Here is a 72,089-nt window from a genome sequence, read left to right on the forward strand (position 1 = left end):
ACTGTCAATTGTTTGATAGTTAAGCTTTAGACTGTAAATCCATTGGGATATGGTATGGACGAATTCTAAGAGCTTTTGGATAGCTAAAATCGTCCATATGCTTATCTATGGAATGGATTTGGATAGCCTTAAGAGAAGATTATCCAATTAGGGTTTAGATTGTAACCCTTAAGGAGTCTACAAGTATAAATAGACCCTATGGCTGATGAAATTCGACACTTGACCTAAAGTAAGGAACCTCTAGTCGAAATTCCTCCCCTCTCCTCTCTCCCAAATCATCCTCCTTGCTTTGGTGTTTGTAAGCCATTAGAGGAGTGACATTTGTGACTCTAGAAGCTCCAAGACCTCAAGATCAACAAGGAACTCAAAGGTATGATTCTAGATCTGTTTCAATGTTGTTATTTAACCTAATTAGTAATTAGAAGTCTTGGATTCAAAGCATGTTTATTAGAAAGCCTAGATCTGAGCATTAGGGTTTTGCATGCGCACATAGGAAAGTTCTTATGGCTAAAACCCATCATTTTCATGCGTCACCTGAGTTTTCTTTCTTAAGAAGAAATCAGATGCAACTCCCATGTTGAATACATTCATGAAGCAAGTGGAAGTGCAGCTGAGGACGACGGTAAGGAATATCAGAAGTGACAATGGTCTGGAATTCATGAATAACGATTTTGACGGCTTTCTAGCTAAGAAGGGGATAACTCCCAATTTTTTGGCTCCTTATTCACCACAACAGAATGGGATTGTTGAAAGATGAAATTGTTCTTTATGTGAGGCAGCCAGAACTATGCTTAGGTTCGCTTCACTTTCGTTATACGCTGATGCTGTTGCAACCGCATGCTACACTCAAAATCGGTCCTTGCTAAACAAGAGATTCTCATGTACTCTATATGAGATCTTAAACAACCGAAAGCCAAATGTCAAAATTTACCACATATTCGGTTCAAGGTGCTTTATTTTCAACTCTAAAGAGAACCGAAATAAGTTTGATGTCAAAGCCGATGAGGGAATCTTTCTAGGTTATTCACTAACATCAAAATCATACAGAGTGTTAAATAAACGCTCAAAACAAATTGACGAAACCTATTATGTCACCTTCGACGATAATTACATGAAGAAAGTTCAAAGAAGTGAAAGTGACTTAGGAGAAATTTTTCCAAAATCTGGACAAGTCTTAGTTCCAATAGCCAACCGGTTTGAAGAATACATGCGGCTGTTTGATGAACTAGAGAAAGCAGCACACTCAGAAGCGAAAGCAGCAGAAAACACAATTGATAATCTCAAGAAGATTATAGATGAAGCTGCCAAAGAGATGGAAAGTGAACCTCCTAAAGCTAAGGCTGATCCACCATCTACTGACTCAATGTTTCAGGGGGAAAGTTCAACCGCATCAAAAACAAGCAAAGTATCTTTCGAGGGGGAGGATCCAATTTTGTCCCCATGTCATAAAGGTTCAGGCGAAGGGAAAAGGTCTGCCACAAAACCATCCAATAGTAGTCCTATCGAGGGGGAGAATCCGACTCCCACAGAGGATGCAAACTCTGATACTGCCACAGTTTACACTTCGCCAGTCAAGGGGGAGAAAGGAAATACAACTGAAGAAGGTGATGATGATCAATCAGAAGTTAAAGTTGAAGTGAACGCTGAGTTAGATCCAACATATGATCCAAACTATCCCCCTTTAGTAAAATGGACCAGGGACCATCCCAAAGCACAGATTATTGGCGAAACTTTAGAAAAAGTTCTTACTCGTTCTTAATTGAAAGCGAAACAAGCTGCATTACTCTCTAAAGTTGAATTTTGTATGTTTAATTCGTTTGTTACCAAGATTGAACCGAAAATTGTAAATGTTACACTTGATCATTCAGATTGGGTTCAAGCAATGCAAGATGAACTTCTTGAATTCGAACGCAACCAAGTTTGGAGGCTGATCCCTACACCAAAGGATGCATCTGTGGTTGGCTTGAAGTGGGTCTTCAGAAATAAATTAGAGAAGGAAGGGAATGTCATTCGCGATAAGGCTCGGTTGGTGGTCAAAGGTTATTGCCAAGAGGAAGGAATAGACTATGAGGAAACCTTCGCTCCTATAGCTAGGTTGGAATCAGTTAGAATCTTCTTGGCATATACTGCTCATAAAAACTTCGAAGTTTTCCAAATTAATGTCAAATGTGCCTTTTTGAATGGAGAATTGGAAGAAACTATTTATGTTGAGCAACCACCCAGAATTGGAAGAAACTCATACGTGCCTGCTCGGAGGACACATGCTCTGAGCAGAACATCGCCCACTCATGAAACATCCTCGTAATCACCGTAACAGACTCAGTACCCTGCTTGAGGGTCAGAAACTCCTGTGCCAAACGCTCCCTCTCCACCTGGGGAACGTACTCATCTCGGAAGATAGCAGTGAACCTCTCCCAGGTCACTGCTGCAAGCTCAGCAGGCGTATAGTGCGCCGTCACAAACTTCCACCAGTCCTTCGCTCCCAAGGGAAGCTGGTTCAGCACGAACCGGACTCTCTAATGCTCAGGAGACGAGCAAGTAAAGAAACATCTCTCTATGTATGAAATCCATCTCATCACCGCAATCGGGTCCTGGGTCCCGTCAAACTCCGGTGGTTTTGTGTTGCTGAACTCTCGGAACAGCAACGCATCACCACCCTACGACCTCGTCGCAGCTATAGCTGCAGTGGCCGCAACAACAACAGTCTCAGAAAGAGCAGCGTACTTCTCATCAAATGTCTCTATCAGCGTGGTCTTGATAGACCCGAACATCTCTGGTATCTCTGCCCTGATGGCTGCAGCCACCTCGTCCTGGATGATCCTACGGATCTCCTCATCCCTCGTATCACTGGTCCCTGGTGTGTGGCGAGCCCAACCATGATCTCTCTCTCTGAAATACAACATAAGAATAATATCAAGGACTCAATCGAGTATACTCACATTCGAATACTCCATCCTACTTGTTCCTTGGTACTCCAAGGATTCTTACTTGGACTGTGCACTGACCCGGTGTCTTCAGTAGTACGGGCCTAATACTACCGTCCACACCGCATCAGCATCCACCCCAAGTTCTCCTCCCGGAGTCCCAAGTCCCAAGCATTCTACTCTCTCTAATCATATGATACTCGCAAACAGATCTCTCACAATCTCCTCGCTGCTACCTAACCACTCTGAAATATTCATAGCAGCAAGACTCCTAGACTCAGGCATTACATATCAGGCCACTCTAGTCCTAATAAGAATACCTAGTCTACTCTAGCATGCATATCATAGCTCATCATATAACATATTACATCATATCTCATAACACTTATAATAATGGTATTTTGGGAAATCACCATTCGGGCGTTGGCTGTTCGTGCACACGACTCTGCTCTGTTTGTCTCATAAGTTCTTCTTTTGAAAACTTGTTTTATTATCAAAATTTTCTCAAATCCTCAGTTTGAGTTCAGATACGCCCGAAGGTGCACCCGAATCCCTCAAACCTAGGCTCTGATACCAACTTGTAACACCGTAAAAGTTAAAACAATTTTTCACATTTGAAAAATACATTTTAATAAAACCATTCATTCATAAAATTTCATAACATCATGTTTTTATTTCACAAATGTCTCACAAGATCAAATACATCCAATCCCGTGTGTGTGTACGAATCAAGCCGGCGCCTTCCCGCGATCATCACTGGTACCTGAAACACATAACACTGAACACTGTAAGCATAAGCTTAGTGAGTTCCCCAAAATACCACACTAATCACATAATAGCCACTCGAGGATGTAACTTTGTTAACCCTCTGGTCAATGTGTCTCAGTGGGGCCCTCCAGCCCCAACTCTCTGTGGGCCCTCTGGCCCTAACTCTAGGGACCCGAAAGTCCCAACTCTGTAACTCTGAATCATGCATATCACATATCACAATAAATCGCAACACATAACAACATGCAATGACACTGGCATATAACTCTATAATACTCTGTCTCTTAACTCTATTACCACACTAGGTAAAGTATAGTGAGAAGACTCACCTCGGTATCTCGGTAAATCTCTGACTCGGTAAACGCTGGCCTAGCCTCCGCATAATCATATGAAATAAACAATCTATTTAATATAACTCTCAAAGGCTAGACTTTGTTCTCTTATGACACTCTCAGAAGGGTAAAAGACCATTTACCCCTCTCATAGCTCAATGGCCCCACAATAGACCATACGCTAAAAGTCAACTCTCCAGGTTACGCTGCGCGTACCCGGTTGCACCTCAGAATCGTGGAGCGACACCCAGTACGCGGCGCATACTAGGGATTACGCCCGGCGTACTCCCCTGCTTCAGCCCTTTTTCTCTTGAGGTCTTAAACAGTTAAGACCTACATCCATATTTTAGACCTGACCCCATCTAAGCCTCTTAATCCATAAAGTTGATGACTTTAAGCCTTTGCATGGCTGAACAAGTCACTAACTCCCAAAATGATCCAACCTTCAACTCTAGAAGGCTTAAAACACATGCATGACTTCAAACAAACATCCAAGATGGAAACTTTATGGCTCTAAATCACCAATAACACTGAAAGGGGACAGATCTCGGACCATGGAGCACTTTACACTCATAAAGTCTCCACCTTTGGGGTTTTTAGCCCTAAAAAGGGCTCATACAACAACCAAAAGAAGAGGAAAGTTTTGAACTTTATACCTCTAAGTGTAGCCCTTTCCTCTGTAGATCTCAGATCCAAAATGGCACCTCAAGCTTTGGCTTCCAAGAACTCCCTTCTTTCTTCTTCACCAAGGCACTAAAGCACCAAGAAGCTCAAATCAACACTTTCACACGCTAAGGACGATGGGCTCTCTTTTAGGGTTTTACTCATTGATATGGAGGCTAAGGAATGAGCCATAACACCCTTTAAATAGTGCACAAGGTGGATTAGTGTTTTTGCACCCGGGCCGGGTACGCCCGGCGTAAGTCTAGGTACGCCCAACGTACCTTGGCGACTCCGCGTCCATATTAAGCGCGTGAGTACACGCATCGTACCCCTCTGGTACGCCCAACGTACTCACTTGCTACAAACCCTCCACTCAAGGACTAAACATGCCCATTAAACAAAGAACAAGGATGAAAGAAATGTACCTGAATCTCGGGGCGTTACATTATTTTAGATGAATTTTCATTTGTCACCTGAGTTTTCTTTCTTAAGCAGAAATCAGTTGCAACTCCCATGTTGAATACATTCATCAAGCAAGTGGAAGTGCAGCTGAGGATGACGGTAAGGAATATCAGAAGTGACAATGGTCTGGAATTCATGAATAACGATTTTGACGGCTTTCTAGCTAACAATGGGATAACTCACAATTTTTCGGCTCCTTATTCACCACAACAGAATGGGATTGTTGAAAGATGAAACTGTTCTTTATGTGAGGCAGCCAGAACCATGCTTAGGTTCGCTTCACTTTCGTTATACGCTGATGCTGTTGCAACCGCATGCTACACTCAGAATCGGTCCTTGCTAAACAAGAGATTCTCAAGTACTCTATATGAGATCTTAAACAACCGAAAGCCAAATGTCAAAATTTACCACATATTCGGTTCAAGGTGCTTTATTTCCAACTCTAAAGAGAACCGAAATAAGTTTGACGTCAAAGCCGATGAGGGAATCTTTCTAGGTTATTCACTAACATCAAAATCATACAGAGTGGTAAATAAGTGCTCAAAACAAATTGAAGAAACCTATTATGTCACTTTCGACGATAATTACATGAAGAAAGTTCAAAGAAGTGAAAGTGACTTACGAGAAATTTTTCCAAAATCTGGACAAGTCTTAGTTCCAATAGCCAACCGGTTTGAAGAATACATGCGGCTGTTTGATGAACTAGAGAAAGCAACACACTCAGAAGCGAAAGCAGCAGACAACACAATTGATAATCTCAAGAAGATTATAGATGAAGCTGCCAAAGAGATGGAAAGTGAACCTCCTAAAGCTAAGGCTGATCCACCATCTACTGACTCAATCTTTCAGGGGGAAGTTCAACCGCATCAAAAACAAGCAAAGTATCTTTTGAGGGGGAGGATCCAATTTTGTCCCCACGTCATAAAGGTTCAGGCGAAGGGGAAAGGTCTGCTCCAAAACCACCCAATTGTAGTCCTATCGAGGGGGAGAATCCCACTCCCACAGAGGATGCAAACTCTGATACTGCCACAGCTTACACTTCGCCAGTCAAGGGGGAGAAAGGAAATACAACTGAAGAAGGTGATGATGATCAATCAGAAGTTAAAGTTGAAGTGAATGTTGAGTTAGATCCAACATATGATCCAAACTATCCCCCGTTAGTAAAATGGACCAAGGACCATCCCAAAGCACAGATTATTGGGGAAACTTTAGAAAAAGTTCTTACTCGTTCTTAATTGAAAGCGAAACAAACTGCATTACTCTCTAAAGTTGAATTTTGTGTGTTTAATTCGTTTGTTACCAAGATTGAACCGAAAATTGTAAATGTTGCACTTGATCATTCAGATTGGGTTCAAGCAATGCAAGATGAACTTCTTGAATTCGAACGCAACCAAGTTTGGAGGTTGATCCCTACACCAAAGGATGCGTCTGTGGTTGGCTTGAAGTGGGTCTTCAGAAATAAATTGGTGAAGGAAGGGAATGTCATTCGCAATAAGGCTCGGTTGGTGGTCAAAGGTTATTGCCAAGAGGAAGGAATAGACTATGAGGAAACCTTCGCTCCTGTAGCTAGGTTGGAATCAGTTAGAATCTTCTTGGCATATACTGCTCATAAAAACTTCGAAGTTTTCCAAATTAATGTCAAATGTGCCTTTTTGAATGGAGAATTGGAAGAAACTATTTATGTTGAGCAACCACCCAGGTTTGTGAACGAAAAATTCGCTGATCATTGCTATGTGTTGGATAAAGCAGTCTATGGATTAAAGCAAGCACCGAGATCCTGGTATGAAACTTTAAATCGCTTCTTAAAAATGTCAAAATTTAAACAAGGTTCGGTTGATCCAACCTTCTTTCGAAAGAAAGAAGGCAAACATCTTATGATAGTTCATATTTATGTTGATGATATCATCTTCGGCTCTACGAATCCTAGCTTAACAGCTGAATTCAGGAAGTTGATGGAGACTAAATTTGAAATGAGCGCAATGGGTCCAATTAATTTTTTCCTTGGTTTAAATATTAGATAGGGAACAGAGGGTATATTTATCAACCAGGTGGCCTATACAAAGAACTTACTGACAAAATTCGGTATGACGGATGACTCAAAAGTGAAGGTTCCTATGGCATTTGGCACTAAGTTAACAGCATCTCTGGAAAAACCTGCTGTCGACATAACACTATATCGTCAAATGATAGGGTCCCTTATGTATCTAACAGCCGGTAGACCGGATATTATGTTTTCTGTTTGTTATTGTGCTAGGTTTCAAGCTAATCCAAGAGAACCTCACATGGTGGTAGTGAAGAATATATTCTGTAACCTGAAGCGAACCTTATCTCTCAGTCTCTGGTACCTGCAAGATCTGGATTCTTCATTCAATCTTTTTTTGATGCTGATCTTGGAGGATGTTGTTTAGATCGAAAGAGCACTACAGGTGGATGCTAATTTCTTGATGGAAAACTTGTTAGCTAGCAGTCCAAGAAGCAGACCTGTGGTCACTTTCAACAGCCGAAGCTGAGTATATAGCTGCAGCGTCTTGCACTTCTCAATTAATATGGATTCAAAGTCAACTGAGAGATTACGGGCTGAGTATGAAGAAGATTCCTCTCTATTGTGATTCAGAAAGTGCAATAAGGATTTGTCACAATACAGTGCAACACTAAAAAACTAAGCACATTGCACTCAGATATCATTTCATCAAGGATCAAGTAGAAGATGGGAACATGGAAGTACACTTTGTTCGATCCTCTGATCAACTTGCAGACATATTCATGAAGGCCTTACCTAAAACAAGTTTCAATAAAATTTTCCAAGGTTTGGGAATGATAGAAGCAGAGTCGGTACCGAATTCTCAAATCTTGCACTAAAAATTTAAACAAGCGATATGGAGTGACTGCTCGGTCTATTTCGGCTCATTACTTTTCGGGAACCGAAATGAACCGATCGCTCGGTCTATTTCGGCTCTGGAATTTTAAGGAACCGAAATGAACCGACCGCTCGGTCTATTTCGCTTCACCCCTTTAAGATAAGGTTTCGGTTGTATATTCTGTATTTTCTATAATCTCTATTCTTTTAACTACTTTCTGTTTTTATTATTTTTCAGAAAACTTCAAAAATTCCAAAAATATTTTCTCTTTCTGTTTTTATTATTTTTCAGAAAACTTCAAAAATTCCAAAAATATTTTCTCTTTCTATTTTTATTATTTTTCAGAAAACTTCAAGAATTCCAAAAACGTTTTCTTTTGTTTGTGTGGTGTGTTTGTTTGCTCTTTATTTTAATTAGGTCACCAGGGTACCAGTATAACAGAATTTGGAGCTAAGGCAGGTACAATCTTTTATGTAAGACAAGTTAAGAGTCCCTAGAAGTATGCTGTTGTATGTTGACCAACACCTCTACGACGTAGAGCAAGGCCTTAATGATTCGATCTATACCTATCGTATCTTCCCAATTAGGCTATTAACATCAACCCAATCTAGAGCTACCTTACTCTTCTCATACGACTTAAGAGTTTATCTACTTAGTCATGTCTTTATAGCATAAGGTACTTTCGGTTCTTTAGCCATCCTCCTTACATTCTCCATCAACTTTCGGTTGACCACTGTAACCCTTGAGACTCTCGGTCCTTACCACTGAGGTTTATGGTTATATAAATTATGTGTTTGTGATCTTAGATACGTACACCACGTGCTGAGTGGAACCCAAAAACCAACACCTATAATGAATTAACGGTGAATAATTGCATTTAAGTTCTTGTTGGTTACCCATTGAAATCTTATTTTTATTTTTGCATGATCTTTTATGAATTTGTCTAACACCAAGGCTTTTCTTCCCCATAAAGATCCACTTTATTTTTTTTAGATTTTGTATAACTTCTTTAGTCATTATAAAATATACCCTACCTACTTGTTCAACAGACCACATCGGTCTCACATGTACTTTTTCCAATGTTAGTTCTTACATTAAGAATCCCCGTTCGGTTGATGTTAAGCCACCTTAAGCCTATGACTTAAAAAGAAGCCTTTCATTCTTTCTCAACAAACACTTGATCGTATTTTTTGGGAAACCACACAAGCACTTCAAGTCTATATTGACTTTGAAGGAAGCGATTCTTTCCCGAGATCACCTGCTTTTTGTCTTATAATGAGACATCACTCACATCCCATACACATTCGCTTTATTTCTTTATCGTTTGTCACTCTATTGCACGAAAATTTTATTTTCCAAAACTCTAGTTCCTGTTGGTTCAAGTTTTGTTTAAACAGGGGCAATCATATTTCTTTAAGTAACACTGAATTTCAAACGACGATTGCGGATAAGAATTTGGGCGCGTGAATTTAAATTGTCTCTATACCTACGCAGGATGACGTTTACTTGGGAGTACCCAACCTATCACATCGCGCTTTTTCAGGCGATGTTTTAGTGATCACGTCATCGAACTTAACCCGTTTTTGTCTTTTAAAGAGATTTTCCTTTATTTGTCTTTTACCAGCAACAAATTCTCTCAAGATTACAAAGCAAGTTTCAACTGTTCATCTTCCTTCTTCATTTAACAATGGCGACTTCTTCATCTGTTCACGATCAGACTGCTTCGTCTACATTTCTTTCAATCAAGCCAAATCAAAATATGATCATCGAACTTAACCCGTTTTTGTATGATTCATATATGCTTCATGTTGTTGAATGTTTGAAGTATTCTCCACTGGTTGTAGCCCTAACTCAAGTTGAAGTCGTTCCGATGTCACTATTATCGCAGGTCTACTCTATGGCATCATATGACAAGAACAAAGAACGTATTTTCTTTCAAATACATAATAAGAAGGCTTCTATTTCAAAGGGGAGGTTTTGTTTGTTGCTGAATCTTGCTGTTGATTCCTCAGTGATCTCACCAGACTTTATCACGACTACACAGTTGTTCTCAATGCTTTACGAAATGGGATATACGGATGTGCTCACCACAGTCACAAAAGTTAAAAAGTCTTGTTTCCCATCTCAATGGAATGGTTTGCTAACTCTTCTCATCAAGTGTTTGGCAGAAAGGAGTGGTGGATCGGATGGCACTAGCAAGGGTTTTCTAACCCTTTTATATGTTCTCTACAATGGCATCAACCTTGATTATGGGACAATTATCTGGTCTCAAGTGGTGCAGAGTCTCAATACTTCTACGAGGCATTCAGAGATTTCATGTGGGCGCATCTAGACGCTTATTACAAGAAGGGCGATTAACACCTTGGACATTCCTGTGATGAAGGATGCCCTAGTCGCGTCCATTTCTATGTTTCACACGAAGAAGATCATCATCTCTGATCCAATCAAGTTCCATCAAAATGGCTCCATTCCCGAATCCATGTATCGCTATGTCATAACTGAAAGTCATGTTATGGCGGAATACAGAAAACTTACTCCTAAGGGACCGAGAATCCTTACTCTAGAACAGAAGGATGCCCTGGAATCTGTAGACAAGCCTGGCAACCGAGGGAAACGCACTACCACAAAGAAGGAGTCAACTGAGGAGGATAAGTCTAAAGATTCTAAGTCACGGAAATGAAAGTCTGATAAAGGAGATTCTTCCTAGCCCAAGAAGCTTAAGAAAGTGGCAAGAAGATCCAAGAGTCCCACTCCTCGTAGCTCAAAAAATGAATAGGAAGATGAAGAATAGGAGAGCCATCATGAATCACCGAGAGGTAAAACACCTCCCGGACCCCCAACTCCAACCGAACTCATTCATGACAAAATTCCTACCCCACCTCCATTACCAAAACAAATTATTCTAGTTTCGGTTGCTACCATTCCTCCTATTACTACTTCATCACAAACAACAACTTCTTTACCATCACCTCCACCAATTACTTCTATTCCTCTTTCTACAACTCCATTACCACCTCCTATAATTTCTCAAACCACCACCACTACGATTCCTGAACCGACAGTGGGGGTCAACATATCTTATATGGGGGCCATTACTGTAACTAAAACTCCAATCATCAATAAACCTCTTTCACCCACCCACTCAACCGATTCTAGTGCTACTCTCGGTGGTGAGAATGACAAGTATGACTCTACATACTTTAGTCCATATCGGCTACCATCTGATGAGGATGATGATGCTCCTATCACTAGCCAACATTTGCAGAGCATTAATGAGAAACTCGATTGATTGCTTGAAGACAGCAAAGCCTATAGTGGTGTGGTCCTCAAAGCTTTTCTAGAAACTGCTCTGGAACAATATACAGAGTCTATTGAAAAATCCACTAAAGCTGTTGATGCTTCTACATCCTCCTGCAAAAAGGCCTCAACTGATGTTACTGAGATTGTTCAAACAACTCAGATTTTTCTTGAGTCTCTGAAAGGGCATGCCAACACAAATGCAGCCAAGGTACAAGCCTATGTGGATTCAATTTATAAGTCCCTTCAAGAAGAAAGCACCAAGTTTGAAGCTGTTCGTTCTTCCATCCAAAAAGAGAACACTTCACTTCTGAGTTCTGTGTCTTCAAGGCTGGAATCTCTTCATGCTGATCTCGCTAAAGAAAGTTCTTTAAAGGAAGAACTTGCCCGTCAATTAACTCAACTTCAAGTTCAGAAGGTTCAAATCGCTCAAGAAGAAAAAGAAATTTCTTTATTAAAGACCGAAAGGGCTATTTTCCGCAGCTGTATAGGGGATGTTAAGGATATGATCACCAACATTCTTGGTGCTCATGATCCTATTCTAACTTTGACCATTCAGAATCATTTCACCATAAAACTGACTCCTGCCATTGCCATGTTACATGAAATGAAGGGTGTTTTGGAGGGATTCCGACGTCCAAAACAAGGGGGAGAAAGTGATCAACCGAAAGTGACTGTGAAAACAGAAACTACACAACTAGAAGTCAAAGTCACAACCACACTGAAGGATAATGTAGCTTCAGGTTCTGGTACACAAGAAAAGCAAAAGGAGACCATTGATCATAGTGATAGTGATGTTGGTGAAACTATTGCTGAGGCTCTCAAGAGAAAGAAGAGGGACCGAGAGTTGGATGAAACTCTTAAAGTTGCAAAGGAAGCAGAGGAGAGGGAAAGAAGAAACAAGGAAGAGGAAGAAGCCTTGAACTGTAAGAAGGCCTTGTTTCCCTTATGGACCAGAGAGGTACTTATCAATCAAGCTAAAGAGTTTCCAAGTATTTATTGGTTGGAACCTGTTGCTTCGTTTGACTGTGATAACTCGAAGGACTCGCAGTTCGATATGCCGATAACAAGAAAAGCATTCACGCTTCATTGCTTTGACTCGACTGCTGAGGTTCCTTTTCCTCATCCGAAGGTTGACCGAGAGCTGATCGACTTCTATCTGAAGTATGGCCAACCTCAGTACCTAACATGGAGTGCTCAGAAGATTGTGACTGTTAAGGTGCTCAAACCCTCACCTGTTGGGAGATTTGTCAATGTTAATTTTAAAATCACTCGAGGTTCGGCAAACTCGGTGTCAACTATCTCTCTAGTAGACCTTCCTAGTTTGAATCCCCATGAATGGATTATGTTATACAACATTCTGCTCACTAATCCATTGGAATATGAGCCGATTTTGGAACACTTAAAGAGAATGTTGGCCTCCTACATCTATGAAGTTGCAACTATGGATCGGGAGATTGTGAAGGTTATGAATAAGAAGCCTACTGTGAAGCTTACACTGAAACCTGGAGATGTAAACAACATGAAGATGGGTCAAATCGATTCAACACATTTGACTGTGATGTTTACCAAAGGCGAAACTCACAAGTTTTTTATTCACTCTTGTGGATAAGTACTTGTTTTCTACCAACTGCTTGGAGCACATAATCAACATAATTCATCGGTGCAAACAGAACTCTGAAGCTGACAAGAAGAACTTTACGAATATGCTTCGGTGGTACATTACGTTTCGCTATCATCTTTTGGCCATCATACTGAGGGTGTTCAAGATAGTGAAGACGTCTTATGTTGCTAAACAGAATTGAGGTTGCGTCTCCAAAGACGCAAAAGGGGAGATTGTTGAGTCTATTTGTGTTGCGTCATGGGCCTCATGTTTTGTATCCGGATTGGGCCTGTCTATCTGTGCTTATCTAGTAGGGTTATAATATAAATATGCATGCATGTATGCATTATAAATAGTTAATCTTGACGTTCATTGTTTTGTAACCCTAAACACCTCTACAGTCGAAGTTCTTAATCGGGCTCTTCCGAGGTGTTGAAGTATTAATCATTCGACACATTTAAAGCCATACTCGCGTTCGTATTTACTTTCATAATTGTTTGCTTGCATAGAATATGACGATCCTTAAAGAACTTTTGTTCTAACAGGCTACGGGACTGGAGGGTCATGCTGAGACACATCGACCGGAGGGTTGTACTGTAGTCTCGTGTGGCGTATGTGTTGTATGTGGTATTTTAGGGAACTCACTAAACATTTATGCTTACAGTGTTATATGCTATGTGTTTCAGGTACTAGCGAGGATCGCAGGAAGGCACCGACATGATCCGTACACACTGGCATATGATTTATTTTATGTTGTTGGGATATGTTTTTATCATGATGGCATTTGTTGAACATGAGATTTGGGAATATTGAATGAGTTTTATATTGTTGAAAAATGAAAAATTGTTTTAAATTTTTACGTTGTTAAAAGTTGGTATCAGAGCCTTGGTTTGAGGGATTCGGAAGCACCTTCGGGCGTATCTGAACTCAAACTGAGGATTTGAGAAGTTTTTCATAAAAAGGAAGAATTTTTCTTAAAGGATAAAAGAATTTGAGAAAAGCAGAAAGAAGCAGTGTGTACGAATAGCCAGCGCCCGAACGGTGATTTCCCAAAATACCCTTACATTATGTGTTATGATATGTGATATGATATGTTATGCATGCTAGAGTGGGCTAGGTATTCATATTAGGACTAGAGTGGCCTGATTTGTGATGCCTTAGCCAAGGAGATTACTGCTGCTATGAGATGCTTCGAAAGTGAGTAGGTAGCAGTGAGGAGCTTATGAGAAGTCTACCGAAGGGTAGCCAATGCTCAGCGAGATATAGAGTACTTGTGATATGGGATCCTAGGAGGAGGACTTAGAATGATTATTGATGCAGTGTAGAAGGTAGTTTAGGGCCCGTACTACTGAAAAAACCGGATCAGTGAACAATCCAAGTAAGAATCCTTAGGGTACTATGGAACAAGTAGGGTTGAGTTATCGGGTGCGAGTATACTCGAGAGAGTCTCTGATATTTTTATGTTGTATTTCAAAGACATCATGGTTGGGACATGCCACAGAGACGAGCGGCGTGAGTGACGAGGAGCTTCGTCAAATGATCCACGATGGGATGGTTGCGGCTATCCGCGCATAGATACCGGAGATGTTTGGGTCTATCAAGACCACCCTGATTGAGATGCTTGAAAAGAGATAAGCAACAGTTAATGAGGCTGCGGCTGCTATAGCTACTGCGGCTGTGGCTGCTGCAAGACCTCAGGGGGTCTCTCGTTGCTGTACCACGAGTTCAGCAACATGAAGCCACCAGAGTTTGATGGGACGTAGGATCTGATTGCTGCGATGAGATGGATTTCTGATATCGAGAGATGCTTGTACACCTGCTCGTGTTTGGAGTATCTGAGGGTTCGATTTGCACTGAACCAGCTTCGCTTGGGGGCAAAGGACTGGTGGAAGTTTGTGACGGGGGACTTCACTACTGCAGAGCTTACTGCGGTGACCTAGGTGAGGTTCACCGTGATTTTTCGAGATGAGTATGCTCCCCCTATGGAGAGGGAACGTCTAGCCCAGGAGTTCTTGTCCCTCAAGCATTGAATTGAGTCTGTGACGGTGATTACAAGGATATTTCATGAGAGGGCGTTGTTTTGCCCTGAGCACGTGTCTACTGAGCGGGCATGTATGAGCCGGTACTTAAGCATACCGAGGAGGGATATTCGTGAGTTCGTGGCGAACTCCTCATACCGGAAATTTGCTGAGCTCCAGGAAAATGCCCAGAAGAGGGAGATTGAGCTGGAGACTCAGGTCAGGGAGGAGGCCGAGTCTCAGAGGAGGGACAGGCGACCAACGTAGGCGAAACCGGTAGGCAAGCAGGCAAAGCCCGCTGATACGAGATCTGGGGGTCTGAATGGCCGCACTTGTGGGAAGTGCGACAGGATCCATGAGGGGGTGTGTAGAGCTGGGGTATGTTAAAAGTGCGGGAAGGAGGGGCATTATCCGAGGGATTGCCCCAAGGGATTTACGGTTTGCTTTCATTGCAATCAGACCGACCATCGGAAGGCCGAGTGCCCACAGCTGCTACAGGGATCAGTGCAAGGATCTGCACCTATTGCTAGAGCTACCGAGACCTAGCCAGTGAAGGCCGAGACACCAAAGGCTTGAGGGAAAGCCTTACAGTTGACAGCGGAGGAAGTCCATGCAGCGCCCAATGTTGTGGCTAGTGCGTATTCTTTCATTTTTTTGTGATGAGTTGAGATATTGTGCTTATTTTATGATATGCATAGGTACTTTTCTTGTGAATTTTGTACCTTCTTTGGTGTTATTTGACTCGGGTGTGAGTCGATCATTTGTGTCGTTAGCGTTTAGTCAGCATATCAGTATGCGACAAGAGGCGTTGATTCGACCTCTTCGAGTTTCCATAGCTGACGAGTGAGTGGTGTATGCGACTGATGTGATTCGAGGATGTGTACTCGAGATATTGGGTGTTGCGTTCCCGATAGATCTGGTCCCAATTGCGATGGGTGACGTTTGTGTTATAGTGGGCATGGATTGGTTGAGTCGATTTGGGGCGGTTATAGACAACGAGCGGCAGATAGTGACGATACGAGACCCTAGTGGGGGAGTGCTGACTATGTATGGTGAGGGTACCCAATGTGGGTCAGCATTTTGTTTGGCTGCCAGAGCGAGACAAAGTTTACAGCGGGACTGCAGTGGGTTTTTTAGCCTATGTGATGGATACACGAGTGGCTGCGGAGAGGACGAGTTCGATTGATGATGTTCCGATAGTGCGCGAGTTCCCGAATGTTTTTCCTGAGGAGTAGCCGGGTGTGCCTCCCGAGAGGCAGGTGGAGTTTCACATTGATTTGGTTCCGGGAGCAGCGCCTATCGCCAAGGCGACTTATCGCCTTGCATCATCAGAGATGCAGGAGTTATCCTCACAGCTTCAGGAGCTGTTGGGGAAGGGTTTTATTAGACCGAGTAGCTCGCTATAGGGAGCGCCGATCCTTTTTGTCAGGAAAAAGGATGGTTCACACCGGATGTGCATTGATTATCGGGAGTTGAACAAATTGACGGTCAAGAACCGTTATCTACTACTGCGGATTGATGATCTGTTCGATCAGTAGCAGGGTGCATCTTGGTTCTCCAAGATTGACTTGAGGCCAGGATATCATCAGATGAGGATGTAGGATGAGGATATCCCGAAGACGGTGTTCAGGACTCGTTACGGGCATTATGAGTTCGTGGTGATGCCTTTTAGGCTCACCAACGCACCCGCAACATTCATGGATCTCATGAACCAGGTGTGTAGGCCGATGTTGGATCGTTCAGTGATCATGTTCATCGACGATATTCTGGTGTATTCGAGATCTAGCGAGCAGCATGAGGAGCATCTGAGAGAGATTCTCAGAGTATTGAGATCGGAGAGGCTCTACACCAAATTCTCCAAGTGTGATTTCTGGTTACAGGAGGTCCAGTTCTTGGGGCACCTCGTCAACCAGAATGGGATATTGGTCGATCCAGCCAAGATTAAGGCGGTTAAAAGTTGGGAGGTGCAGAGATGCCCCACCAAGATCAGGAGTTTCCTGGGGTTGGCCGACTATTACCGGAGGTTTATCAAGGATTTCTCTAAGATTGCCGTTCCTCTCACCAGGTTGAACCGGAAGGGCGTTGCTTTTATTTGGGGTCCTGAGCAGCAGACCTAGTTCGAGACTCTTCGCTAGAGATTATGCGAAGCCCCGGTGTTAGCCCTTCCAGAGGGAATGGAGGATTTTGCGGTGTACTGTGAAACATCTATATCGGGATTGGGTACAGTGCTTATGCAAAGAGGGCATGTGATAGCATATGCATCGAGGTAGCTGAGGCCCCATGAGACGAGGTATCCCACCCACGATTTAGAGTTGGGGGCAGTGGTGTTTTCCCTCTAGATATGGCGTCATTATTTGTATGGGGTTCGGTGTACCATATACACGGACCACGAGAGTTTGAAGTACTTGATGGATCAACCCAACTAGAATATGCGCCAGAGGAGGTGGTTGAATGTGGTAAAGGATGTGAGATCATGTACCATCCGGGCAAGGCTAACATTGTAGCCGATGCCCTAAGCTGGAGGGCAGAGAGTGCCCCGATACGAGACACTTGTATGAGGATGACGGTGATGATTCCGGTGTTGGATACCATTCGAGAGGCCCAGGCAGAGGCCGTGAGGCCATGGAACCGCAAGAGAGAGCGAGTGATTGGGAATATACCTGAGTTCGTTACCGATAGTCGAGGGCTTATGACCTTTCAGGGTCAGATTTGGGTGCCGTTTACGGGTGGGGCACGTACCATACTAATGGAGGAGGTGCACAGATCGAGGTTCTCGATCCATCCCGGGGCTACTAAGATGTATTTGGACTTAAAGAGAGAGTATTGGTGGCCCTGTATGAAGAGGGATGTTGCATGGTTTGATGAGAGGTGCTTGACCTGTCGCAGAGTTAAGGCTGAGCACCAGCACCCGCATGGCAAGTTGCAGCCACTTGAGGTTCCCCAGTGGAAGTTGGAACAAATTTCTATGGATTTCATCACCAAATTGCCGAGGACTGCGAGGAGTGTCGATGCAATTTGGGTGATCATTGATCGGCTAATGAAGAGCGCTCATTTCCTTGCTATCAGTGAGAGCTCTTCAGCCAAGAGGCTAGTAGAGATATATGTGAGGGAGGTGGTATCACGACATGGAGTACCGATGTCGATTGTGTCAGATCGAGATGTACACTTCACTTCTAGATTCTGGAACAAATTCCATGAGGAGTTGGGTATAAGGTTGCATTTCAGCACCGCATACCACCCACAGACGGACGTACAGAGTGAGCGGACGATTCAGACGCTCGAGGATATGCTTCGAGCATGTGTGTTGGACTTTGGAGGTAGTTGAGACACGCACCTACCATTGTTTGACTTTTCCTATAACAACATCCACCATTCGAGTATTAGTATGCCTCCCTTCGAGTTGTTGTACGGGCGGAGGTGTCGGACTCCCATCTGTTGGGGAAATGTAAGGCAGCGAGTAATGGGAAGCACTAAGATAGTGCTTCAGAGGACTGAGCAGATACATCAGGTCAGGCAGAGATTTCTGACAGCTCAGAGTCACCAGAAGAGTTATGTGGATAGACGGCGATTCGAGCTCGAGTTCCAGGTTGGAGATCTCGTACTCCTGAAGGTATCTTCTTGGAAAGGAGTGATCCGGTTCAGGAAGAGGGGAAAGCTGGGGCCCCGATACATTGGTCCATTCAGGGTGATCGCGAGGGTGGGTAAGGTAGCTTACCGTCTGGAGCTACTCGAGGAGCTGATTCAGATCCATGATACCTTCTATGTATCTCAATTGAGGAAGTGTATAGCCGATGAGACAGAAATAGTGTCGTTAGAGGATATTCAGGTGGATGCGAGCCTGAATTATGTTGAGAGGCCGATAGCGATCTTGGATCGGAAGATCAAGGTTCTGAGGAACAAGGAAGTGCCCCTGGTTCAGGTCCATTGGCAAGATTGAAGGGGATCTGATTTGACTTAGGAGCCAGAGTCAGAGATGCGGGAGCAGCAACATGAGTTATTTGCGGAGTGAGACTTCGAGGGAGAAGTCTAATTCTGGTGGGGGAGAATTGTAACATCCGGATTCACAGGTATGTTGTTTTAATTATTTATTTTTTAGAATCTTTGATCTACTCAACGAGTTGATGTTATAACTCGTCGAGTAGAAGCGGGGTGGACACATGAGTTTAATGAATTACTCGACGAGTACAAGAGTAGACTCGCCGAGTAGGCGCTGTAAGTGGAAACCCTAGATCCCTGTGTTTGGGACCTATTTAAAGGCAATTATAGCCTCATTTGTGGCCACGCCTCCCAGAGAAGAAACCCTAATCACCCCTTGAGCTTTTGTGAGAGTCTTGAGCCTTACTTGAGAATTTTGAGTGCATTTTGGTGAAGGAAAGGAATATTCCAAACTAGGATTAAGAAGAGGCTGATAGATCTACTGCTTATGCATGCAAAAGCTCCTGTTGGAGGTATCAAGTTCGAACATCTCCCTTTTATTTGAGTAGATCTGTCATTTTGAAATTAAGGCTTCTTTTCCTTTCATTTTGGGACTTTGAGGATTTGGGGTTCATGAGGAGGCTTGAACTCCAGATCTGGACCTTAGGAGGTCTCTATCACCCAAAGGTTCCTACTTTATTCAGCCTTGTTAGTATTTATGAGTGAAAACCCCATTTAGATCATGTTCTTGGCATTTCATGCCCAAAATTCCATGCATGGACGTAAAGTTTATGACTTTCCGTGGTAAATGAGCCCTTAGAGTATGGATCTGGAGTTTGAGGAAGTATTCCACCATAAAATCGTCTAAATGCAAGAAGAGTCATAACAAACTTGCCGAGTGATGAGCCGAATCGGCGAGTAGCTTAAGGTTTGTCCCAATGAGTTGAATCATGCGATAGCTCGATGAGTCAGGGGTTAACTCGATGAGTTGGGTCTTCGTGAGTTCACTGAGAATTGATGGTACTTGACGAGTCGCACGGGTGCACTCGGCGAGTCTTGTCAGAGTTGGACCGTTGACTGGAGTTGACTTTCGTTGATTTCTAGGGTTGGTCAGCATTTGGATAACTGGACCATTAGAGGGGTAAAATGGTCTTTTTCCCTTCTGAGAGATTATAGGAAGGGATTAGTCTAGCCTATGACAATTGTTGTTAATTATAGATAAATTAATTTATGTGATTAGAGGCGGAGGCTAGATCGGGGATAACGAGCAAGAGAGTTACTAGACATCATACGAGGTGAGTCTTCTCACTATACGTTACTTAGAGTGGTATCTATGTGTAGACAGGAGGGTCTTGTGTGCTATGTGTATGTATGAGATATTGTGCATTGTGATATATGTATGCTATGTGTTGTATACATCAGACCGGAGGGTCTAATGATATAGATCGGACCGAAGGGTCCAACGATATAGACCGGACCGAAGGGTCCAACGAGCTATGACCGGACCAGAGGGTCCAACGAGCTACGGGACTGGAGGATCCCGTTGAGACACATCAACCAGAGGGTCGTATTGTAGCCTCGAGTGGTGTATGTGTTGTATGTGGTATTTTGGGGAACTCACTAAGCATTTATGCTTACAGTGTTATGTGTTATGTGTTTCAGGTACTAGTTAGGATCGCGGGAAGGCCCCAGCATGATCCGTACACACTAGCAGTGGATTTATTTTATGATCTTGGGATATATTTTTTTTTATCATGATGACATTTGTTGAAAATGATGATTCCAGACAGGCTCAACGAGTTGCGCCTCAACTCGACGAGTCACGTCGAACTTTCGCGATTCTGAACGCTGACTTGCCGTACACGGGTTTTACGTGACGGACTCCCCGAGTCGGTTACTGTAACAACTCAAATTTTCAAATAAAATTTTCATTTAAAACAAAGCATCATTATTCGACAAAAGGGTTTATTCCAAGTTTATTTCAAAAGTATAAATAATAAATCTTCAGGATCTTCAACAGCGGCAGTGTGTACGTGTCACGCCGGCGCCTTCCCACGGTCATCACTGGTACCTGAAAAAAAACATAACCACAACTAGTAAGCATAAATGCTTAGTGAGTTCCCCAGTATACGACTTACCCACATACGCCTTCCGGCCCGGACCTTTCAGTCCACATAACATTGCCTTCCGGCCCGTAATATAATCGCCTTCCGGCCCATAACGTATCGCCTTCCGGCCCGTACTAGATTGCCTTCCGGCCCATAGTATTTTGCCTTCCGGCCCATAATAGTATAAAACATAACACATGTAACATAACGCACATAACACATAAGTCATACATCATACCGTTCTTTCTGTCACATAAGGTCTCGCCTTCCGGCCCGTATAAGTATACATCACATATAAGCATACATCACACATAACGCATCTACCTCTCTAGACATAGCATAGATATAACACATACGACCTTCCGGTCTCACAGTCAAACCCTTCCGGGTGAAGTATAGTGAGAAGACTCACCTCGTAGTATGCAAGCTATAAACCCTTCGAGCTACTCGCACTCGATCCGCTAATCCGCAGGTTCCCTATAATACCACATACCTTCATTAATGATCTTATCAAACAAGACAACTGACCCTACTAAGTTACATACAGGTCAACGGTCAATCTTGACCAGACTCGTCGAGTGCAAAGGGCAACTCGGCGAGTATAGACACCCTGACTCCACTCGCCGAGTCTGAAGAACGACTCGGCGAGTCCTAGTGAATCTTCAAGCTACTCGCCGAGTCTGAAGAACAACTCGACGAGTTCCAATAGGTCTTCAAGCTACTCGCCGAGTCTGAAGAACAACTCGGCGAGTCCTAGTGAATCTTCAAGCTACTCGCCGAGTCTGATCATTGGACTCGGCGAGTCCTCGCCATGCAGCCAATCCGCTGGCTCCTGTATTTCGCATGATTTCGAAATATATAGATATGGGGCTTCCTGGACTTTCACATATACTAATACCGGGGTTTTTAAACACTTATAACATCACTACAATCTAACAATCCCTTAAATGGGTTTCCTAAACCCTAAATTCGCATACAACATAAAAGCTACAGATTTTGATCCGAGGATTACCTGGAAACGTGTTCCCTGAGCCCCCAAACCTCCAGTACTCGATTCCTTTGATCACCACCTTGCCCCTCCTTGTCTAACAATCTCTTCAAGCTTCCTCTAGCCCTCACTATTGCTCCAGATGCCCACAAACTCCCAATGTATCTTCAATCGGCCAAAAGACGCGACATGACGGCCATAACATCATTATATACGATTCAGAAATGAAACGGCTAGGGTTCAGCTGAACCAGCGTCTACTCGCCGAGTCCCTATTTGGACTCGTCGAGTCCAGTCGCGTATTTGCGACTGCGACCAAGACCATGGCCCTACTCGGCGAGTCATGCACCAACTCGCCGAGTCCCCTCCTAAATGTGCCCCAAAAATAATTTAGAGAAATACCTGAAATTCCGGGCTGTTACAACTCTCCCCCACTAGAACTAGACTTCGCCCTCGAAGTCTCATTCTGCGAATAATTCCGGATGTTGCTCCCGCATTTCTCTTTCCGGCTCCCAAGTCATCTCTGATCCCTTCCGATGTTTCCACTGAACCAACACCAGAGGTATCTCCTTATTCCGTAGAACCTTGATCTTCCGATCCCTGATAGCTACTGGTCTTTCGGCGTAATTCAGGCTCGCATCCACCTGAATGTCTTCTAACGGAACCACTGCTGCCTCATCGGCTATACACTTCCTCAACTGTGATACGTGGAAGGTATTGTGAATCTGACTCAGCTCCGCTGGCAACTCCAACCGATAAGCTACCCGACCTACCCTTGCCATTACCCGGAATGGGCCTATGAACCGGGGCCCCAATTTACCCCTCTTCCTGAACCGAATCACCCCTTTCCAAGGAGAAACCTTTAGGAGAACGAAGTCGCCGACCTGGAATTCGAGCTCGGACCGGCGTCTGTCCGCATGACTCTTTTGTCGGCTCTGGGCGGTCAATAACCTCTGCCTCACTCGCTGAATCTGTTCGGTCGTCTGAAGTACAATCTCTGTACTGCCCATCACTCTCTGTCCCACTTCTCCCCAGCAAATGGGAGTCCGACACCTCCTACCATACAACAACTCAAAAGGTGGCATACCAATGCTCGAATGATGGCTGTTGTTGTAGGAAAACTCAGCCAACGGCAGATGCGCATCCCAGCTACCCCCGAAGTCTAACACACACGCTCTAAGCATGTCTTCCAATGTCTGAATCGTCCGCTCGCTCTGACCGTCGGTCTGGGGATGGTACGCGGTACTAAAATTCAACTTAGTACCCAACTCCTCATGGAATTTCTTCCAGAACCTGGAAGTGAAACATACATCGCGATCCGAAACAATCGAGGTCGGCACTCCATGCCGAGATACTATCTCTCTCACGTACAACTCTGCCAACTTCTCTGCTGATGAACTTTCACTAATGGCAAGGAAGTGTGCACTCTTTGTTAGCCTATCCACAATCACCCAAATCGCATCGACTCCCCTGGCAGTTTTCGGCAATTTGGTGATGAAATCCATCGTGATCTGATCCCACTTCCACTCAGGGATCTCCAAAGGTTGCAACTTACCGTGCGGTCTCTGGTGCTCGGCCTTAACTTTACGGCAGGTCAAACACCTCTCAACGAACCAGGTCAACGTCTCTCTTCATGCAAGGCCACCAGTACTCCTTTTTCAAATCCAGATACATTTTCGTGGCACCGGGATGGATCGAGAATTTCGATCTATGTGCCTCCTCCATCAAAGTAACACGCGTACCGCCCACGAATGGCACCCAGATCCGACCCCGAAATGTCAGAAGTCCCCGCCCATCCGTAACGAACTCTGAAATCAACCCGACGACCCGCTCCTATTTCTGCATCCCAGACTTCACAACCTCGGCCTGTGCCCCACGAATAGTATCTAACACCGGAGTCACCACCGTCAATCTCAAACATACGTCCCGCAATGGAGTACTCTCCGCCCTACGACTCAATGCATCAGCTACCACGTTAGCCTTGCCTGGGTGGTATAGGATCTCACAGTCATAATCCTTAACCACGTCTAACCATCTCCTCTGACGCATGTTTAGGTTGGGTTGATCCATCAAATACTTCAAACTCTTATGGTCCGTGTATATGGTACAACGAACCCCGTACAGGTAGTGACGCCAAATTTTGAGGGCGAACACTACTGCCCCCAACTCTAAGTCATGCGTGGGATATCTCGCTTCGTGAGGCTTCAGCTGCCTCGATGCATAGGCTATCACATGGCCCCTCTGCATCAACACTGCACCCAGTCCTGAAATCGATGCGTCGCAGTATACGACAAAGTCCTCCATCCCTTCCGGAAGAGCCAGTACTGGTGCTTCGCACAGTCTCTGACGAAGTGTCTCGAAGGAAGTCTGCTGCTCGGGTCCCCATGAGAATGTAACACCCTTTCGGGTCAATTTGGTAAGTGGCACCGCGATCTTGGAGAAGTCCCTAATGAACCTTCGATAGTACCCCGCCAACCCAAGGAAACTCCTGATCTCCGAAGGTGACTTCGGTGCCTCCCAACTCATCACCGCTTCCACCTTGGCCGGATCGACCAATATCCCTGCCTGATTTACAACGTGCCCCAGAAATTGAACTTCCCGTAACCAGAAGTCGCATTTGGAGAATTTTGCATATAGCTTCTCCGACCTCAGTACCTCAAGGACCTCCCTCAAATGTCCCTCATGCTGCTCCCTAGACCGCGAATACACCAGAATGTCGTCGATGAACACAATCACAGACCGATCCAGCATCGGCCTGCATACCCTGTTCATGAGATCCATGAACACTGCTGGGGCATTGGTGAGCCCAAAAGGCATCACCACGAACTCGTAATGCCCATACCGCGTCCTAAAGGCTGTCTTCTGGACGTCCTCATCCCGCACTCTCACCTGATGGTACCCTGATCTCAAATCAATCTTGGAAAACCAAGATGCCCCTTGCAACTGATCAAATAGATCATCGATCCTCGGTAACGGATAGCGGTTCTTAACTGTCACCTTGTTCAGCTCCCGGTAATCGATACACATCCGGTGTGAACCATCCTTCTTCTTGACGAACAGAATCGGTGCTCCCCACGGCAAGCTACTCGGCCGAATAAACCCCTTCCCCAACAACTCTTGAAGTTGTGAGGACAATTCTTGCATCTCTGGAGGTGCAAGACGATAAGGCACCTTCGCAATAGGCGCAGCCCCTGGACTAGATCGATACCAAACTCCACTTGTCTCGCAGGAGGTATTCCCGGCAAATCCTCGGGAAAAACATCTAGAAACTCGCACACCACTGGAACCTCCTTCAATGTCTTCGGTCTCTCGGAACTCTCCCGCGTATCCATCACATACGCCACAAAGCCGTTACATCCCCGCTGTAGGCATTGCCTCGCCCTAGCGGCCGAACAAAAAGCTGATCTCGAACGGGTACCCTCGCCGTACACCGTAAGAACTCAACCACTAGGGTCTCGTATAGTCACCAACTGACGCTCGCAGTCGATGACAGCGCTGAATCGGCTCAACCAGTCCATGCCTACGATGACACAGACATCACCCATCGCAATAGGAATTAGGTCAATCGGAAACGCGACCCCGAAGATCTCTAGCACACATCCCCGAAGAACCTCCGTAGCACAAATCACCCTCTCAGCCGCAATGGAAACGCTCAAAGGCCGACTTAACGGCTCACGACTAATGCCGATGTGCTGACTAAAAGCTAACGATACAAACGATCTACTCGCACCCGAATCAAATAATACTAGAGCAGGCATAGAGTTCACAAGGAAAGTACCTACACATACATTAACATAAGCATAACATTTCGATCTTTAATTAAATACGTGAAGGATAACATACCTGCCACAACATCGGGCGCAGCGCGGACCTCCTCCGCAGTCAGCTGAAAGGCTCTTCCGCGAGCCCTCGGGGCCTCGACCTTCGCCGGTCGGGTCTCAGTAGTCCGGGTAGTAGGTGTAGCTCCCAGACGAAATTGCGGACACTCGGCCTTCCGATGGCCTGTCTGGTTGCAGTGAAAGCAAACCATAAATCCCTTAGGGCAATCCCTGGCAATATGTCCCTCTTTGCCACACTTGTAGCAACCACCAGCTCGACACGCCCCCTCGTGACTCTTGCCGCACTTCGCGCAAGTGCGACCCTTCGAACCTCCCATCCTCGAATCAGCGAACTTAGTCCGCTTGGCTGTCGGCTGAGACTGGGCCGGTCGTCGATCCACCTGCCGAGACTCAGCCTCCTCCCTCGCTTGAGTCTCCAACTCGATCTCGCGCTTCCTGGCGTTCGCCTGAAGCTCAATGAAAGTACGATAGGTGGAGTTTGACACAAACTCCCTGATCTCCCTCTTCAAAACACCCAAATAGCGGCTCATCCGCGACTGCTCCGTAGATACCAGCTCGGAGCAGAACATTGCCCTCTCATGAAACTTCCGTGTGATCACTGCCACGGAATCAGTACCCTGCTTAAGGGTCAAGAACTCCTGAATCAATCGCTCCCTCTCTACCGGGGGAACGTACTCATCCCTGAACATCTCCGTAAACCTCTCCCATGTCACCGCCGTAATCTCTGCCTGAGTGAAGTTCGCCGTCACGAACTTCCACCAATCCTTCGCTCCCAGACGGAGCTGGTTCAAGGCGAACCGTACCCTCAAGTGCTCCGGGCATGAGCAAGTATAGAAGCACCCCTCGATGTCGGCGATCCACCTCATAGCTGCAATCGGATCCTGCGTCCCATCAAATTCAGGGGGTTTCGTGTTGCTGAATTCCCAGAATAGTAATGAATCACCCCCTTGCGGCCTGGCAGCAGCCACCGCTGCGGTAGCGGCAGTAACTGCAGCTTCAGTAAGTGCGGCGTACCGCTCCTCAAACTCCTCCATCAACGTGGTCTTAATAGACCCAAACATCTCCGAGATCTCAGCCCGGACCGCCGCAGCTACCTCTTCCTGAATAATCTGACGAATCTCCTCGTCACTCGCACCGCTCGAACTCGCCCCATTGCGTGTGATAACCATGATGTCTCTGAAATACAACATAAAATCATCAGAGACTCCACCAAGTACAATTGTACTCGATACGCGCCCTACCCAGTCTCCGATTTCCAGGGATTCTTATTTGGGTTTTCCACTGATCCGGTGCCTTCGATAGTACGGGCCCAATACTACCGACCACACCATATCAGTATTCGTCCCAAATCTTCCTCCCCAAATCCCGAATAATGAGTACTCTACCTCTAGTATGCACTATCTACTTGCACGCTACCAAATATCTCATATAAGCAATCTCCCTAGACTAAGGCATCACAAAACAGGCAATTCTAGTCCTATCATGAATACCTAGTCTTCTAGCATGCATAACAATTCATAATTCAGTGCATAACATAACATTGTAAGGTATTCTGGGGATCTTTACCGTTCGGACGCTGGCTGCACGTACACACTGTTCCATCCTTGTTTTACCGCTTTATCATTTATAAAATGTTGTGTCCTTATTATTTAAAAAGATTTTTCCTCAAATCCCCGGTCTGAGTTCAGTTGCACCCAAAAGTACACCCGAATCCCTCAAACCTGGCTCTGATACCAATTGTAACAACTCAAATTTTCAAATAAATTTTTCATTTAAAACAAAGCATCATTATTCGACAAAAGGGTTTATTCCAAGTTTATTTCAAAAGTATAAATAATAAATCTTCAGGATCTTCAACAGCGGCAGTGTGTACGTGTCACGCCGGCGCCTTCCCACGGTCATCACTGGTACCTGAAAAAAAACATAACCACAACTAGTAAGCATAAATGCTTAGTGAGTTCCCCAGTATACGACTTACCCACATACGCCTTCCGGCCCGGACCTTTCAGTCCACATAACATTGCCTTCCGGCCCGTAATATAATCGCCTTCCGGCCCATAACGTATCGCCTTCCGGCCCGTACTAGATTGCCTTCCGGCCCATAGTATTTTGCCTTCCGGCCCATAATAGTATAAAACATAACACATGTAACATAACGCACATAACACATAAGTCATACATCATACCGTTCTTTCTGTCACATAAGGTCTCGCCTTCCGGCCCGTATAAGTATACATCACATATAAGCATACATCACACATAACGCATCTACCTCTCTAGACATAGCATAGATATAACACATACGACCTTCCGGTCTCACAGTCAAACCCTTCCGGGTGAAGTATAGTGAGAAGACTCACCTCGTAGTATGCAAGCTATAAACCCTTCGAGCTACTCGCACTCGATCCGCTAATCCGCAGGTTCCCTATAATACCACATACCTTCATTAATGATCTTATCAAACAAGACAACTGACCCTACTAAGTTACATACAGGTCAACGGTCAATCTTGACCAGACTCGTCGAGTGCAAAGGGCAACTCGGCGAGTATAGACACCCTGACTCCACTCGCCGAGTCTAAAGAACGACTCGGCGAGTCCTAGTGAATCTTCAAGCTACTCGCCGAGTCTGAAGAACAACTCGACGAGTTCCAATAGGTCTTCAAGCTACTCGCCGAGTCTGAAGAACAACTCGGCGAGTCCTAGTGAATCTTCAAGCTACTCACCGAGTCTGATCATTGGACTCGGCGAGTCCTCGCCATGCAGCCAATCCGCTGCCTCCTGTATTTCGCATGATTTCGAAATATATAGATATGGGGCTTCCTGGACTTTCACATATACTAATACCGGGGTTTTTAAACACTTATAACATCACTACAATCTAACAATCCCTTAAATGGGTTTCCTAAACCCTAAATTCGCATACAACATAAAAGCTACAGATTTTGATACGAGGATTACCTGGAAACGTGTTCCCTGAGCCCCCAAACCTCCAGTACTCGATTCCTTTGATCACCACCTTGCCCCTCCTTGTCTAACAATCTCTTCAAGCTTCCTCTAGCCCTCACTATTGCTCCAGATGCCCACAAACTCCCAATGTATCTTCAATCGGCCAAAAGACGCGACATGACGGCCATAACATCATTATATACGATTCAGAAATGAAACGGCTAGGGTTCAGCTGAACCAGCGTCTACTCGCCGAGTCCCTATTTGGACTCGTCGAGTCCAGTCGCGTATTTGCGACTGCGACCAAGACCATGGCCCTACTCGGCGAGTCATGCACCAACTCGCCGAGTCCCCTCCTAAATGTGCCCCAAAAATAATTTAGAGAAATACCTGAAATTCCGGGCTGTTACAGTTACTGGACACGACGAGTCACCTCTCTTTTGTGAAAATCTATATAAAGGGCATTCTTGCCCGATACCCTAGCATATAGATGAACTCTTGGAGGCCAATTGTCGACTAAAGGTGCTGCTGGAGCGTCGGAAACTAAGGAATCAACCTTAAATTAAATTTTAGGAGAATCAAGGCAAAATTAAGTTTACTCTTTACCTAATCTCTTGTTTGAACTATGTTTTTACCAATTGATTTCATTTTTGAGCTTGTTTCTGCTATAATCATGAGCTAAAACTCATACCTTCTGTTTAGGATAGATGATTTTGTGATTATCGTTTGATTTTGTGGTTGGATTAATTTAATTTGGAGAACTTTGTTTTATTAAGCTTGTTAAAAAATCTTATGCATTAACCATAACTATTTTCTATTAATTATCAAGTAATTAAGCTGCATGAACATCTCTTAATTGCTTACCTGACGTGATTTATGTGAAAACATAGTTATGTGCCTAGGATTCACTACTAGAAAAACAGCCTTTTACGACGCTCATTGCGCGTCGTAAAAGGCTCAGACGACGCGCAAATGCACGTCAAGGAAGGCTCTGTCATAAATAGAGACGACACATTTTCATGAAATTTTTTGTTCATATGAATTCCTTCTACATAGGGCAATTAAGCCAACTAACTTGACTAATTAGACATGGTTTCTAATTGAAACTAGTTTCTAGATGATGAATGGAATATAAATTCAAGTAGGGTTTTGAAGTTTGAACAACATATATGTTGTTACCTTAACAAGGCCAGGTGGAATCACTAACCATCAACACCAATAGGCCAATGCGGAGCGTTAGCTGCCACGTCCAGGCATTACAGAATTGCTTGCTCTGCCTTAATTATAGATATTGAAAACGCTACACCACAACACAACACAAAGATATTAGCCACTTTTTTTGCATCAGAAAACAAAATGAACTTAACAAACCTCCCATATCAAGAGAAGTCATGAATGACCCTACATACACTGTAACAACAGCTACTCCATGTTCTAGCTGTAAAATAGGAACAACCTTTCCAGCAACAATCATCAGTTCCATTACAAGTGTCCTCCCTAATCTGAGATTTACAATTTTCAAATCACAAATCCAATTTGTTAAACAGAAATACATAATTAGTAATCTTATTTACTTTAAAAAAGATAAAACAATATGCATATAGATATCTTTTGAGTTCTGACTTCCCTTAAAATGTTAATATATAGGGTAAGATACCACTTATCAAAGGGCAAGAAGCAACTAAGCAAGAGAGATTACATTGCATACCCGTTAATCATAAGTACAACACAGCTCCCACATTTAATTGGAACATAGTTAAGGTTGATATTTAAGATAAAAGTGTATATTTATTGGTTATGGTTCATATGAGGTGAGATATCGCTTAATCGCTTAACCTGCAAAAAATCCATGTCACAAAATATAAAAAAAATAATAATAAAGAAAAAAAATAGCAGGATATCTTCACTAAAACAACCAATTTTGCAAATATCCAATAACATGGTAGAACCAATGGTGATCATCTTGCATAATGGAGTGGAGTTGAGGAATTGACATGCCATAAATCATTTATTTCTGTCTGTTAAAATACAACTAAGCAACTGATGTGTCAAAAAATTTAAAAACTTATGCCACATCATACACATAAGTCATAGCAGGTTGCATGAACCATTGTCCTATTTTGAAACACCATTGCATATTATGTATAACAACAAACATTATAAATCAGAAAAAATGTCAAACATTGCTGTATAAATAAGTAACTAACCCTAAACAAGAATTAGGAGTCCCTTATAAGTCTTTAGTAGCATACTAATAACTTCCTTTCCACCAAGGTTTTTATAACAATTTAGAGGTCACTAGAAATGCATGGAAAATGAAATTCATCATTTACAAGAACCTACTACCATAATACATACCTCAGAAAGAACCATGAGCATCTGATCAATGTACCAAATCTTATCAGGGGAAAGCCTACAACACCAATCAAGAAATGTTATTGTGTGTATGATACTTTGAAAATCATCAAAATATGCTATAACAATATTACATTCACCAAATTAAAAGATCAAATTGAAACCTTCAACATAGTTTTCTACAATGGAGCAAATTTTTTCAGTAAGATCTCCCTTGAAGTCCTGGTCACTTACATGTAGATAATCAATTAACTCCTTGGTCAAAGGTTTGACATTCGTCTCATTCACCAGAAGGTATACAAGTTCAAGAGCTCTTTTACGAATTGAAGCATCTGAATCCTGAATCATAAAGAAGCATTCAGAAACCACAATAAACTTATATAACTTGATTGATATTTCTTTTTGTTAAGAGAAAAGTTTTACCTTTACACATTCCAAGATTGTTGCACGATGTCTCTGAACTGCTTGATCATCAACTGAAATTGCTTTCATCAGCATGTTCAGTGCAACATATCTGCCACATAACAAATCCCAATATTTTAGACCATATTAAAGGGAATACTCATAACACATATTAAGACATAACAAATCCCAATATCTTCCTAATATATTGATTGCAAGAACACGTAAACCACTGCTATCTTCAATGCTCATAATGGTTTCTACACATTCACAATGTATTGCATTCCCTGCATTCTTGTTTAACTCAGTTTTTGTTGCCACCTACACAAGGAATTTCATAAATTCTTATAATTTTGAATTATATATCACAATTCACAATGAGCTTTATTAAAATAAAAGCTAACCTGGGCAGGAATGTCATTCATGGAATCACTAGCATCAGCATCTCCATGGCCTAAAACACGCAAAAGGCGAAGCAGTATTATATGAAGAAAAGGGTCTGCAATACCCGAAACATCATATTCAGGAGCATATGGGCTGTTGACAACATCCTTCAAAACTTTGACCAACAACTCTGTGCATATCTATACCAAAGGAAGAAAAAAGAAAATATATCTCATCACTAAAATTACTAATTTGCACTTATAGAATCATATGTCAAACAGTTCTTAGCGCAAACACACAGTAGAAAGATAAAGAAAGAGAACAAGAACTAGAAGAAGACAATCCCAACAAATAATAGAGGATCTTTAACAAGATCAAGTATATTTACCTTCCTAAAAAATTCAAGAGCCTCTTCATTAAGGTTACAGAGATCGGTACGGAGATGGATTGCTGTTAAAAGAACCCCATGATGTTTTTCTTTAAGTAAGGAAACAACAGGGTTGGCAAAATTTTCTGCAAGGTCAGGGACCTTCTTTACAATCCTTATTGAGCACAATGTTGCCTGTAAATTGTAAGAACTTATGTGAGTATGATTCTTCATATGAAATGTGAGAATTAGATGAAACATCCTTGAAAGATCATGAAATGAAGTAAATGTTAACATCAGCTTACTTTCTTACGAATATTTGGATCTCAAAATTGCAGCAATCTTTCAACTTCAGGTGCAAGATCACGAGCCATTTCTGCAGAACATATATTACCCAAAGTACAAAGAGCTAGTCCCACAATGTACTAATTGGTGTGGTTATGATCTTTGCAGATGATGAAAAAAAAAATTCTCAAGTCAACCACGTTGCTTGAACACAAGATATAGGAAAGATAACAGTGAAGAAAGACAAGAGCATACTGCTTTAGTGAATTGGTGACAAGCATCAAAACTTCTTGTCTTTCATCAAGAAGCAACATAAGTCCCAAATATCCTATTCTCTTTTCAGGGAATCCAAGAGTTGCAATAAGTTTCAAACACTCCATTTGGCCAAAATGTGTAGGGTATCCTAACATGTGAATGAACATGAGCTTTGCCAAGTTACGGTGTCTGTAATCATTATCATTATCACTAACTGATGCACGAATAGAAGCACATTCTTTTCTAACAACAACACGCTCTTCTACAGCAGTTTCGTAGGCTCGTATTGCCCTAATCATGTCCCTGTAGTAGACCAATAATGTTTCATTTACAGTTTCAGACCCAACTAATTAACAGCAAATTACGCATGTGGTATGAAATGTAGTCAAATCTTTTGCAGGTGAAGGATAAACCAAATCTTTTATGGTATGAAATGTAGTCAAATCTTTTACAGTTTCAGACCCAACTAATTAACAGGTAAGCAGGTCAATGGTTTTTCCTAGACCCATTTCATTTATTGTTTTTATAGAAACAAATCAGTAAAAACATCAAAAAAAATATATGAAATATTATAAAACCAATCAGATTCTTCTGGAATTAGGGTTATAATATGGCTTAAGATATCAGGGAAGAAGAAGAATAAGTGAAGAAATTGTATGTGTTCCAAAAGTGAAGAAATTGTAGGTGTTACACGAAAAATTAAGATATCGGGGAAAGAAGAAGAAGAAGAAGAAGAAGAAGAAGAAGAAGAAGAAGAAGAAGAGACTAGATGAATAACGGTAAGCACGACATACCTTAGTGCAACCAGAAGAGAAGAATCAGACCTGCTTCATTGAATAGAATGAGATATTTCTTGAAATCGGACCTAGGGCTTGTAAGCAGAACAAAAAATCATGACAAATCATGCTCAGTAAAGCATACCTTAGTTCAATCCGAGCTAGGGCTTGTAAGGCCCTAAATCGTCAGCGTTGTGTGGGATGAGAAGCTGTAAGGCCCTAAATCGTTGGCTATAGGATATAAGTAGTTGGAGCATGTAAGTTCCTCACACTTTCAAGCATAATTGTAACCCAATCGTTGGCTCAAGCATAACTGTAACCCAATCATAGTCACTCAATGCGAAAATATGCGATTTTGGAACGGCAGAACTCTGTGGCGAAACCGATAGCAGCTTGGAACGAGATTTAAGTAAGCCAAATTCAAGATTCGTGAAATTCTAGGGCACACGAGGCTACATGTTGCCTGAATTTCAGTCTACCGGAGTTCCAACACATAAGTCCGACTTGTATGCTTTCGGAGTTGTACTTCTTGAGATATTGTCAGGCGAAGAAGGCAAGTGAGGAACGAAGGAAGGAGTGTCGATAACTAGGCAAGGCGGCAGTCGAATCTATGGAGGGGGAAGAAAGGATTGTAATTACGGCAAGAAGGAAACAAAAGTGGAGGATAAAAAAGAAGGCGGGTGTTCAAAATTTTAGGGATTTCATTTTCCCCCTATCTACTAAACGCGCTTTCCATTAAATTTATATAGCGACACTCATAGAGGACGCCCATTTAAGATACAGCGCCCTCCGTGTTTTTAATTTTTTCTCGTATGACGCTAATTTATGGGCACGCAATAATGCGTGACCTAAATCCTTAAATTTTTTGAAGAGATGACACTTTTTTAATGTCACTCTCCAATGCATAACATAAATCAATGAGTGTCGTGGTTTGCGTGTCGTAAAAGGCTATTTTTCTTGCAGTGATTAGCGAACGTGAAACTAGGATTAACTAGAAAGTGGGTAAAGTAATGTGTGAGCTTGTGTGATAAACCATCAACAAGAGGTTAATTGAATTAGTAATTAGACTAACTAATTACAAGTCTTATTTAACCCGAATCAATAAACTAGAAAACTCATTGGTTTAATCAACTGATCACTGCTTGAATTAATTTGTTTTCTAAGGATTAGTAATAGCGAACGTGAACCTAATCACACTAATCGGTAGCCAACACCAATTAATTTATTGCAGCTGTCACAAAATCAACCATAGGAATAAATGATTCGAACCTAAACAGAAGTCTCCTTAATTATTGAATTTAGTTGATTTTTATTTTCTTAGCTCTTAGTTTCTTAGTTTAAGTTTTATTTAATTGTTTAAGTTTCTAGTCTTGTAAAACTAGAGAAAACCCCCTTTCTATTACTTATTTTATTTAGCTAATATTAGCATTTATTTTAATTGTTTACCGTTCCCTTTGTTCGATACCCTACTTACCTGAACTAAACTGCTAATCGATAGGTACACTGCCCTTCGTGTGTCTGTCTTTGTGTTTAATTTAGTAGGATTAAAACTAGTGCATTCCACACACATCACTTAGCCTTTGTGCTTGAACTTGATCTGCTGGACGAGTGATAGTTCGGGAAGGTTTGTGGAGTATAGGGTCGTCAAGGTATGGGAGGGAAAAGTACTCCTCGCATGAGTACTTTGGGGTTTAGAAGACAGGAGACAAGATTGAGGTCTAGGTCGGGTTGCCGTTATGAATGACGAGGGTTTCGTGAATTTGATGGTCGAGGCGATGGAACGTCGAAATATATGAACTTAGTATGGTGAGCACCACACCAATGCATGACGAATGATGACAACAGACTCTTTACAAAAAAAAGTTAGGCTGATTTGAAAGAAATGTTTGTTATACGATGGTGTATCCCGAGTGTGCTCGACAATGTACTCTATGTAGACTTTCTTGTGCATTCTGTTTTCTTCTTGATATTACCTTTATCAAAAATCATACTGCGATGAGCGAGTACTAATAATGAAAGTGCATTGATAACTAGTATCGATACTTTATATTATGATCCTCCTCGGTACTTCTATGACCGCCTGGCATATAGAAGTTATGTATAATTAAGATGAATAAGACGGTCAACTGAGTAGCTCTGCCCTAAATCCACAACCAAACAAGGAACATGAAGTAAGGCGAAATCACTCACTATAAGTCTGCAAAATCTTAGCTATGCACAACCCTGATGTACATACAAATCCATCATAGATCACCTGTACGGATCCTTAGTTCTCTTATGAATGTTGTGACTTGTTCAGACGAGTGAGTTATTATAATTACTTTTAAATGTTTTACCCAAGTTTTAATCTTATATAAATATAAATTAATTTTTAAAGTAATTCTTATTTCAAAGACGTACCACTGGTCACTGGGGACTCTGGGGTAGCTTCTCCTACGGTGATCATCAGAATCCGTCCATCCGCGCCTAAGTTCCTTGTTATCGGGTAGTCCCTCTTCTAATGCCCTTTCTCAGCACAGCCGTAGTAGGCCTGGTTTACTTTTACTCCTAGGACTTGAGAGATCGGTTGTGCTGGTGCCCTGTAGAACCGGGTAGTGTGCCCTTTCTTGTGGCAATTCAAGCATTGCATTTCCCGACATACTCCGGTGTGGTGGTAATTACACCCATCACACTTTGGGAGAGTTCCAGCATATCGACTGACAGGTGCTGGTGTAGCAAGTGTTGTGGCGGTGTATGTAGTACCCATTTGCTGCTCCTGCGGGGTATCCTGTGTTTTTTCTCTTTCATCTTTTTCCCTGACTCTCGTTTATAGTCCCCTCCCTTTGATCGCTTAGGAACGGGGACCACCACGCCATGGCAGACTCCATGGTCAATGAGTCTCTAGGCCAGGTGTTTGGTGCTATCGAATGTAATTGGGTTAGAAGACAGTACATATCCTTGAACCGCGGTAGATAAACCCAAGATGTACCTTTCTATCTTCTTACTCTCCGGGGTAACCATCCCGGGGCATAGTGCTGCCAAGTCGCTAAACCTATCAGTGTAGGTTACTATGTCTGAGCCGACCATAGTATGCTCCCATAGCTCTTGTTCTAGTTTTTGAACTTCGCCCCTTGAGTAGTATTCTTCCAACATCATCTCCTTTAGGTTCTCCCAACCTATGGAGTTAGCCACTAATAGGGCCAGTGACTTAACATGGCTATTCCACCATGTTAGGGCTCTGTCGGAGAAGGTGCAAGTAGAAAACTTAACTTTGCTCCCGTCTGGGCACAGACAGATTGCGAAGACCGAATTTGTTTTCTCGAACCATCGCATTAGAGCAATGACTCTCCCATTTCCATTAAAGGATTTGGGTTTGCAGTTCATGAAGTCCTTGTACGATCACTTCCGTGGGTGTCCGTGGGTAACTTCGGGGTTGGTTAAGTGGGTACCGCTATTGGATCCGTTGGTACCACTTTCCCTGATCAAGGATTGATTTGCAGGAGAAGTAGAAATGTTAGTATCTTCAACATTAATAAATCCTCCTGAAACAAAACCAGAAGGTTTGCCATAAACCATAAATGATTCATTGGCAATCTCTTCTTTGGACAAAGGCTTGTGCAGATATGAATGATTAAAATGGGGAGGCACATGATTATACCCTAGACCTTTTGATTGATTTTTCTTAAATTTCATGCTGTGGTCTATCATATTTGCAACTACCTCACTTGAATAATCATATTTTCTAACATCAAGCTTGGCGGTTTCAAATTTTCCATTTAAAGATTCAATTTCGGCCACTAATTCAGCATTCTGTTTCACTACATAATCATAATTCTCACATTTATTACTGTAGTCTTCCTGAAGTCTCCTAAAGTCCTTAATTTTTTATTCCAATTGAGCTTTAAGTGGTTTTTGACCTTTTCTATGTTGGCACCCTTCATATCTAAGGTCTTCTACGTCCCTTATTAATTTGTCACTAAGTTCACGAAGAATCTTAAGATTTTCTACTTCACTGCCTAATGTCTCAATTTTCTCGTGCAAAGTTTTAACATAATCAATACAGGCGTGAGAGCATGATGGAAGACTTACCTCGGTTGAATTAGGTTCATGAGAAGAGGATAACATCAATGCAAACTGCAGCTTCATCATCTTATCATCAACTGCCACAATCTCTGCCGGGGCATCATCACAAACTTGTGCCAGGTGGGCAGTTTCACGTCCGGACAGGTTCAGGGCTTGCATCTTATCCTCCCAATCAAATGAGTGAGTGGCCATAGCCTTCTCGTTGTTTATTTGATTACCACTACGATTGTTTCCAACTGAAACCATTGTCCTATCATTATTTTGTCTTTTGTCTGGATGTGGACAATCACGAGCAAAATTCCCTGGCTCGTGGCAGTTGAAACATCGTAGCTTTCCCTTGCTGAACCCAACCTTCTTGTCAGCACTCATTCCCCAGTTATTCTTTCTAGTCTTTTTGGCAAATTGTTTTGCCCTAAAGACTGATATGGCAATTTGCCATGTAATATCCATCTCCTCAACGTCTTCAGGGTGAATCTGATCAAGATCGGCAAATGAGAATTTAGGTGGAAGATCCCTGGCTACAAGCGCATTGTAGCAATTGACAAGCCCCAAAGCAAGTGCAAGATTCTCATCGCCTCCTTTCCCTTTGAAGAAGAAGCTACGGTTGAGGATGAAGCAGTGTGAGCAGCCATAAATGATTGATTCTGCGAGAGGGGCATGGCTGAAGCAGAGGAAGCCGATGGAGTTTGAAAAGTCTGAATCTGAACTTGCGAAGGGAGCTGATTAAAAGATGAACCTGCAGAGGGAAGAGAAACAGAAAAGGATGAAAGAGCATTGTTAGAGGAGATGCCAAGATTCGCAGCTGAATATTAGTTCACATGGTTAATTTCCCGCTGCTTGTCATCAATATCACATGCCTTGATGACTGCCATCACTTCAGCGAGAGAGAGGCGGCTGAGATCCTTAGTTTTCTTAATGACAGCTACATTCATGTCCCAAGATTTTGGGAGAGAATTCAACAGCTTCTTGTTTACTTCCGACTTTGTATAGAAAATCCCAGCCACAGTCATTTCTGTATTGAGAGTTGTGAACCGCTACAACTGTGTTTCAAGGGTCTCACCAAGAACATAATTAAACATATTAAAATGTTGTCGCAACATGTCCTGGCAACTCTCTCGCATATCTTTGCTCCCTTCATACACCTCAATCAGGGCTTCCTACAAAGCTTTAGCCGACGTATACTCTCTGAACCCTTGAGCAATGTCTGGTGACAAGGCCATGGTCAAGATGGCCAATGCCTTTCCTGCTCCTCCACACTCTCAAAGTCTTCATCAGTGTAATTTTCTATTTTCTTATCAACCACTTGTCCCGCAACTGTAGTGATTACTCTAACTGGATTCTTGATGATGCATTTCCACAACTTGAAATCTTTCATTTTTGTGTACTTCCATTCGGGAAACCCATCAGTAGACATTAACCTTGGAATTCACGTGGTGGTACCCATGACATCATCAAGCTCTTGAAAGTGGTTTTGACTTTGAGATTCCATTTTTAACAATTAATTAAAATTAATTAAAATTCAAATTAAAATATAAACTAATTTAGTTAAAATCCGATTTACTGTTAAAAGAAGTTTACTGCGAAAAATGAGTTTGCGGCTGTAAACTCGGAGTTTGCGACCGTAAACTATAAAATTTTCGGTTGAGAGGAGAATAGGGTTCAAGGCTCACGGTGCAAGAATTTTAATTTAGATTCACGGTCCAAGGTTTTATGGTTGAAGAATACGGTCTTCGATTCGGGGTTTACGGTTCAAGAAAGCAATTCACGGTTGAAGAACTATGACGGGATTGTGGCCGTAAATAGGGATTACGGCCGTAAGCTTGGACTGTAAATAATGATTAATTCAGTTTCTCGATGAAACCAAAAATCCTTTTGCAAAAAACACGAACTTGCTCTCGGTCCAACAAAACCTTGCTCCAAAACCGATTATAGAATGCCTTTGACACTGGTTCTGCTCGGATACCAATTGTAAGTCCCTAATTTGCCTGTTTATCAATCAGATTCGTTTGATGGTGCGGAATCCCAATCAAACGGATGATGTCAGATAAAATAGAAGAAAAGAAGAAGAAGAACAATATGAATCTATGTATGAATTGATTAGAATTAAAGTTCCAGATACAAAAGATTCACACACAAAATGGTCTCTAGTTTCTCTCTTCTCTCGTTCATCAATCAGTTCCTCACACTTGAACACCTATATTTATACAAGGGAACATGGGCCAGGTGAAGATGGGCCGTAATTGGGTTTACGGCCGTAAACACAGCCGTAAACACCTTACGGTCGTAAACACAAAGTTGTTTACGGTCCAAGACACAAAAAATATATTTTTTAGAAAAGTGAAGTATAAACCATATTTTTGACCCAACAGACTAATTCATTGTTCACCTGTTTATGTGAGGCAAGTGAACGACTAATGGATCTAGTACATGTTGATATGGAGTATTCAGATCCACCACAAAGGATGATAACTCTATTTGTCATGATTTACTAACGCTTCAGTAGTATAGTTGTGTTTATAAGATTAAGTATAATTCTAATACTTTGAAAGGATTCAAAGAGTAGCAGAATGAGTAAGAAGAATCTATTAGGAAGAAAAATAAAACTTTCTCCAATTTGAAAGGAAAGAAGATTACTTTAGCATCATGTTTTATTATCATCTTAGTGATTGTGGGTTTATATGACGCCTTAATTCCTACAGTGCGAGAGGTACGAAGTAAGTCGAGTGAAAGAAGAGGGAACTGGCTTTGATAGGGCTGAAAGCTTTTTCAATCGGGTAGTAGAAAAAGGTTGGTCCACAGGTACCTGCCATAGCTTTCATCCGGGGGAGCCTACCTGCCCAGTCATGTCGGTATAGAAGTGTCATAGAGATGACTACTGATAGATTGATACTTGAAGAACATCTTAGAGAAATTATATGACTTAGAATAGGAATAAGATATTGTTTGGAAATAGTATGATCAAGAGATGAGTTATACTTCATTCCAAACCAGGTTGTAGAGCCATGCTCTATTAACGATGACTCATATCTTGAATATGTGGAGTAAAAATGTTTTCTTACTCTAGAACATATAGTATTGGAGTTGTGCTGTTTTCATTAATCAAGAAACAAAAGATATACAGAGACCTTTTCTATGAAGTGTTTTCTTGTTGAGAATCCACAAGAACTTTTGATATTTGTTTTAGCTTATCAAGAATGTTCCTTGAGAGAAAAATCACATGTCAAGAAGTCAGTCGGAGTCGTATTGATATTGAGAGTTTCAAGAGTAAATCGATAATAAAACTTTTAGTTATCACTAGCATGTGAGCTGAGGTTGATAACCTATCATGTTTGATTGACAAATTCTTATTTTTGTGCACTTCTAGATGAGTTGGTAATGCTTATCGTTTTTATGTTTTCATTTAACTACAAAAGAAAAAGCGTTTCGGTCAGTGAAAGTACATTGATCAATATGGGCAAGCTACTAACAATATGGATGCATTGGCAGGCTCTTGTGTACCAGACGACAAGATTTTTAGAACAACGAAGTTCAGTACATGATGGAAAGCTAAATTTGAATTTGGTTTTGTCCTAACCCTTGTCTTATGATTGTATGTTGGAAATGATAGATTCACATGGACGGGAACGTATGCACCATAAAATATAGGTGAAAACATTTTCACTCTAATTCATGAGAATGATATTGAGGAAATACTTTGCTAGTAGATTTTTTAATGATCTGAGAAAGATCATTATGGATACTGGTTGTGTTAATGGCATTTCCAAATTCACAATATGATTACGAAATCCCTCTTTATATTTTGAATTGTGATGATTGTTATGGAATTGTTTGACCTTTTGAGACACATATATATATATATATATATATATATATATATATATATATATATATATATATATATATATATATATCCTTCTTAAAAGGTTTAAACACATACATATGCTATCCAAGTAAGGTGTATAAGCTTAAAATGTCTAATTAGAGACTTGTCAAAGCATCGCATAATTGAAATGTATACTTCAGTAAGAACATTAGGAGTATTGGTTTCTACAAGTCCTATTGATTTCTGGGTACATGTCAAAGCTAGTGGGGGCATAATTGTTATGCTGGTATTAGGGAACAAAGTTTTTAAATTGCAAATTGCATAGTTTGAGAATTGTTTCACTATAGTAGACTTAAGATAGATGTCACTCATACTTCTTCTCAAATCTAAAGGTTTAGATGGTATATTTTAATAGGACTCAGCCAAATACATATATGAATATCATTTTGAAATGCTTCAGTATAGGGCATTCTATATATGGAAAAATTATAGCAAGAGATTGAACTTATGGATCGAATCCTATATGCTTCAGATGTAGGATCGATTACATATGCTATAATATTCATTTATTCTGATTTTTCAAATGCTTAGAGCATTGTGAGAAAACAGACTAGAATTTTTTGTGACTAAAGTTGTTAAATAACTTTCAATAACATTCTAAGGATATACCAAAGACTGGTTGGTTATAGACATTTATAAGTGCTTATACACAGTTAGAAGTATGATATTAATTTTGACATACCATAGTAACATGATTCTAGATTGAAATGAAATCTTGATCAAAATTGATGATCATATGAGAATATGGAAATGTTTCATAATGGGAGATGGTTGAAAAGTCTACACCTGAGTTAGAAACATTAATGCAAGAGAAGTGTTCAAGGAGTGTACGTTGAATATGAAACTTCATTACCATGGAATTGTTTCTAGTAAAAAAGTTCCAATGGAATATTCTGTAATATTGAAGACTAAATTTTTGAGACTTTGGAATCTCTATATCACAAAGGATCAATACATGTCAAGTTAAAATTCCATCATATCTTGGATAGTGATAAGAAGTTGGAATTATGAAATGACAATCATTGGAATAATGTCCAGTTGATATGTTCACAAAGGAAGGACCTTAAAGAGGCATAATATGTTTGTTCAAAACATGGCATGACTGATGTTTAATTCAAGTGGTTAGTTGAATACTCAAAAAATTATACAATGAATAAAGTCACAATTATTATGGTGATTAAATAATAGAGATTATTTATATTCAATAGGGTTGAGACCATAGTTAATTAATTTATTATTATGTTTCACTTTGCATGTTTTACTTCCTAAATGATTTGATTACTCAATTCCTCATTCGCTCATACTTTTGGAAGTAAGTAGCGAATTAAGACTATCATGAATTGAATTATAGATTATCTATGGGGATTAGGCATTGCAATAAGATTTCTACAATATTCATCAGTACTTAGAAAAATGGGGATTTTGAGTATTTCATAAACTCACGCTTAGAGCCTTACTTCATGGATTCTATCACAAGTTATTGTGAGACGATAATATATTTTAATATTAAAACAGAGATATATGAGCTGTAATTTACAAGTTAGTTGGGCATCTGTATTGTGAAAATGCATCAGTATCGTTGTATCATAAAACGTAGTGTCATGCATGATTTGGCGAGTAAAAGATCCATACATATAAGTTGAAGTTTATTTGTTTCTTTGGCCATAATGGGAAAAAATATATCTTTGGGCCCCTGAATGATTTTTTGTTGACATCTGAAGTCCTTAACCGAGCCCCGACTGAGTTGACGTGTTCAGTTAGTAGTATGAATTTTTTCTTCATAAATCAGGAAATAGAGAAACAAAATTTTAGACCATGAGATTGATTCTAATCGATGTCTCATGTCCATACGATATCTTGAAGAATTAATGAATATTTGACCACTTTTCTTAGGGCCAATGTCTGATTGGATAAGAGTTCGGCAATGGCTTTTGACAACACTCTTTGCCGTTTGGTTATACTTGCAATTTTAGTTATAGACTTATCCAAGTGGGAGACTGTTGGATTAAGGTGTCAAAGCTAATAACTAAATTTGTATAAACTTGTAAATAGAAGCAAAGTCCTTTTTGGGTTGTCATCATGACCAGAAATAGATAGAAATAATATTATGGGAGAGAGAAATGATTTGTTAATATATTATGTGATTAATATATTTATGTGTTTAATAATTTAACATGAGATCAATAGTTAAATAATTGATTTGTTAATTTAGATGGTTAATAAATTAATAAGAAATCAGTTAGAATTAAATAATTATTAATCAAAATTACCCAGGAATTAATTTGGGATTAATTGGAATTAATTAAAGGTACAAGGGGTGAATTTTAATTGTTCAATAATTGAACAAAAGAAAGAATTCTAGAAGCCTCCTTGGCATGGACGGTTTTGGAATCTCTTCAAGGGTTTATGGAAGCCTCATAGATGAAGATAAGGAAAGGATTTGAATTAAGATTAAATCTATTATTTTATTAATTTAAATCTTGCTTTTCCAGCAAGTTACCTAAACTATAAATAGGATCTGTTGGCACATTTTTTTTCGTTCATGACCTTCCTAGGAAGCATAGGAATGAAAATTATATATGTTTTCTATCTCTCCCCTTCATTATAGATTTCTAGGGTTTAGGGTATGAGCCATTAGAGACATTAGATTCTGGTTCTTGCTTTCCAAGGTTTTCAAGAAGTATATTGGTGTGATTATTTGCTACAATAATCAGGAGGTATGTAACCCTAATCCTCAACATATTTCAATTATAATAGGTTACCATTGAGTTCATGATGTTCATAGTTTATTAATATCAATATAGAAAACATAGATCCAAATAGGTTGCATGTGCACTTAAGAGTTAAGTAATTTTGTACCTCGTGCACAAATTTATAACCAATAAAACCCATCAAGAAGAAGCTTAGATAAAAATTAGAGGATCAAGGAGCCACATGATTTGATCCCTAACATCATATTTATAACCTCTAGTTCTATCCTAAAGCCATTAAAAACCTTAAGGATAATCCACATCCTCATTTTAAATTGTCCCTTATCATTTTCTAGAGGGCTTTGGAATATTCTAGTTAATTAATAATGAATTCATTAAATTTCAACCCATTTAATATATTAAAACTATTAAATTAATTCCAAAATAATTTTTGATTAATTTATTAATTCATAATAAATTAACAAACTTATTCTCTCCCATTTCCTTGTTGCGTAATTAGGTCATGATGGCAACCCAAAAAGACCCCGCTATTATTAGAAATATTATCAGTTATTTAATGACCTTGTACACACATTCAAATAGTCTCCCACTTGGATAATTCATCAACTATATGAGGTCTAATACTTATTTAATAATCAACAACGAGTATGTCATCCAATGCAATTGTAGAACTCTAATCTAATCAAGATTCAACGCTTAGATAAGTGACCAGTTATTCCTTTATTCTAGATATCTATATAAACTTGAGATGTGGAGAGGGGTCAAACTCAGTGTTCAAGATTATATTTCCCGATAAAGATTTGTAACACCCCGAATTCAGAAGACCTAGAAGGGAAAGGAAAACCTCAAAATCAGAAGGCGACTTTTCGAGTAGGTGGGGCAACTCGACGAGTAGGAGCGCGTTCCGGGTCGCAGGTTAAGTGACCTACTCGACGACTTGGAGGATCGACACGGCGAGTTGGTCAGGGTTTGGGAAACCCTAAATTCGGGACTTGGGACCCTATTTAAACATCTTATTCTCTTCCTCTTGGTTCCATTCCCAACCCTATTGTCCAGAACTTAACCCACGAAACCCTAGATCGTTTGGTGAGTGTGAGTCGTTCTTGAGTGTTTTGGTGTTCTTAGAGGCTAATAGAAGAAGAAGGAGATTGAAGGTTCAAGGAGGAACTTGTAGATCCAACACCATCATCTGATTTCCATAATTTTCTAGTAATCAAGTCTTCATCTTGACTTATAGCTTCTTAGATCTCTTTATGTCCACTTTATGAGAGTTTTGGTCCATAGAGCTTGATCTATGGGACAAGGTTGTCCCAAGCAAAGATCCTTTCAAATTTGGGGTCCCTAAGAGTGGATAAGGCATAAAGGTGCAAGCTTTATGCCATTGGAACCCTCATGCAAGATTTAAAGAGGTTAATATGGCCTTTTTAGCAAATAGGGCCATGCATGGATGTAAAGACAGAGGCTTTGCGTGTTATTTCGACCCTAGAAGGTTAGATCTAGGTCCTGTATGCTTTGTGTTCGACTGAAATCGTCTGAATAGAATTAGACTTTGGAGGACTCGATGAGTTGCTCTTAGGACTCGATGAATCAAGCCGTTTTATGCCGAAAACCGTTCTGTTAGCGGGTGTGTGTTGAGTTGGTAGAGGACTCATCGAGTTGGGTTCATTATGAACTTGAAGATCATCGTAGTCGACGAGTTCAAGGAACGAAATCGGCGAGTTTAAGGTAATATCCCTAACTTATGAAGATACCTTTGAACTCGTCGAGTCAGTTGAACAAGGTTCCCGACGTGTTTGAAGGTGAACTCGATGAGCACAAGGAACACTCGATGAGTAGAACCGTAGTCTAGAGTTACGTGTTGATTGTGGGACTCGACGAGTTGGTGGGTGAAATCGACTAGTTAAGTCAACTCGAAGTGTTGACTTTGACCAAGTTTGACCTAGTTTGAGTTTTGAGGGTATTGTAGTCTAAGTGTTATTTTGGGTATTGATAGTTCGGGGAGTCGAAGGATAAGCAGTTCACAAGTTGCCGGTTAGCAGCCAGAAGTGTTCAGCTAGTCTTCCGCGGTGCGAGGTGAGTCTCTTCACTATTTGTATCGGTGTAAGGCACCAATTCCGACCCATTTAGTTTATGTATTGTAGGAAGATTTAGGGGTTAGCTCTAGGAATTATGCATGAAAGACCAGGGCGCCGCTCCTGGCACACAATATGTTACTATGTAGGGTGGTAAGACCCGAGGGTTAGCCTTATGCAATATGTATGAAAGACCAGGAGGTGGCTCATGACACATTGTATGCCATTATGTATGAACGTCCAGGATGTGGCTCCTGGCACACTGTATGCCATTATGTATCAAAGTCCAGGATGTGGCTCTTGGTACACTCTATGCCAAAGTCCAGGATGTGGCTCCTAGCACATTGTATGCCATTATGTTTGAATGTTCAGGATGTGGCTCCTAGCACACTGTATGCCATTATGTATGAAAGTACAGGATGTGGCTCCTAGCACACTGTATGCTGATTCTCTAAGTAGAGTAGTATGTATGTTAGTTTTCTTTATGATGCTAGCGTGGAAGACCAAGAGGTGGCTTTTGGCGTTAGTCTGTAACACCGAGGGGGTTGGCAAGAAAGACCACGTGCGACCCGTGGCGTAACAACAAGACTATGTTTGGCACATATCACCTTACTTGATTATGGATATGTTTGTTATGGATAGCTCACAATATTTATGGCATGTATGGCCCACTTGATATGTATGATATGTGGTATTTGGGAAACTCACTAAGCTTTGTTCTTACGGTTTACAGTTTTGGTTTCAGGTATCTTCAGTTTCAAGAAAAAGGAGCTCGGGACGATCGCAACGCATTCACCCATGTTATTCCGCATTATGTGATGTTTGGGATTCAATGTCTGGAACAATGTTATTAAAGGTTTTCTTATATAAAAAATGAAAATTTTTGGCCTTGAATTTTGGGATGTTACAAGATGGTATCAAATCCTTGGCTTAAGGGATTTGGGCACACTCTCGGGCATGTCTGGACTCAAACTGGGGACTTGGTATGAAATTTTTCAAAAGGTAAATCATTTTTATAAATGAAATTTGAAAGGATTTTGAAAAGAGAAAGAAACTTTGATAAGAAGGGGTGTGATGCCTGCAATCGACCGAGCTCAAGTAAGTGGTTCCCAAAATACCAATACGTGTTTGTTATATGATATGATCATGTGATTTGCATGGTAGATTAGAGCTAAGGATCTAGGATAGATGCCTTTATATGCTTATATGAGCCTATAGATTTGTATGCTAGAAATGATCTGCCAGTAGTAGGATGGCCTGTTAGGGTTATGCCTGATTGTACGAGCCTTTGAATTACATGTGAGTAGAGATTCCTGGTAAGAGGATTGAGTGGCTTTTTTGGTTAGATATATCCGTTTGTCTGAATTCTACTTGCTTTGTGCGTTGTGGGACTTCGAGTGATGGTAGTTAACTAGCAGATAAATACGTTAAGTGACATGTGATTAGGGTTGAAGAATCTCAGAGTGTTGGATTTGACTGTAGTGCGCAACTCTTGTCTGAGTCTAACCATTGCAGGGATGAGTCCTTCAATCGAAGGATTATCTGAGCCTCGCCACATGCGATGGTATTCATGTAGTAGGTTCGGGATCCTAGGAAAGCCTAGGATGAGAGTAGTGCTGAGAGTAGTTGTGGCAGTAAGGGACTTGGTGAAGTCGAAACAATCCTTAAGAAAGAACGAGGTGTGTGATGCGCGCGACCGTCCGAGCATAAGTAAGTTTTCCCTAAGATACCCATACTTTTTATGTGTTTATGAGAACTGCATGCTAGATTAGGGAAAAGGATCTAGGAGGATGCCTTGTATTCCTGTTATGTGTTTATGAGAACTGCATGCTATATTAGGGCTAAGGATCTAAGAAGGATGCTTAGTATGCCTGCTATAGGAGATCATTGAATCATATGTTAGAGCTGTTAGTTAGCAGTGAGATATCCTGATTAGGTTATGCTCGTTTTGGTTACTCAATACATGAATGCTGCTTGCTTTGTGCTATAGGGGTTCTCGCTAACTTTAACTAACTATTAAGCGAATATGTAACAGTATTCACGAGCTAGTTAGGGAAAGGAGGTAGGGACCCATAGTGAAACTGATGGCAGAGAGTAGGTCGGAGGGTGCCTTAGGAAAGCCTAGGATGAGATTAGAGCGAGGGGGATAATGGTTAAGGGACTTGGTGAAGTTGAGGCAATTCTTGAGGAATGTACATATAGATGTGGAAGGTAGTATGGTCCCGTACTACTAAAAGCAAAGGATCCGTACTCGATTGAACGAGGGTCGAGATAGAACCACGGAAATTGTAGTATGTGAGACCTCCTGAGATTACGTGTGTCCCTGAAGATTATGTGTTTCGTTTCAGAATGGTGATGATTACACGACATGAGGCAGGATGATCAGGATTAGGATCGGGATCAGGTTTAGGATTGGGATCCAAACCAGTTAATGAGAGCCTGCGCGAGTTTATCGCGTCAGAGATCACTAGAGGCATCCTTGAGGCGACACCGGTGATTTTCTGGTTGATGAAGGAGCAGATTATCGATTTTTTGGAGGATCATCTCAGGGTGTTCAGGAGTGATATGGCATCAGGCCATATGGGGACACACACACTTTCCATCGAGGACTTCAGGGGATGTAGTATGACAGACTTCCACGGGGTGAAAGACTCCATTGTTGCAAGGAGATGGATTGCAGACATGGAGTATGCTTAGTTGATTAGCTTCTGTCCCGAGGGGTCAAAGGTCCGGTACGCTGCGGGATGTTTGAGAGACAGAGCCAGAGATTGGTGGGAGTCAGTTGCTGACTCTCTGGGAGCCTCAGTCCATGAGGCTATGACTTGGTCAAACTTTGTGGCCCACTTTAGGGCAGAGTTCGTGCTGGTTGTGGAGCTATAGCAGCTAGCCAGGGAGTTCCTCGACATGTGGCAAACGAACGAGACAGTGGCGGAGATTACCGCCAAGTTTCGGGACATGGCCTTGTTAGTGCCTCAGTATGCGGGAGATGAGAAGATGCAGAAGACCCACTATCATGACATGTTGAGAGCTGACATTCGGGAGCATGTCAGCTACTTGGAATACAAAACCTTGGATTCTATGATTGCCAAGGCGCGGGAGAGGGATATCGATTTGGAGAAAATTGCAAAGAGGGGATCAGATCAGATGTGTACTTTGGAGGGTCCCGGGAAGAGACCCAAGACTTCAGACCAGCAATTGGTAGGATGGTAGGGCCGAAGTTAGTGTAGCACGTGCGGGAAACTGCACAAGGGAGTTTGTCATTCTAGGGGTTCAGGCTGCTACAAGCCCTTTATGTTTTCACTGCATTAGGTGGACCACAAGAAGGCCGACTGCCCGACGATGAGGGTTGGAACAGGAAGTACGACTGCCCCAACTACTTTGAGGATTACAGATGGGTGAGGGGGTAGGGCCTTGCAGTGATAGGAGAGGTAGATCTGAATTACAACATGTAATGTTTCCGGTATGTATAGTTGCACTTTTCGATTCTATATGTATTATGATTGTTCTTGCCTCGGTCTCGGGTAACGGTGTGTATGATTTATCTCCCTAATTGTATTCATATTGTATTTGTGGAAAATGTCATATGCTAATTGCATACCGGGAATTATTAGTAGCTAGTGTAAGGTCATCTCCCTTTTTTGGTTCGAAGGGTTCAGTGTGATCTCGGTTATGAACGAGATCAGTTCAGGAGCATCATGAGAAATTTGCAGTCAGGGTTCAACAGGATGGTTATCCACCATCGTCAGGATTCAGTGAAGATCAGTCCTTGTGCTAGGGATAACTTTTAGAAGAATCAAGAGAAGCAATCTATCGCTAAAGAAGTTGCTCTGAGTATCGGCTAATTCGACTTTAAGGTTGAGAAGGACATCATGTTAAGCTTTTGGGGTCATTAGTGTCGGGATTTCAGGAAGCGTTCATCTAATCTTCAGTGATTGTGCGACCTTTGGAGTGGACTAGTGACAGAGCGATAGCAAGATTAAGGCGTTGGTAGTTGGCATGCGTATAGTGTAAGGGAGGAAGGAATGGAAATCCTTAGATTTTCTCATACCGTAAAGACTTAGTCAAAGCTAAGTGGGGGAAAAATGATCTTGTACTCAAAAGTAGGAGCGGTTTTGAAACTGGGGTAAGTTTCGCTCTCTTGTCAGGGAGAAGGACGGCCCAGACGACTGTATGAATTGAGGATAGTGGTAATTAGAAGTTCAGAAAACTTGCCAATGGTGAGATCGCATTCTCAGGATGTCTGATAGCAGGTTTCAAAAAAATCGGTTGGGAGTTTCAGTCTGGAAATGAGTACAACTTGGGGTACTATATTGTGCTTGTATGCTCGATTATAAGGGTGTTTGGGTTAGTAGCCAACATGGAAAGTGTTGTAAGACTGTGGGATGAACGTAGCATTCACTACCAGCCAGTTAGCATGGAAAGTGTTGTAAGACTGCGGAATGGTCGTAGCATTCACTAGTAGCCGGTCAGCGTGGGAAGTGTTGTAAGACTGCTGGATGGCCGCAGTGTTCACTAGAAGCCAGACAGCGTGGGAATTGTTGAAGATTGCGGGTTAGTTGTAGCATTCACCAGGGGACAGATAGCAGGAGAAGTGTGGCAAGACTGCAGGGTGGCCCGTAGCAATGGTAAACAGATAGTGTAGGAGGGTTGTAAGCCTATGGGGTGGCCCGTAGCATTCACTAGTTGGCAGATAGAGTAAGGACGTTGTAAGACTACGGTGGGGCCCGTTGCATTCATATATTAGTATAGTTATGTAACATCCGTAAATTTTACGCCAAATTTAAACTTTTTCAATCACAAATAAAACCAAATAGTATTTGTTTACAAAATGTTTTCATTAATTATTCATCAGATTGTCCCAATAACCAGATCATAAGGATGAGGAGCTATACGGTCACGCTCTGCAGGGCCATCAGCCTGATTGGGCTGCTCTGCAGGGCCTACAATCTATCTGAATTTGTCCCGAGCCTTCGGCATAACTAGACCGCCATGTGGGCCTACAATCTCCCTGAACCGCTGATAGGGTGTGTTGGCCTTCAGCACAAAGCAGGACCGCCTCAACCCAGACAACAAGCAAATAACCATGTGCGCATAACTAGCATATACTATCATATAGAAACATCAACATATCTATCTCACTGATCATCAATCATAGCAATCTCTCATAACTAGAGCATCGACCTAGTAGGTCACTATCATACCAATCCTTACGGATCATAAGAGCATAACATACTGTCTATCCTGATTCGGATCTAACAGATCATAACCATAGGTAGCATACCTTAACAATAACAACTAAAGGGTCGACCTTGGTGCCTTAGACCCTATTGATATAGTGAGGATAACTCACCTTGCAGATGTCGACTCGGTAGATAAACTTCAACTCTCGGATCACCGCCACAAACTCCACCACCTATTACCGTAGCATAATCATACCCATAAGTTCCCAACCTTTCAAGGTATCTCATAAGCCAACTAATCAAACCCTGATCAAACTCAAATTCATTAGTCAAGGTCAACAGTCCATGTTGACCCTAACTCGCCGAGTATGCTCGGCTACTCGCTGAGTTCCTTGAATTACTTGCCCACTCGATGGGTCACCGGAGTGACTTGTCGAGTTCCTTTGGTTTATGATCAAAACCCTAAGGCCACTCGTTGAGTTTCCTTCTTGCCACTCGACGGTTACACACACATAAATAAATTGGAGGAAACCTCAACTGACTCGCCGATTTGTTCATCCAACTCGCCGAGTCTACAACAATCTTCATCAGACTTGCCGAGTTGTTCATCCAACTCATCAGGTCCAGGCTCATCTTCATGCGAATTTCCGAGTCAAACTTGCTACTCGCCACGTTCCATCAGTCCTTAAGCCATACAAACTCTTTTAAGCCATGCAGTGGCTCCAAATTATAGATCCAAGCTTCTAAGGCATGCTTTTCACGTAAAGTTGCAAACTTTATGTGCATGCATAGCTATAAAGGCTCTAAATGTAAAATCCAAGCTCACAATGGGGTTTCTTACTCAAAGAGGCTTCACAGATGACCAAATTCAGAGCTTTATGACTCTGGAACCCAATAAGGGTCCAGATCTGAAGTTACAACTTCAGATCTAGCTCATATCCCACATTATCATCTCAACCAAACCATAAAAACCCTAAATCTCAACCAAAAGAGGTCTAGAAGGAAAATGAAGTAAAGGTGACGACTTGATACCTCCAAATGATGTTATCTGAGGTAGATTTATGATTTCCCACACTTTCTTGCTGCTAGCATTTTGTCCTCCAAGCTCTTCTTCTCAAAAGATCTCCTCTCCAAAACTTTAAACACACAAGAATGAAGAACCACATGTATTAGGGTTTTCTGAGCTCTCAATGGACTGCAAAGAGGCCAAAAAAGGCTTATGCTTCCTTAAATAGGGTGCAAAACCCTGGGATTTAGGGTTTCATCTACCAGCTCTTACTCGTCGTGTCCCTTCATGGACTCGACGAGTAGGCCACTAAATACGCGTACCCAACCCGCTGCTACTCGGCGAGTAGGACAACCACTTGTCGAGTAGACCTCAAAATCAAAGAAATTCATATTTAAACAATACTTGAGAATCGGGGCATTACAAGTTTGACAGTGGTGTGGCCAGTAGCATTAGTATAATATGATTAAGGTGTGGCCCGTAGATTTGGTATTGTGAGACTACGGGGTGGCCCATAGCACTCGTCAGTTATCTGTTAGTATAATGGTATAGTAAGACTACGGGGTGGCCATAACATTCATTAGTGGTCAGTTATATTGAAGAGTGAGACTACGGGGTGGCCCGTAGCATTGATCGATCCCGATTCAGTAGTAAGAATGTATCAGGGGTGTGTCTCTCTTGCAGGGTTTTTTAAATAGGTTAAACCAGGCTAGGGCATGCCACACGGATGTGAGTAGGCCACAACATAATTGAGTTTGCTAACCAGGCAAGATCTGGTACTTTTTGGTAGCCGAAAGATTAGTTGGGACTAGGGTGGTCTCGGTTCATCCGGAAAACAGATATGAGATTGTGGGGTTTTCGGACAGAAGTAGCGATAAGGGAATTCTGGCATGGAGTAGTTAGATGAACGAGTGGTGTGACGCCTCTCATAGTAGGGTTAAATAATCGCAGAGGGAAGGATTTGATTCTGTTGCACAGCTCTCATTAGAGTCTAACTGTTATAAGACAAATCTTTTACTTTAAGGATTATCTGATCCATCCGTTGGGTTGGGCATTCAGCATTGAGGCGTGATAAGAGGAAGCATTCAGTAGTTGACAGTGAAGGAACCAACACTGGGAGTGACTGAATATTTAGTATAGCATAGGGTTGGTTCTACTAAGAGATAGAGAAGGTTATTGCTTACGGAAGTTTCCTTGGGAAGGCAGTGACCGTGTTAGAAAAAAGGGGTGAACCCCTTGGATGTCCAACGTAAGTACTCGGAGAGTATCGGCAAGATTGCCGATTGGCTAAGGGCGATGTACTCAAGGTTTGTAGTGATTGGATGGTTCTCCAAAAGATACCTTCTTGTTATAGCATTTCGCTCAGGAAGACTCGACGGACGGCCAACAAAAGTGGTCCTTCGAAGATTGGACTGAGCAGGGAAGGTATGCGGAGATTAGGAATGTCGTGAGAAGTTGCAGAGTAGTGGGCCTTAGCGGACTTCGAGGACGAAGTCTAGTTTAAGTGGGGGAGAGTTGTAATATCCTGAATTCAGAAGACCTAGAAAGGAAAGGAAAACCTCAAAATCAAAAGGCGACTCGTCGAGTAGTTCGGGTGACTCGACGAGTAGGAGCACGTTCCGGGTCGCGGGTTAAGTGACCTACTCGACGAGTCGAAGTACCGACTCGGAGAGTTAGTCAGGGTTTGGGAAACCCTAAATTCGGGACTTGGCACCCTATTTAAGCATCTTATTCTCCTCCTCTTGGTTCCATTCCAAGCCCCCATTATCCAGAACTTAACCCACAAAACCCTAGATCATTTGGTGGGTGTGTGAGCCATTCTTGAGAGTTTTGGTGTTCTTGGAGGCTAGGAGAAGAAGAAGGAGATAGAAGGTTCTAGGAGGAACTTGTAGATGCAGCAAAACCATCTCATTTCCATCATTTTTTAGTAATCAAGTCTTCATCTTGACTTATAGCTTCTTAGATCTATTTATGTCCACTTTGTGAGAGTTTTGGTCTATGGAGCTTGATCTATGGGACAAGGATGTCCCAAGCAAAGATCCTTTCAGATCTGGGGTCCCTAAGAGTGGTTAAGGCATAAAGGTGCAAGCTTTATGCCATTGGAACCCTCATGCAATCTTTAAAGAATTTTTTATGGCCTTTTAAGCAAAAAGGGCCATGAATGGATGTAAAGGTAGAAGCTTTGCGTGTTATTACAACCCTAGAAGGTTAGATCTACGTCCTGGATTCTTTGTGTTCGATTGAAATCGTCTAAATAGAATTGGACTTTGGAGGACTCGACGAGTTGCTCTTAGGACTCGGCGAATCATGCCATTTTCTGCCGAAAACCGTTCTGTAGCGGGTGTGTGTTGAGTTGGTAGAGGACTCATCCAGTTGGGTTCATTATGAACTTGAAGATCATCGTACTCGACGAATTCAAGGAACGAACTCGGCGAGTCTAAGGCAATATCCCTAACTTATGAAGATGGACTCGACGATTTCAAAGGTGAACTCAGCGAGTCAGTTGAACAAGGGTCCTGATGTGTTTGAAGGTTAACTCGACGAGCTCAAGGAAGACTCGGCGAGTAGGACCGAAGTCAAAAGTTACGTGTGGATTGTGGGAATCGACGAGTTGAGTCAACTCGGAGAGTTGACTTTGACCATTGATTTTGACCAAGTTTGACCTAGTTTGACTTTTGAGTGTATTGTAGTCTAAGTGTTATTTTGGGTAGTGATAGTTCGGGGAGTCGAAGGATCAGCAGTTCAGGAGTTGCCGGTTAGAAGCCAGAAGTGTTCAGCTAGTCTTCAGCAGTGCGAGGTGTGTCTCCTCACTGTTTGTATGGCTCTAAGGCACCAATGCCGACCCATTTAGTTTATGTCCGGTAGGAAGACTTGGGGCTAGCCCTAGGCATTATCCATGAAAGACCAGGGGGCCGCTCCTGGCACACAGTATGTTACTATGTAGGGCTGGAAGACCTGGGGGTTAGCCCTATGCAATATGTATGAAAGACTAGGAGGTGGCTCCTGGCACACTGTATGCCATTATGTATGAAAGTCCAGGATGTGGCTCCTAGCACACTGTATGTCATTATGTGTGAAAGTCCAGGATGTGGCTCTTGGAACACTGTATGCCATTATGTATGAAAGTCCAGGATGTGGCTCCTAGCACATTGTATGCCAGTATGTATGAATGTCGAGGATGTGGCTCCTGGCACACTATATGTCGTTACGTATGAAAGTCCATGATGTGGCTGCTGGCACACTGTATGCTGATTGTCTAACTAGAGTAGTATGTATGTTATTTGTCTTTGTGACTCTAGCATGGAAGACTAGGAGGTGGCTCTTGGCACTCGTCTGTAAGAACGAGGGGGTTGGCCCCATGCATGGCAGGAAAGACCACGTGCGACTCGTGGCATAACAGCAAGACTATATTTGGCACATATCACCTTCGTTGATTATGGATATGTTTGTTATATATGGCTCACAGTATGTTGGGCATGTATCGCCCATTTGGTATGTATGGTATGTGGTATTTGGGGAACTCACTAAGCTTCTCTGTTACGTTTTACAGTTTTGGTTTCAGGTATCTTCAGTTTCAAGAAAAAGGACCTCGGGAAGATCGCAACGCATTCACCCATTTTATTCCGCATTATGTGATCTTTGGGATTTGACTATGATATTTGTTTTAAATGAAATGTTTTCAATGTATGGAACAACGTTATTAAAGGTTTTGTTATATTAAAAATGAATTTTTTGCCCTTGAATTTTGGGATGTTACAAGATTTATGACGACTACATCCGACTACTAAATTGAACACATCAATTTCATTCTGGACCTCAGCAAACACACTACATGTCAACATTAAATCATCTAGAGGAACATAGATATTTTTTCTCCTATTAAGATAGAAAGAACAAATACACTTTAACTACATAGTTTTTGTCTACTCACCATATAATACATGAACGTACCCTTTATGATTGCCAGTTATCGATAGCGTTGGGGTACACCAATGTACAACATATTTGTGAAGAAAAAGCCCACATGCATACCAATTTCAAGAATAAGAGATATTATCACTATGTGTTGGTTGTTCCAATACTTAAAACCTCTATTAAGTACTCATGAGTGTTAGCACGATCTCTATTCTATGTCAAATCTACGTGGACAATTCACGAAAATGTATAGAGATATGAGACTAAGCTATTGGTGGCCCTACATGAAGCGGGAGATCGCCTGATTCGTGGAGCGGTGGTTGACCTGCAGAAAGGTCAAGGCCTAACATCAGCGGCCGCATGGCTAGGCTCAGTCGCTACCAATTCCCATGTGGAAGTGGGAAGATATCACTATAGACTTCATCACAAAGTTACCGAGGACAGCGAGGGGTGTGGACACCATATGGTTGATTGTGGATAGGCTTATGAAGAGTTACAACTTTATTCCGATCTTTGAGAGTATATCCGCGGAGAAGTTGGAAGATATTTATGTGTAGGAGGTAGTGGCTAAAGACGGGGTTCCAGTGTCGGTAGTCACTGACACAAATGTTCAATTTACATCTAGATTCTGGAAGATGTTCCATGAAGAGTTGGGCACTCAGTTGTATTTTAGCACGAAGGACTACATCCAGACAGATTTCCAAAGTGTGAGGACGATCCAAACACTGAAGGATATGCTTCGGACATGCATGTTGGATTTTAGAGTTAGTTAGGATACATACCTCCCGTTGGCAGAGTTTTCATACAATAATAGTTATCATGTCAGTATTGATCGACCTACGTTTGATATGTTGTATGGTCGGAGGTGTAGGACCCGATTTATTGGGGTGAGGTCGGACACCAAGTCATAGGTAGCACTGAGGTAGTGCTTAAGACTACCTAACTGATTCAGCAAGTTCGTGGCCAACTGCGGGTCTCGCAGAGCTGTCAGAAAAGCTATGCTGACCGGTGACGGTTGGATCTCGAGTTCCAAGTGGGGGACTTTGTGTTGCTAAAGGTTTTGCCATGGAAGGGAGTCATCATTTTTTGAAGGACATGCAAGTTGGGGCCCTAATATACTAGACCGTTCAAGATTACGACTCGGGTGGGCAAGGTGCCCTATCGCTTGGATATGTCGGATGAGCTTAGCCAGATTCACAACACCTTCCATGTGTCACAGCTTCGGAAGTGTGTCACCGACGAGGTTGAAGTCGTTTCTTTGGACGACATTTATGTGGATGAGAGACTGAACAACATTGAGAGGCCTATTGTGATTTTAGATAGAAAGACCAAGGTCCTTCGGAACAATGAAGTGAAGTTAGTAAAGGTGCAATGGAAGTACCGAAGGGGCTCTGAAAGGACATGGGAGCCGGAGGACAAGATGTGAGACCACTATCCGAACTTGTTCGCATCAGCAGACTTCAGGGACAAAGTCTTGTTCAATTCAGGGAGATTTGTAACACTTGTTCCAGGTATTGATTAATTTTATAATTTTTAGGGTTTTATACTAGGACTCAACGATTTGGGGAGCTCCAACTCGTCGAGTAGAGATTGTATGAGGAAGCGGATTCTAAATCCTACTCGACGAGTCAGAAGGCCCCGACTTGATGAGTAGGTGTTCTAAAGGAAAACCCTAATTTTTAGGGTTTGCACCCTATTTTAAGAACATAATCAGCCTCTTATAGCCTCCCTTACCACTTCATTAGTCAGAGAAAACCCTAGTTGAACCTTGCACCTTCTTGAGTGAGAGAGAGATAAAGCTTTTGTCAGTAATTCTAGTGTGGTCATGAAGGATTTTGGAGCTTGAAGAAGAAAGAGAAAGGAGAGAAGCAGTCGATCCGACATCTACTATGTATTGGCAACCATCTTGAGGTATTAAGTCATTACCTTGATCTTTAGTTTCTTAGATCCCTTTTCTTTGAAGTAAATGGCCACTTTTTGTGCAAAATGGGGTCATACTCTGATTTGGACTTATCAGAACGATATGGTTCCAGATATGGACCTCCCTAGGTCACCAATGACTGAAAGTTGCTCACTTTATCCAGCTTAGACCATTTCCATGCACTTAAACCTTGTAGGGAGCTTACTTTTGATGTTTTAGCCTTTTGAGGCCTTGCATGCACGTAAAGTTTGCAACTTTACGTGGTAATTGTACTAGGGGAGGTTGGATATGGAGTTTAGGACCTTCGATCCCATTGAAAATGGTTGAACACAAAAGGGACTAAAGGAACTCGTCGAGTCCTTTAGTTGACTCGACGAGTCGGGTAGGGTTTACTTGTTTTCGAGATTTTGAATGAGTGCGGTGAAGGATTAGAGTGTTTGCTTGGATGAACTTTTGGTTTTCTAGACATTGGATGAACTCGACGAGTCACTTAGGTGGCTCAAAGAGTTCACTCAGGATTCAATAGAATGGACTCAGGAGGAACTCGATGAGTTCTTGTATACACTCGACGAGTTGAGATCAACATGGACTGTTGACCTTGACTTTGACCAGGGTTGTCTAGGGTTGACTTTGAGGGTATTCATGGTATTTTGGGATTGTTACAAGTTAGTCTCATGTTGATTATAGGCATTTGAGTTGGAGTAGTGCGTGGATATATCTGATCTTAGCCTGTCAGTTATTCGAGAGGTGAGTATCTTCACCATAACAATGGGTTTAAGGTACCAAGGCTGGCCAATTTTGTAGTATGTGGTACACTAGCTGTAGTAGAGATATGTGGTATGATAGTTAGCTATACGCTAAGTGGTATGCTAGTGATTATATGATTCTTGCAGGGAAGACCATGGGGGAGCCTATGACGCTTGGATAAGACCTTGTGTGGGAGCCCATGGCTTGTCACTTAAAGACGATGGGGGGAGCCCATGCTAGTCGGATGAAAGACCATGTGGGGGAGCTCATGGCTTGATAGTTAAAGACCATGGGGAGAGCCTATGAAACTTTGGTATAAGTCCATGTGGGGGATCCCATGGCAACCTTATATGTATGTATGTATGGCTTAGGTGGTATATGTAGCTTTTATAGCTAATATGATATGTCTTTATGTGGATTGTGTGGGTAGGGAACTCACTAAGCACTAGCTTACAGTTTCTGGACTTATTTCAGGTACATCTGAGCCCAATGGCAAGGGCAAGGCTTGATGACGTGGCGTGTACTCTCTCTCAAGCGTTTTATGGGACACTCTGATAATGTGAAATAACATTGTATTTGATATGAATTTTGAAAACAATTGTACTTGGGATTTCATGGTTTGTGGAAAGTCTTTTGGTTAATCACAAATGAAAAATCTCGTTTTAAAAATGGGTCGTTACAAATTTACCATTAGTGAAAATACAAATTTCGACTGTGAACATAATTGCATTATTAGCGTCGAAATTAACATCACTATAACTTTTACATTGATCTCTTCCACACCAACAAGAGCGTCTCCTTTTTCTTCCTAGGAAACTTAGGAATGTTCTTGATTTTGATGCATTGATTCTCACCAAGTTGATTTGATCTGACTTTTCATGCTTAAGACATACAAGTCATCAGATCCAATACATGTTATGGCATATATGATCGATCCCATAGCACAAGTATACTATTGGAAAAATCTCTTTTGAAAATTTGGTTGTTACAAGTTGGTATCAGAGCCTTGATTTAAGGGATTCAGGCACATTCTCGGGTGTTTCGGGACTAAAAGTAAGGAAATGGTAAAATTGTTTTCAAAAATAAAATAAAAGTTAAGACTTTTAAGGAATGGAAAAGAGGGGAGTGCAACGCGTGTGATGGCCGAGCCAAGTAAGTAGTTCCTTAATATGTTATCCATGTTATACTAATATTTGAGCTATGATAATCGTATGGATCTTGCTATGTGTATGCTTTTAAAATTGTATACGGTTAGGAGCTTATAGCCTTAGAATGATATTTTTGGCCTTATTTCCTATTCCTTGTCTGGTTGTGGTCCTATGGTAGAATCTCTTATTTGAAAGTCTATTTGATCCTACTTTGTGTATAATTTGCATGCATAAAGGGAACCTGTTATGATTGGTATGAATGATGTGGGTAGAGCAAATCTTAGGATCGCCTAGGATTTGAGATATGCGGTGCTCTGTGGGATATGATTTATTTTGGGACGAATTGGAGTTATCAGGTAGAGCCTTGGGAAAGGTAAAAGTAGGTGTGGAAGGTAGTATTGGGCCCATACTACTGAAAGCACATGACCTGTACCCAAACCAATGTTAGACTTGGAAGCTCTGAGGAGGACCGGTGTAGGAAGATCCCCTATATGGATATCCTGATCATTATGATTTATGATATTTCAATTCAGAATGGTGGTGACATGATTGGGAGTAGGGGGATCAGGATTAGGATCTTGATCCAGATCGGGCATCGGTACTAAGCTCTTTGATGAGAGGCTACACGAGCTCATTGTAGCTGAGGTGATGAGGGGCATCCTTGACACTACCCCAGTGATCTTTGGGATGGTGACGGAGGGTATGATGGAGATTATGGAGGAGAGGCTTAGGTTATTCAGAGCCGATATTGATGGAGGCCAGGTCGGGGCCCAGACTCCCTTGTTCTAGGAGTTCAAGGCGTGCAGGGCGCCAGAGTTTTTCGGGGTCAGGGACCCATTGTTAGCTGACACTGGGTGGTGGATATTGAGAATGCCCAATGCACGAGCACTTTCCCCGATGCAGCAAAGGTGGGTTTTGCTTCAGGTATGCTAAGAGACAGAGCCTGAGACTGGTGGGGAGAGGTGACTAGTCAGGTGGGAGTAGGCGGTGTGGCTGAGATGACATGGGCCGAGTTTGTTCGGTGATTTGATCTGGATTCTACACCACGTATTGAGGTGCATGGCTTGTAAGGGATTTTCCTGACCTCTAGCAGACCACAGAGACTGTGGCGGAGATCACCGCCAAGTTCTGGGAACAAGCATTGTTGATCCCACAGTATGCTAAAGATGTGGATATGAGGCGGACGAGGTATCATTCCATGTTGAGGGATCATATCAGGGAGCTTGTGAGCTTTACAGGGAGTAAAACCCTGAATGAGATGGTGGAGATGGCTCGTGAGTGGGAGATGGAGTTGGACTTCCGCACCAAGCAGAAACTAGAGAAGGCACAGACAGCAGTAGGCAATGATCTCCGCCACAGGGCCCTGGCCGGTGTTCCAAGTGCGGTAATCCACATAGTGGAGCTTGTCGAATAGTGGGTTCAGGGTGTTACGCATGTGGCTAGTCGGGTCATTTGAGCATGGATTGCACCAAGAAGGGCCTGATTTGATTCCACTACAACCAGAATGGCCATAAAAGGCCAATTGTCTGAGGTTGCAAGGAGGAGGAGGAGGAGCAGTGGCGGTGCATGCGCCCGTCACGATGAGGATTACTGATGGGCTCCTTACTAAGGCACATGCTCCAGCAGTGAAGAGCTGCAAATTTCAGTTGACCACCGAGGAGGCTCCGGCAGCGTTAGACGTTGTGTCCGGTATGTATTTTATTTCCATGCTGTTGATTTATTGCATTGCTTATGTGTATATTGTGCTTATGTATTGGGACCTTTTTGTTCAATTGTATGTCGGCTCACGTTTTGTTCGATTCATGTGCTACACGATCATTTGTATCTCTTGCGCTTAGCAAGATGTTTCAGGATGCGTCGGGAACCTTAGATTCCCCGCTTGAGGTGGATATTACAGATGACGGTATTGTGAGTGCTACGAGGGTGTATTGGGACCGTGTCCTAAATATTCTTGGGGAGAGGTTTTGTGTTAATCTAGTCCCAATACTGTTGCGAGGGCAAAAGGAGATTGTCTAGATGGAGTGGTTGGGGGCCAACGGGGCCATAATCGATTGTGAGCTCTAGTTGGTGAGGGTTCGAACCGCAAGTGGGGGAGAACTGGTTATCTATGGTGAGAGGGCCTCTTAGGGGCCAACACTTTGTTCAGCTGCGAGAGCTAGGAGGTTTTTGCAGTAGAGTTGTACGAGATTTAAGGCATATATCTCGGATACGAGGTTTGAGACCATGAAGGATGTGGGAGTGTGCTAGTTGTACAGGAGTTTGGAGATGTCTTTCCTGAGGACTTACCAGGAGTGCCTCCGGAAAGGGAAGTCAACTTTCGCATTGATTTGGTGTCGGGTGCCGCTCCGATAGTGAAGGCTCCATACTAGCTAGCATCGCCCGAGATGCAGGAGCTATCCATGCAGCTTCAGGAGATGCTAGACAGAGGGTTTATCCATCCGAGCAGTTCCCCGTGGGGAGCTCCGAACCTGTTCGTAAAAAAGAAGGATGGATCACACAGGATGTGTATGATTATCAAGAGCTAAATAAGCTAATGGTTTAAAACTATTGTCCATTACCGTGGAACGATGATTTGTTCGATCAACTACATGGTGCGTCTTGGTTTTCCAAGATTGGTCTTCGGTCAGGGTACCACCAGATGAGGATTCAGGAGGAGGATATACCGAAGACAACTTTTAGGAATCAGTATGAGCATTATGAGTTTGTGGTGATGCCATTTGCGCTCACCAATGCCCCAACATCGCTCATTGATCTCATAAACAAAGTATGCAGACTGATGCTGGATCAGTCGGTGATCATTTTTATTGATGATATCCTAGTCTATTCTAAGTCCTAGGAGTAACATGCGTAGCATCTGAGGGAGGTATTGGAGACACTGAGGGTGGAGAGACTTTATGCCAAGTTCTGCAAGTTTGATTTACGGCTGCGAGAGGTCCAACTTTTGGGGCATATCATCAACCAGGAGGGCATTTCGGTTGATCCAACCAAGGTTGAGGCAGTGATGCGGTGGGAAGTACCGAGGAACGCATCCGAGATTGATAACTTCTTGGGTTTAGCAGGTTGTTATCAGAGATTTATCCAGGATTTCTCCAAGATTGTAGTGCATTTGACCCGCTTGACTAAGAAGAATGTGGCATTTCGATGGGGATACAAATCAACAGTTGGATTTTCAGATCCTGAGACAGAGGTTATGCGAGGCTCCGATTCTACTACTACCTGAGGGGTTAGATTATTTGGTAGTGTACTCTGATGTATCGATCTTAGGGTTAGGGGCAGTACTAATGCAGAGAGGGCATGTGATTGGTTACGCCTCGAGGCAGTTGAAGCCTCATGAGGGGAATTTGTAACGCCTGGTCCCTTGTATGCATTTAATTCATTTATTTATTTATTTTGAAAGAGGGACTCGACGAGTTGGTGGCCGTAACTCGTCGAGTAGAGGGAAAATTATGCACGGGGTTTGAGTTATCTACTCGTCGAGTCAAGAGCCCTTGCTCGACAAGTAGCTCAAAAAGAGTGAAACTCAAATCTCGATGTTTTGCACCCTATTTAAGCTCCTTAACCCCCAACACCTTGGCTTCATTTCTAGTCTCCTTGTCCCAAACCCTAATCCACCAAACACTAGAGCTTTCTTTGAGTGTGTGAGCCATTTTGAGTGGTCTTTGTGTGCTTTTGAAGCTTGTGGAGGAAGAAGAAGATAAAGGGCCCAAGAGGGAAATAGTAGATCCATAAGCTACACTCCATTTTCTACGTTTTCTAGTAATCTAGTTTCTATCTTGGCCATTAGTTCATTAGATCTCTTTATGTCCTCTTTGTGTGGGTTTTTGGTACAAGATTGGTAGACTTTGGGAAATGGTCGGCCTAATAGGGTATTCTTCCAGATCTAGTACCTAGAGGGGCTGTTATGACATAAAGGTGCAATCTTTGTGCCATTGGAGCCCCCATGCAAGCTTTAGAGAGTCATATTGGCCTTTCTAGCCCCAAAAGACTAATGATGTGGGAAAGGTGGGAACTTTATGTGTCCAAGTAGTGTTAGGGGTGTAGATTTGAGGTTGTAATATTGAGTTTGGTGTAAAGAGGGCTTAAGGACCAAGTTCTAGGTCCCAAGGAATTAGGGTTTGAGCTAAACCCTTTAAGAAGTGGTATTAAGGGGTAATGTCAGAAACTTTACCTTTAAAAGGACATTTTCAGGGTTTATGTGAAGAATGAAGCTTTGATCTGAAGTGTATGGGCTGAATCCATTAAGATAGCCCAAACAGACAGGGGAACTCGGTGAGTCCAATAAGGGACTCGATGAATTGAAATCGAGTTGTCCCAATAGTGTGCCAGGTAGAACTTGACGAGTTGACTAGGCTGACCATGAGTCTGAGTAGTATAGGAACTCACCGAGTTAGGAGGTAACTCAACGAGTTGGGTTGACTGGGAGTTGACATTGACTTTGATTTTGACCAAGACGTTAACTTTGACCAGGGGTAAAATGGTCATTTTACCCTAATAAGAATTATCAGAATTTTGATTAAGTGTTATTGTGAAATTGATAGCTGGGGAGTTGTTGGAGCAGTCGTTATAGATTCCTCACACGAGATTTCACAACTAGCATTCGAGGTGAGTTTCCTCCAGTAGGAACGGGTCTAAGGCACCAAAGCCGACCCGTTGAGCTAGTAGTAGTTCCGGACTATGATCTGATGATAGGCGGGGTGCGATGTAGGTTTATGTGCTTTTTTCGGATTTTGATCCGATTTCGGGGTGGCCTCGAGGAATGCTTGTATGCTTGATGTCATTGTGGTTATTGCGTGTGTTTGTATTATATGTTTCCGGACTTCGGTTCGATGTCGGGGCAGTCCCGAGGAATGTTAGTATGTTGTCGGACTATGGTTCGATGTCGGGCGGGGCCTGTGGGACATTTAAGTGTTAATGTTATGTGCTTAGATTTATATGTATTACTGGTTATGCTCTTATGTATTCCAAGATGTGCTCGATGTCGGACGACGCTCGATGTCGGGCGGGGCCCGATGCCGAATATGATTCGATGCCAGGCGGGGCCCGATGCCTGGAAAGACGATGCCGAGCTTGACTCGATGTAGAAGGGGCGAGCCCAAGATATGTTTATGTGTTATGTGTATGGTATGTGGTAGTTCGGGAGACTCACTAAGCTTCGTGCTTATAGTTTTCAGTTTTGGTTTCAGGTACTTCCGCAAGCAAGGGGAAGAGCTCGGGATGACTGCATGGCACTCACCACTGTTTTTAGCCTAGGAGAATTCACTCTGATTTATGATATATGATTTTGATACATTGACAGATTTAATGATATTTTTGAGATACATGACTATGATTTTTATGTGATTGATGATATTGATGGTTTTTATTACTGATTTAAAACAAAATTTTTTGGTCTATATCTTTGGGATGTTTCACAATTACCCCACCCACGACCTATAATTAGGGTTGGAGGTGTTTGCCCTCAAGATCTAGAGGCACTACTTGTATGGAATACGGTGCACTATATATGCCGATCACAAGAGTTTGAAGTATTTGATTGATCAGCAGAACCTCAACATGCGGTAGAGGAGGTGGTTGGATGTGCTGAAGGACTATGATTGTAAGATCTTATACCATCTAGGGAAGGCCAACGTGGTGGCCGATGCTTTGAGCTACAAGACGGTAGGTTCCCCGATTGGGAACGTTTGTTTTAGGATGACGATGATCTCTCCATTGTTGGATATGATCAAAGAAGCTCAGGTCGAGGGTGTGAAGAAAGAGAACTAGAAGATAGAGAGGATTCAGGGTCAATATCCCTTGTTTGTTCAGGATAGTCGAGGCCTTATGACATCATGTGGCCGGGTGTGGGTACCGGTGACTAGAGGAGTGAGACAAAAGATATTGGAGGAGGAACATAAGTCTAAGTTCACTATACGTTCGGGGGTTGCGAAAATATATGGAGATCTGAGATCGAGTTATTGGTGGCCCTGCATGAAGCGGGAGACCGCCTAGTTCGTGAACCTGTGCTTGACCTACATAAAGCTCAAGACCGCATGGCATGGTTCTGCGGCTACCCATTCCCATGTGGAAGTGCGAAGAGATTACTATGTACTTAATCACGAAGTTACCGAGGACAGCGTGGGGTGTAGACACCATACGGGTGATTGTGGACAATTTCATGAAGAGTGTCAACTTTATTTCGATCTATGAGAGTATAGCGGCTGCGAAGTTGGCGGATATTTATGTGCGAGAGGTGGTGGCTAGACACGGGGTTCCATTGTTGGTTGTCTCTGACGGATATGTTCGATTTACATCTACATTCTGGAAGAAGTTCCACAAAGAGCTAGGCACTCAGTTGCATTTTAGCATGGCATACCACCCCCATAAAGATGGCCAAAGTGAGAGGATGATGCAAACACTTTAGGATATGCTTCGGACATGCGTGTTGGATTATGGAGGTAGCTGGGAAACATACCTCCCGTTAGCAGAGTTTTCTTACAATAACCATTATCAAGCCAGTATTGACCGACATACGTTTGAGATGTTGTATGGTCGGAGGTGTAGAACCCCGGTTTTTGGGGTGGGGTTGGACACCGAGTCATGGGGAGCACTGAGGTAGTGCTCAAGACTATCGGGATGATTCAGCAAGTGTGCGGCCGGATGCGGGTCTCGCAGTGCTGTCAGAAAAGCTATGCAGACCGACGACGATCGGATTTCGAGTTCCAAGTGGGGGACTTTGTGTTGCTAAAGGTTTCGCCATGGAAGTGAGTCATCATTTTTTGAGGGAGATGCAAGTTGGGGCCCAAATATCTTGGTACATTCAGGATTACGACTCGGGTAGGCAAGGTGGCCTATCGCTTGGATATGTCGGATGAGCTTAGCCAGATTCACAACACCTTCCATGTGTCACAGCTTCGACAGTGTGTCACAGACGAGGCTGAAGTCGTTTCTTTGGACGACATTTAGGTGGATGACAGCCTGAACAACACTGAGAGGCCTATTCTGATTTTAGATAGAAAGATCAAGGTCCTTCGGAACAAGGAAGTGAAGTTAGTAAAGGTGCAATGGAAGCACCGAAGGGGCTCCGAAAGGACATGGGAGCCGGAGGACAAGATGTGTGACCACTATCCGAACTTGTTCGCATCAGCAGACTTCAGGGATGAAGTCTTGTTCAAGTTGGGGAGATTTGTAACACTAGTCCCAGGTATTGATTAATTTTATAATCTTTGGGGTTTTATAGTAGGACTCGACGAGTTGGGTAGCGCCAACTCATTGAGTAGAGATTGTATGAGGATGTGGATTCTAAATCCTACTCGACGATTCGGAAGGCCCCAACTTGATGAGTAGGTGTTCTAAAGGAAAACCCTAATTTTTAGGGTTTGCACCCTATTTTAAGAACATAATCTGCCTCTTATGGCCTCCCTTACGACTTCATTAGCCAGAGAAAACCCTAGTTGAACCTTGAACCATCTTGAGTGACAGAGAGAGAAAGATTTTGCGAGTAGTTTTAGTATGGTCGTGAAGGATTTTGGGGCTTGAAGAAGAAGGAGAAAGGAGAGAAGCAATAGATCCGACATCTACTATGTATTGGCAAATACTACCCTCTTGCTAGTTGGTGTTTGGAAGCCATTTGAGGAGTTACACTTGTGACTCTAAGCATCAAAGACAAGAATATTCAAGCAAGCAACAAGAGGTAATCTTCTAGATCTGATTTGTTCATTATAATTTCGAATTATTATCACTAGATCTAGGGTTAGAAAGTCTAGGATGAATGCATGTACAATTTGAGAAACCTAGATCAAAGCATTAGGGTTTGCTTGAGCACATAGGATGTTCTTGTAGCTCCAACCCATCAGTGGTATCAAAGCTATGTTTGGTTTCTATTGTATTGATGCCTTTTTTTTATTTCTTCAAGCTTTAAAATGTCGGATGAGCTTAGCCAGATTCACAACACCTTCCATGTGTCACAGCTTTGGCAGTGTGTCACAGACGAGGCTGAAGTCGTTTCTTTGGACGACATTTAGGTGGATGAGAGCCTGAACAACACTGAGAGGCCTATTGTGATTTTAGATAGAAAGATCAAGGTCCTTCAGAACAAGGAAGTGAAGTTAGTAAAGGTGCAATGGAAGCACCGAAGGGGCTCCGAAAGGACATGGGAGCCGGATGAAAAGATGTGTGACCACTATCTGAACTTGTTCGCATCAGCAGACTTCAGGGATGAAGTCTTGTTCAAGTTGGGGAGATTTGTAACACTTGTCCCAGGTATTGATTAATTTTATAATCTTTAGGGTTTTATAGTAGGACTCGACGAGTTGGGTAGTGCCAACTCGTTGAGTAGAGATTGTATAAGGATGTGGATTCTAAATCCTACTCGACGATTCGGAAGGCCCCAACTTGATGAGTAGGTGTTCTAAAGGAAAACCCTAATTTTTAGGGTTTGCACCCTATTTTAAGAACATAATATGCCTCTTATGGCCTCCCTTACGACTTCATTAGCCAGAGAAAAACCTAGTTGAACCTTGAACCATCTTGAGTGACAGAGAGAGAAAGCTTTTGCGAGTAGTTTTAGTATGGTCGTGAAGGATTTTGGGGCTTGAAGAAGAAGGAGAAAGGAGAGAAGCAATAGATCCGATATCTACTATGTATTGGCAAATACTACCCTCTTGCTAGTTGGTGTTTGGAAGCCATTAGAGGAGTTACACTTGTGACTCTAAGCATCAAAGACAAGAATATTCAAGCAAGCAACAAGAGGTAATCTTCTAGATCTGATTTGTTCATTATAATTTCGAATTATTATCACTAGATCTAGGGTTAGAAAGTCTAGGATGAATGCATGTACAATTTGAGAAACCTAGATCAAAGCATTAGGGTTTTCTTGAGCACATAGGATGTTCTTGTAGCTCCAACCCATCAGTGGTATCAAAGCTATGTTTGGTTTCTATTGTATTGATGCCTTTTTTTATTTCTTCAAGCTTTAAAATGGTTTTTTATGCTAACTGCCTGATGAAATCGATGAGTTCCATGATGAACTCGTCGAGTTCCATGAGGAACTCGAAGAGTAGGTTGACCTTGACTAGTTTAGCTATCAGACAGAAAGATTTTCGGGATTTCTTGCTGTTTTGCTTAAGGATACTTACCTAAATCATTTTGGTTTAATAAAATCTGAATTTTATTACCTGTTTGTCAATATCCTTAACAAAACAAAAGATCATTACCCATTATTTAAATAATAAATTCCATATTTAATAGTTTTTGATTATTTGAATTTATTTGGTGAATTATCTTGTAAATAATCTTGATTAGGTCAAATTTAGATAATCATTAAATTAATTGTTTAATTTAAATTATTTTCTATGTGATCCTTTGTGTTTTGAAAAGTTCAAAACTTATCCTCAAGTTTTGAAATTTAAATTTTGTGATTAAAATGTTTAATTTGAACTATTTAAATTTCAAACCCTAGAATTTTACAAGTTTAAAATTCAACCTTACACTTTATAATACTATAAGAATAATATGTATATATGTATAACTTCAAATGCTAGTCTTACCGTTAGTAGGCCTCATTCACGAAGCCAATATCTGAGGGGGGGTATAAGGTTATGGCCTATAAAGTGGCCATTTAATGGGTGTCTACTCTCACCCACCGCTTCCTTGATTGGTGGAGTCGCGTTAGCCGAACGGGTAGGATACGGTAATCCTTTCTCATTAATAAATATAATGAATTATTAAATTAACTAACCGTTTTTACAAAATTCCCAATCTTAGTTACTTTAGGCAAAGTGAATTGATGCAATCCCATGAAATTACTCTTTGTACCCTTGCTAAGAAGTTAGTGGAGCGTGTGTGGTTAACCGACACACTAATTGGTTTCTAAGAAAAGGTGGCAAAGGGTCACTCATTGTTTGCCATAGTTTGATGGAGCGTGTGTGGTGAACCGACACATCGAATAGGTTACCTTAACAATGAGGGCACCATGTACATTTGCATGGTTATTCACACCCACTTTGTGATCCTCGAAATCCCAGTCACAAACTTGAGGGGCATATCGAGATTTAAACATGCCATTGAAAAGTTCAATGAATCTAAAAAATATCTAGGAGTTTTCAATATATTTAAAACTTAATCATCTTTTTGTTTTTCGTGATGGAGAATTAGTGAATCGTCATTCACTGACCTTCAAGTTATTTGCTTGTTGGATTACGACATCCCTCTTCTAATATGTAAATAATGTTGTTGGATCCTAGCCTAATTTCTCATTTGGGTGTTTAATTAGGGATTCATTTCTAATCAAATTTTGTTCTTTTCGTTTTCAAATGTCGAACATGAACAATAACAACGCTTCTGGCCCAAGTTCCTCCGGTTCATTCTCACTCATGAACTTGTGAGGGAGGGTGATATTCGACAAAAACAACTTCAACGATTGGATCCTTAACATTATAATGGTCACCCGTTATGAGGATAAAGAGTATGTGCTAAATAAGGAGCTGAAGGAGATTGACATGAGCACTGCTACTCCTGAAGAGATCGCTGCCTTTGAGGCCCATGAGCGTGATGCTACGAAATTGTTGGATAAGGTGTCTAAGTCCATAACTATTTCTAGTTAGTACTTGACCCGACCCGGCATGGTCCATTTGGGTTGCATGGCACCGTGCAATTGGATAGACTAAATGAGAGGAATAACACTTGGATATTATTATTATATTATAAGTTCTAATATATTAATAATATTATTTGATTAGTTTGATCAAAGAATTAATTTGGAATTAATTAAGTGATCAAAAGATAACTAATTAAATATATGGGTTGATTATGTAAATCATTCATATCTTGTATAGTGGGCTAAGAGGCTCCATGGATTATCAAGTTGGGTTCTACCCATAGGATACTCCATGGATGCTCCATGGGGGTTACAAAACCATGGGTCATGGAAATGAATAGTCATGACACATTAGGGTTTACATGGTGTACCCCTAGATGTGTCAACACTATATAAGAGTCCCATTCTCCACCAAAATCGGCTACACATAAGAAACAAGAGGGCTAGGCCGATTTCAAGAAGTGTGTGTTCTCTCAAAAGTCTTTCAAAGAGCATTTGGTGTTATGTGAAGCATTTGAAGCATCACACTTGGGGTGCTAGGCTCACAAGGTTTGAAGGAACATAAGCAACAACAAGGTAAGTTATTCTATCTTTCATTCAAGTTAGAAATTGTTCCCCATATATGCTAGATCGGAATATAACCTTGGAATTCAACTTTGCATGATAATTAGACAAACATAGATCCAAGGTTATTAGGGTTGCATGTACACTTAGGAAGTGATAGAATGCTCAAAACCCATCAGTGGTATCAGAGCCTAGGCTTGTTTGTTTATTATTTGTGCTTAAAAGTTGAAAAAAGTCGAAAAACTTGCTGTCTGCCTGATGAACTCGCCGAGTCCATGGGGAGACTCGCCGAGTTCACTTGTATCTTCAACCTACTCGCCGAGTAGGTTCATGCACTCTAGTAGGAGCCACAGAGTGCATATTTTCAACTTTAGTTGTTGGAAATGGACTAGAAACATTACCCTAAACTGTTTTGGTACTTGAAAACTTGTTTTAGATGGTGTAATGTCTTTGCTATTCCATTTACAACAACTAGTTATCAAAATTACAAAGTTGTAAGTGTAATTTCGATTCATGAAAGTCCTTATGTTCATGTTCTTGATATTATGATGTTTAGATGATCATAGGAATTTTTTGTAACCTATGTGGTAGTTTAATTCTTGATCATAATGTGTTTTAATGGAGTCCATAACTTGTCCTCAAGTTATGGAAAACCAAAAGTCACTTGAGTTAAAACCATTAAAAGAACACAAGAGTTAGAAAAATGAAGAGTCTTCATTTTTATTACTCTAATAAACTCATAAGTTACAAGAAATGAAAAGT

The 72,089-nt window shown here is 42.0% G+C and overlaps 1 pseudogene; it reads right to left on the reverse strand.

Moving 5' to 3' along the window:
• Positions 1–30,959: 30,959 nt before the first annotated feature.
• Positions 30,960–37,853, reverse strand: LOC111913420 (AP-1 complex subunit gamma-2-like; annotated as a pseudogene).
• Positions 37,854–72,089: the final 34,236 nt, after the last annotated feature.

The sequence above is a fragment of the Lactuca sativa genome, chromosome 5, assembly GCF_002870075.4.
Source record: "Lactuca sativa cultivar Salinas chromosome 5, Lsat_Salinas_v11, whole genome shotgun sequence".
Lineage (NCBI taxonomy): Eukaryota > Viridiplantae > Streptophyta > Magnoliopsida > Asterales > Asteraceae > Lactuca > Lactuca sativa.